Raw genomic sequence first — 72,089 nt, forward strand, 5'->3', positions numbered from 1 at the left:
GGACACCGTGAGATGTCCCAGAGTGAGGCTTACGACATGAGTCGGTGATGAACGAAATGCACTCTCTGACATTTCAGATGAGGCTTCAGGAGTATTTACTGGCACCCAGAACAAGTCTCTGTCCCTCCCACAAGCCAGTGGCTAGAGCTCTCATCTGGAGCACAGAGGACCGTGACAGAAGCCACACACCTGGTAAATAATCAAGGATTTATACAAATTAAAAACACTCCTAAATAAAAGAAGATAACTGTCCCAATGTCAATGCCCTGAGAAATGGGGCATTTGCTGACGATGCGAGAGACCAGCAGAGCAAGTTTTCCAATTCTGTGCCGTTTCTCCTGCCGTTGCGGACCACACTTACCACTGCGTTGTCTTAAATACTCGATCCTGCTTGCAAAGAATGGTTTTGCAAAGAAAAGCCCCACTTCCCCAGCGTCCCTACTATAAGGAGAGATTCGGAGCTGTCCCTAATCCCTTCCCCTCCTTCCCAAATGAGGTGTTGCAGAAGACCTCGACTACCCTTCCCGCTTCTCCCAGGAAAAACCCAAAGAGCTGATGTGCTGATCTCGTCCCGCTGCCTTTCCACTCGCTGGCAGAACGTCACTGCAGAAGTGGGGAGAGCAGGGATGTGCTCTGTGCAGCACGCTGCACTGCCCAGCAGTCCATCAGAGAGCAGGTTTCTTCCCGAGTGAAATCCAGATAAACTTGCGTGTTTCAAGAAAAAGAAAAAAAACCCACCCACAACCAAAAAACTTACACCATGGCAGACACATCATGTCCTCCGTTCCACGTATGCCAGTCTCTCAGCAGCACTTTTATTAAATAATCGTATCAAAACAGTAAAAAGGGTTATACCTGAATTATTTCTTGTCCACTATGTATTTAGAGGGTAGTGTTTTCACTTAAACAAATGTTTAACGGTCTTTTATAGGCATTTAAAAGGTACATCACAAGCCTTCCGAAAGCACGACTATCTCTTTCACCTTCTGTCCAGTGTGTGGAAGGTACAGTTAAGAGAAAATACTGCCAGATGTCTGCAGAAGCGATCTGCTGTAACGGAGAAGTTTACGCAGGTACGACAGCCCGGCTGCTTTGGATAGTCCAGTAAGATAAAGCTTTCAAAAGAAAAATAATCTTCTGTCATGAGGTATTTTAACCCCCGAGTGGAAAAGCTGAAGATAGCAGTAGGATAAAACTCCTGACAGAAGAAACTACAAAAGCTTCAGGGTTTCTCTGGAAAATAGAAAGGGAGTAGTTTAGAAACACAGTAGGTAAAATAAAAGGTTTTGTACTCCAACTGAGAGTGTATTTCTTAAACACTTGCTAATTTTGCCTTCCTCCTGATTTCAAAAACAGCCATTCTGCAGAAGGGATAAAACCTGTAGCGCATCTATTTCATTTGAGCCCATTAGAGCTTATTAATCTTCCCCTGTGAATGACCTTCCGTACACCACCACAAGGCTGACCGACAGAAGATCCACAGCAATGAGGTGCTATAAATGAACTAATCAGGCAAACAGAATAGAACTTTGATTTCTAAATAAATGGAAACTCTGATAGCAAAAGAAGTCACTTCCAACTTTATTGGTGGGGAAAAAAATTAATTCTGGTTCCATGAGGTTTTCTGCCTTTTCTGTTTTTGCTTGATTTTGATATTCCTCATGATACCCGATTCCTGCTTCCTACAGATCAGCAGTAACAACTAGTATTTCAGCAACGTGCCCTGTGTCTATATGGCCACAAATGTGGCCATAAAGCTCTCTCTCTAGTAGCCTGAAGGACCAAGGCTTAAAAACCATGAGCCTACTTGTTGTGTAACAAGCACAGGATTAATATTTATGTACAGAACCTGAACAAAATCCACTTTCCGCATTTGGCAAGACTTAAAACACCATTTGCCAAGAGGGGCATCTAGATGATTTGTTTCTGGAGAACACAAGCTATATATAGGTAATAATTCATAAACCTTACGGTTTCAGAAATAATATGTCACAGCTCCGATCCTTCAAGCACTTATTATTAAAGCTACTCAGATACATAAGTGTTTATTGACTTCGTGTGTTGACACGTGAACTGACATGAACTTAAACATAGCTTTTAAACACCCAGTCCCTTTCTGCACTGCATACGGTTTCCTGAGCAGCAGAGGAGGAGAAGGGAATAGATTTAGACAAGATTAGAGCAGCTACTTGCAAATGTATGCGCAGAAAACTTATTTTAATTCTGATACAGATTTGGAAAGCTTAGTGGCACCATTTACGTACCGCGGTCAGCAAACAGATACAATAGCTGGCACCCATCACCCACGCCAGAGCACTATAGAGACGGGCGGTGCTAAGGAAGGGAAAGCAACTGTTTCTCCCTTCAGCTAGCAGAAGGTAGAAGAATATTTCATATATCATATACCTCTGGGAAACACACGGCACGTGAAGAAGCCCTGAAAAAAGACCATACTCAGAACATGCTAGAAGTCTCCAAAATATCCTCTTCCTTAGCGAGCGTGGCACTTTGTAACTCTGGCTTTGTTTTCTTCATCCAACATAACGTGCCCACAGTGATGTCCACGCTGGGACACATCTGGTTCTCCTTTAGTGCTGATAGGGAAGCGCAAGAAACTGTGGGAAGAAACAAAGTTTGGATTGTCTCATGGAGTAAAAATATATACCGCATATTTCAATAGAATTATGACATTTCATCTTCAAATGCTGTATTATAAATTATTTCTTCGACTAATACAAAAATGAATTATCCCACCTCTAGGCTCAGACAGCAGTCTTCTCCAATTGCTGGTATCAAACATGCACCAATAATGCAAATCCCTCCATCCCACCTCAACTCCGGCCAGGCCTTCCCGCTTACGGATAAAAGTTTCCCTTCTCCTCAGTGAAGATGAAATCTCTCTCTCAAGCAACCAGAGCCTTCCCAAGATCTCCCTTTCTGGCTTTTCTTTAAAGCGCTGCCACAGGAGAAGGATTAGGTACCAATTAGGTACCAGTTATTAACCCGTTCCCAACCCACGTGGAAGTTTGCACATTTCATAATGTCTGTCCTTTTTCTCTAAAAATGAGAAGTTCCACAATAGAAAGAACCACTAAGTATGAATCTGTAAAATCCCCTTTGCGAGTAGAGCTACCAGTCCTTCTAAACAGGGACTGGGGAAAATGAGGAAAGAAATAAAATAAAACTCCCTTTCAGGATGAAAAGCCACTAAGATCTGGAAAAAGCCACTAAGATCTGGAAAAAGCCACTAAGATCTGGAAAAAGCCACTAAGATCTGGATCTAGTAACTGGCTCTGTCAAGATGGAAGAATCAAACTTCATGTAATTAATTACAGGGAAGGATTCCCTGTCTCTTACTTTATTGGTTTAGACGATATGAAAAACGAAACACTAGTCATGCCCCGGGAAAGTCGTGAGCTTGCACAGCTCCACCCCGCTTTCTTGACAGAGAAGGGACAAAGGGGAAACCATCTTAAAACCAAACCCTCTTCTACGTCTGAAGACACTCTCGTTAGCTACCAGACCCATACATCTCTACAGACGTTTTTTGTTCCCCCCTAAAACAAACAGCTAGGTGTCTTCCACTTGCTAGCCCCCCTTTCTGTACCTGAAAAGGTCTCATAGGCTGTGGGGGGCCTTGTGCTCGGCAATGAAGGGATCCGATTCCTTTATCAAATGTCAAAGTTTCCTTTTATTTCCATCTCACAAACACACGTACAACAGCACAAGTGCCTTACCAAAACCCTTCTTCTATCCTTTTTAAAAGGCAGCAGGTTATTTCCTTCTAGTGTTATTTGGATGACAGGGAAGGAGAGAGACAGGGGACTACCTCCAAACATTATCTCAGACGCCATTAAATCAGGCACTTGAAATTTTACTGAAAAAAACAATTCAAGCTCAAACTGAAATTATGACATATTCAAAGCGAACACAGTACTCACAGAACCTACACAGCAGAAAAGAAAAAGTCTATCTTCCACTGCAAGAGCCAGCAAAATTACAAGCTGCTTAGCCAACGATCAGCTCCCATACTAAACTGCTTACGCGAGGGCTTGCGAGTCGGAGGCCTTAAGCAGCCAGAAGCCAGCCGCCTTTGATCGCTGGGTGCTCCGGGAGCCCCCGCGCACACCCACCCGTTCTGCAAGCACAGGGGATGACACGGAGGCTTTTCACTCCTGCAGGCGAAGCACCCAGCAGCCCATGGCAGTCAGGGCCTTGAGCTGTGACCCGTCTGAAGCAGCGCCCGAGGGCTGCAGGCCCCCGTGTCTCACCGCCGCGTTATTCAGTTTGCAAAGCTGTGAGCGGACTAGAGCTACAGACGGACAGACGGACGCTCGACTGTTACGCTGCATATGACACCGTGTTATTAATAATATCGGAACACGAGCGCCAGGCCTGTCCTTCTGCCTCCCTGCGCAGTGATCTCCAGCGGTCGAAGAGCCGAGCTGGAGCACCGGGGAGCAGGGCTGGCACCGGGGCAGCAGCAGCCGCGCAGCCGGGAAGGGCCCGGGCCCGGGGGCAGCGCACGGCTCGGGGGAGGCCGGGGCGCCGGAGCGGGAGCGGGCTCCGGAGCAGGGGACGGGGCAGGCGGGAGGGCCTCTGCCAGGCGCCCGGCAGCGCCACCGCCACGGGCCCAGGCGACGACGCCGTCCTCAGGGAAGGCCCCCTCCGCCGCGGGCACCGGCCCCGGCCGCCCCCGCCCGCCGGGGCTCGCCCCCGCTCCGCCCGGCCCCGTCCCGTCCCGTCCCGTCCCGCCGGGCGCCTGGGCCCGCCCGGGGCGGGGTCCGCAGCTCCCTCCCCGCCCCGCGCCGCTTTACGACAGCCGGTAGCGGCTTTGCGGCCGGGCCGGGTGCCGTACGGCGAGCCGGGGCCCTCCGCCAGCTCGGCCCGGCGGTCGCCAGGGCGCGGGGCCGGGGCCGGGGCCGGGCGGCCATGGTGAGTGCGGGCGGGCGGCGGCCGCAGGAGCCGGGGGGCGCTTGTGCCTGGGCCGGCGGCTCCCAGCCCTCCCCGGGCCGGGGCGCGGCTCGTCCTTGGCGCGGCCCGGCCGGGGCGCCGAGGGGCGGGGGCGGGCGCTGCCCCGCACAGGCCGCGGCGGGGCCCTGGCTCCTGCCTCGGCCCCGCCGCCTGCGGGTGAGAGCGGGGCCCCGGGCGGCCGGCGCCGCGGGCCGGGCTTCCCCCGCCGCCCGCAGCGGGGGGCTGCCGCCGCTCGGCCCCGCCCGGGCCGGGCCCCGCGGGCGCTGGGGCGGCGCGGCCCGGATCGCTCGCACCGTACACGGGCGCCTTTCCCCCGGCCCCTGCGCCGGCCCGGCCCGCCGCTGAGGTTGCCGCTGGGCTTTTTTTTCTTCGCCTTTGGTAAACAGCTGTTTGTACGTCTTCCCTGTGCAGGCCAGCACGATGGTGGCGGTGGGGCTGACCATAGCGGCAGCGGGATTTGCAGGTTCGTGGATGGGGGGAGGACACTTGCGGCCTGTTTCAGTGCTGCTCAATTTCAAGGGGGTTTAATAGCCGATACAGGACACGCTTCTGGGAGAGCCTGTATTGAGAAACGTGGCTGTAATTAAACACGAAATCAAAGTCCTTAACTTTTTTGTGCCCCCAAAAAGTTTGTTCCACTTTCTAATCCACAAGTGACTGCTTGCACTGAATTGCTAAATCTTCATGAAACTTTATACTTAGCCTTGTTCAACGCTGATTTCTTTAAGGCCGCTATGCGCTAAAAGCTATGAAGCAAATGGAGCCCCAAGTAAAACAAGCACTTCAGAATCTACCAAAACCTGTAAGTTTTTGCTTTATCAGTAGCATCTTCTTATTTAAAAGTTTACTTGGTGAAACAACTACAGACTATTGGCTCTGTATAGCATTGCTGTATTGTCTTCTAATACTAAGCATAATTTTGTCAGTAATAACAGAATTAACCCCAGTGATTCTGGTGGTGGTTGACTAGCAGAGAACTTGTTTTGGCACGCTTAAGTACTCATGTAAATAACGATACGCTACTTCAACTGCATTCCTTATTGCAAGCACAAAAGGAGCTTTGCAGTATTCTTACAGACTGAAAGCTCCGCAGCTACTAAAGCAATAGTGAGCTGTTTTAACTGATAAAGTTAAACTTAAAAATTAGTGGTTTTTTAACACGTTTTCTCTTTCAGGCCTTCAGTGGTTATTACAGAGGTGGATTTGAACCCAAAATGACTAAACGAGAAGCAGCCTTAATACTAGGAGTGAGGTAAAAGGAAATTTATTGGACATGAAAGGTAAAACGGAGGCTACGGTGTTACCTAGTTGCTGGCCTGGGTTGAAAAGGACACAGTTCTCAGTGCTAGAGACTGTCCTATGCCCAGCTTCCCCTGGGAATGTCACTGCCATGTCAGGGAGCGTGAAGCAGCCCTCCAGGATTTTCTGTACTTGTTTGGGACTCTCTGCTGCTGCATGTTAGCTTGCTTAAAGCTAACTCTAGCTGGACTTCCCTACATCTGCAAATCCCTGGGACATTCAAAAGCCACGTACAGGGCCAGGGAAATGCACCGTTTTCAACAGCTTTGGGGTTTACTCGGTGCGGGGAACACAGCTGCGCTGCTTGCTTGTGGTTCCTTCGCTGCTGGTGAATGTCAGGTAGACGCAGCGTGAAGGTGCTGCAAACCCAGTTCTTGCACGTGGACTAAATTCTTCACTTATTCTAGATTATCTGAGATAAATGGTAACTGTCCCTGCCAAAACCTACAGAGACTTAAGACACAAATGTATCTAATCAGATACGGAATAGGAACCAGTCCTGTTTGAAGGCAGCTTCCAACTGTGAAGTTCGCATGCAAACAGTTTGTTGGTTGGTTGTTTTTTTAAATCAATCAAGAGCAACTTTCTTTTATTTTTCTGCCTCCAGCCTTTAGGAAGTTGTCCCAATAAAAATGTTACAACATAGTTATATTTGTTTTCAACCATGTGCATGTCCCCCACCATATTAGAGTGCCATAGCCTGTCTTCTTCAGCATAGTGTCTTTTGGAAAACCTTAGGAACCCTCTCCAGGACGTACACGCTACACGTCAGTAACAGGAAAAGAAAAACATACGTGTAAGCCAGAGAGTTTATGGATAAGACAGAGCGCTTGCTTGCTCTAAGACATCTTTTAAAGATCTGGGGGACTTTGTGAGGCTCCCTTACGTCAGTTTTTCTCTCTCTTTTAAAGCCCTACAGCCAACAGAAGTAAAATTCGAGAAGCCCATAGACGGATCATGCTTCTGAATCATCCAGATAAAGGTTAAGTAAATTAAGTCACACTGACTAATTAATACATGTTTCTAACACAGATTAATAGAAGTGCGTAGGGGAGAAGTGACTGACGTACGACTACCTCAGCTACTGAAAAACAAGCAGAAAACGCCGAGTGAAAACAAATTTTAGGGTGCCTTAATCCTTATGGTTTTGGAGCATATTTTTGCGTGTGAATGCTCTAAAGCAAGCGGGCGGGTTCAGCAGGTCAGCGTGTTACTTGCTGTGTCTTCTGCCCATATGATTTGTTAAAGTGAGACTTAAAATCACCGTCATTCGAGACGAAAGACCAGGGTCTGTTGGTGCGCGCTGCGTACCGTGTGAGCTCGAGTTCATTTGAGTGCACGGGGAATTCACCGTGAATGGCAGGTATTGAGCCTTCTGCTTCTGTTGGAGACGCTGAACTGCGCGGTGTTTCTGTCTGTGGTGCGCGGAAGGCTCTAGTTGTGCTTAAGGCTCATAACGCGAGGTGCATTAGGGTTCTAATGCATTAGGGTTCTAATCTAACCTGTTCTAAATACTGTTTACTTCGGTGAGTTGGAATCAGGTGTTAGTGCTTGGCGTTTAACTTCTTAATCCTCACTTAAAAGGTAAAATGGCTTCCTGTAAAGTGACTGTTGAACTTCATTACTTTACTTTTATGCACCAAAATCCAAAATAATCCTTGGGATACGCCTTTTGTAGATAATATCTAGCAGAAGTTAACGTCAGAATTAACCTTATTGAATACATGCAGAACCCGAGAGACTGCCAGGAGCATTTCACATGTTTTACATGACCTAAATAAATTAAGCTGCACGTAAATAGAGTGATTGTAGTGCTAGTAGATGGCATACACAGTACAGACCTTTGCACCTCACGGTCAGTTACAATTTCAGTGCATTTGCATTGTGGATTCTGTTTCCGTATCTTCGCAAGTCACTTGTATGTCATGTTTAAAAACTGCACTAGGCCGTTGGTACAGCAGCAGTTCATGTGCTGGGCTTGAACTGGGGGGAAGGTTTATCTTCGGACTTGTTAGCTTAACGCTTCTGTATTCACAACAAACTTTATGCTAAGTCATTAGTGACCGATTCATTTATGACTGATAAAACTGGAGAAACAAATGCCGCTCCAATAAACGAAAAGCAACCCCAGAGGAATGAGCTGTCTGCACATTTAGCCCCTGCAGTGACTGCATGCGTAAGCTTGAATGGCTTCAGTCATACTGCAGTTTGTTTGAGGGACTTCCAGACCATACCCGCACTTCTTTCCTGTGTACTGTGGCGTTATTAACAACACAGAAAGTTTTCATCTGACTTCTTTCATCTGACGTGACGCGAGGTTATTTTTCTTCTAGGTGGCTCTCCGTATGTAGCAGCCAAAATCAACGAAGCTAAAGATTTGCTGGAAGACCAAGCTAAAAAATGACTGAGAGAAAATCAGAGGGTTTGTCCATGCAAATGATTATTTTTGATAACTGGCTTAAGGGAAGTTCTAATGTCAGTCTTTGACCCAATATGAATGAAGCTGGAAATGCGAATCCAGGGAGGTCCCTCCCTCCCCACTCACTTCTTAGTCACTTTTTGGGAAAAACGTCTGGGGGGGCGAGGTTTGACCTTTTTTTCATAGCTGTTCTTTATAAAGCAGCAACATCTGCCACTCAAAAAATATTTTCAGTGTAAAAGAGTAATAACTGGGTTTGGCCAATGCATGCGACCAGATACAGGTAGACTTACGTGCTGCTACCTAATTTTTGTTAAACTAGCTATGTTTAAAGTTCATGCTGCTGCTCTTTCGTATGCCAAAGTTAGCATGATGGACTGGGTTGGGGAGGGTGTGGAAAAAATCGGGAGGATTTATTTGAGGGGAAGAATGGGGACAGATGTGTGGTTGTCTCTGAAGAAATAAAGTATAGGAAATAACGTACTCCGTTGTCCTTGCCTTGTGAAAAACAAGGTTGGCTGAGCTTCTTAAGTCTTACTGATGGGTCTGGAATGTCCCAGTATTTTTTAGTAACTTCCAGTTTTTAAGGGATTTTATAGCATTTAATAAATTTGCCATTTGTAATATAAGTACCGTAATTTTAGACATTATCTTACGCTACAAAGCTAGAATTCACGTAACGAGGTTTGCATTAATAGCAGTTAGGAAAGGGGAACTCTTTACGTGAGCCATTGAAGACACCTGAGCTGGAGCGGTCAGGCTGCCCGGGGCCCCACAGCAGATGTCTTTGTGAGTATCGGAGTTAGGGCCCGAGAGCTGTCTCGTGCTCCGAGGCTCGTGCCAGTCTCTCCGCAGCTACGGTAAAACCACACGTCACAGCACTCACCTGTTCATAAATACAACGGGTATCGGAGCTTTCATGCCTCCAGAACTAACCAGCCTCTACTTCAGAGCAGCGCGAGTCATCTTACGTCCTCTGCGTGAACGCTGGCTGCTACCTAGGTGCATTTCTGTAATGAGTTACAGGCCAGAACAACAGTTAAGGAAGAGAGGATCAAACCAGTAACAGGAGTATGAACTGGAACACGTTCAGAACCTATGCAGAGAGAGGGATAACTTTGCTTTACTGCAGATTTTAAAGTGGGGTGAAAAACCAGCTGCAACGCTGCCACGCAGCAGGTCCAGCGTACGTGTATTTCAAGCCATATGCAGAACGTTACTGTACTTGTTTTTCTCTGCCAAATAATACCCACTTTTTAAACATGCTTTTTTTTTTTCCCCTTTCCTGTTTTTTAAATGTTCTCCACTCTTGTGGCTGCCTTAGCAGCCGAGATGCTTGTGCACACTGCAGCTGTAACAACTTAACTGTTTGTTCTCCAGGAGGGAACACTGTCGATGAGTGTCAGCACTTAAGTCATAACTAAAAACTGCACATCGCCTTAAGTGAAAGGCATGCCCCAACCTAGCTGGTACAGCTCTTCTGCAGCTGTATCAGGTATAGCAGCTGGAGTCACAGGCGGTGCAGAATACTTGGGTTTGTCCTCACTCCCGAGGAAATCAGGTAAGGCAGAATTCTTTTCTTTCAAGTCGGCACAACTTCAGCATTACCCCTTCGCTCTGACTTCTCACATCATCTTCCTACCCGTGTTTTCCCACACCTGTGTTTTCTGCTTCCTTGCTCTGGCACCTGAAAAGATGGGTTAGTGTGTCATGCTTCCGTGTTCTCAATTAGAAACTACATCTGCATTAATTTCTATATATGTTAGTCAGGTGATTCTCCAAGAAGTCTGTTTTTTTAGACTTGTTAACTGATGTTTTACATCATCACCTTAAAGAAGATTAGCGTGTTAGAAGACTCTTGGAAAAGAGTTAAAGGTTCAAGCTGCCTTGCAAGTAAGTTTCAGTAGTTAGTGTTAACAGCTTGAAAACCTTGAAGTCAATAGTAATTTAAATTTCTGATAGAAACAGTCAACAGATGGAAGATCAAAGTTTATTTTTTTTTTTTTACTACCAGCATACAAAAAAAACATATTGCACATCAAACAACCAAAACAAAAATAAAAATACTCTACTAAGGACTAACATATGTAGTTTATACAGAATAAACTTTCTGGAAATTGATCTCTTCAGTAGTTCAGGTTATGTCTTAATGGACATGACTAATTCAGCTTAGTGTTAACTAAAGCTATGTTTGATTTTTAAATACTGTACAGTTTAATAAATAAACCAAACAAAGCCTCAATGTAGAACAGTCACTGCCAATGTCACCCAGTATCCCTGCAGATATGAGAATTTAACAAATGTATTCCAGTGGTCTGCAGATTTTTCCTCTACATACAGCATTTAAAAAACATGTATTAAAACAGACCAGTTTCCAGACTAAACTAATGGAGAAATTACATTTCAGTGCAAAATATTTTAGACTGCATTTCTTTCTAGTATTCCTCAGGTGAAGAAGTGGTTGCATATTATTAAAAATGTAACAAAAGCAGCTAATGCTTTCATAAAGAGTATTATGTTAGGGATCCCCCTCACATCTTTGCCATATTTTGAAAACAAAATAACATTTCCTATAGCCAGCAATTTTGTTTATTTAAATGTTACATATACTATCTCAAGGCACATCTGATGATATATTTATAACACAGTAGGTGTCAAAGTATGTTTAACATATGATTTCTTCAGGATCCCTCCCCTTTCTGTATTCCAAAATGGAGGAACTGAAAGTGCGGTGTCAAGACTGGCGATCCATATTCTATCTTTGGCAAGCTTATACAAGCACTATTTTAAATGTAATGTAGAAGAACTGTAAACTAGGAACTTCAGTTTATGAAACACCATTCAGCACTGCTTCTTCCTGATTATTTCCATCCTCTTGAACAGTGACTTTCTTTTCATCAGGACTGTGCTGTAGTTTGGAAGGCTCATCCCCAGAAGTTGTAGCAGGACCATTCACTGCCTTTTCGGAAGGGCTGTTTTCATCAATCGCATCTTTTGCCTTGCAAAAACAAAACCAGGATAATATTAAAAATCCGGTAAAAGCATACAGAGCGTAATCCAAACTTCTCTCTGGCTCACACAGCAGCTTTGCAATAGGAGAGGCCTCTTGGCTGGCTGTGCCAGTATCCTGTCACTTACAGCAGCCTATTACTTGCCTTGTCCTCGCTGGGGTACTTCTCTGTCAGGCGCTGCTGAGGAGATCGTGCCAAGGTAACCTTGGGACGGCACGCCCAGAATGTTTTACTTCACAATTTCAGTTTTTCTAAGCCAATGAAGAAGTTGACTGAAAAGCTGAGTTTTACACCCCTCTCAAAGTCTACAGTAAGATTAGATTTTGTCAGTCATACAGCAGTGGATCTTTCTTATTTTGCTAAACTCAGACCTAACTTGTAGCAATAAGTTCAATGTTATAAGTAAAGGACTTCTGCTTTATTCAGTTCTGAATATTCTTTTTTTAAGATACGTAATGCTACTCTGATCCTTTAAGGAGAACAGATCTCAAATCTACAATCTTTGTAAAATTAATTCTTCTAAAATAATTTCTTTGTACAAGTCACTAAACATGCTACCTAGTATCCTCTCTTTATGAAGAGTTTTAAGGATTAGTTCTCAAGGCTCATCCATGGATAATTTTCATGTTTTATTATGTAATGCTACATTAGAAAGTAATGTTTTGAAATGCATAAGGACTTAATTTGAACATTACACTTGGTCACTAAAGTCTGCAATGACAGTCTACGAGTCAATGCCAGTTCTGTTTACTCTGGGCCACTTTTCCTTTTAATAATTTGTTCTTGAACTCAAATGCATTTGTAGTCAAATAAGGGCGATCTAAATGAAGCATCCCTTTACTGTTTTGCTGCAAGGGAAGAGGAAAAAAACCACCCCATACATTAAAAAAAAAAAAAATCTTACCGTTTCTTTCTTGGTTTTTGCTAGTGTCTCCTTTGGAGGGTTTCTCTGTCTACTTTGAGATTCAGCTCGTGATATATAATCAGCTACTGTTACTGTTCAAGGAAAAAAATTACAAGTGATGCTCACATCAGAAGTCTAATTTAGCATTAAGCTTCATATGTCTTTTCTGTACAAGTTATGCTATAACTGGGAGACATCTTACAAAAGGCCTTCACACTTACAGGTATCAACTACATAGCAAGGATCAATTTGTTTGTGTTATATACAATTTTCACTAAAATTGGTGGTAATGTGATGATCTAAGGTGGAATCTTAACATTAAAATAGTAATTTTGGTCCAATTGTAAATTTTATTGGAAAATAAGGGCTTTCTCCACTGGGTTTGAAGAGACCAGACTGCAGGCTCTTTAAAGTACAGACTATGTCACTGGGGTTTTACTATCTTGAGTAGTGAAGAATTTCACACTAATGAAATGAAGTTACGTTAAAATATGAAAAGAATTGGGGGAGGTTCAGAGTACGGTTATCACTTACGATAAAGCAGCATTCAAATCTGTTACTTCATGAAGCAATTGGCAAGAGAGCTCACCCTCCTCCTGGTATTCAAAATGCAATCCACACAGTTAACTCTGGCGGGTGGGTGGGTGGATTAATTGTGGTGTGTGTACAGACACTTGAAGCGGCTCTGTTTGAGCGAGCCCGTGCTCAAAAGCAGGACAGCCATGTTTGCGCTACCACAGCTACACTTACTGGATGCCGGCCAGGGGTTTTCTGACCTCTTTTCTTCTTACCACCTCAGCACATGTTCTTGTAGCCTGGTTTTGTCTTATCCCGCCCTCTTGTAACCACACCAATCAAGAGGACTCAGTTCTATCTTTAGAATACATAGTACTACAAATTTAAATACGCACTGGTGTCTTTGATGAGCTAAAGCACATCAGGGTTGGCAAGCATATTCTACTGAACAGTACAGTCCATTATATTTAGTATATCATGCATTCAGGTGAACTATTTTTCTGGATTTAGGAATGATTGTGCATGAAACCTACATCAGAATAGGAAGCACAGCACATGAATTTTGGGTTACAGTAACTGGACTTCTTACAGCTGGGTCCTTGCACAACTGTCAAGACCAAGTGAGTTTCTGCACAAGGAGAATTATTTCTTTAAAATGAGGTTCCACACCCAGCTCCTCTAATGTGAAGATGAAGCATGTTTTATGCACACAGTGTAGGACACCAATTCTCAGTATTCACGTACGTAGTAGGAACCCAAACCATACAGCAACGTAGGTCAAATAATACAACTAAATGACTGAAGCACGTTGTTGGCATTTGGGGAGGGGAAGTTGTTCTGATTTCACTCACTGTACACTTAGTAAGTATTTATGGAGAGATTAAATTACTAGAGCATTTTTCACAAAGACAGTATAACTAACTACCAATGCTCTTACTGTTGTATTTAAAAGTATTTATTATGCAACTGAAAATAGTATCTTGAACAAAGACATCAACAGGAAAAGACTGAGAAATCGTGTTTGGGAAATTTTTTTTTTCTTCTTAGACTGCTTCAGATTTGAAAGAAAAATATCATGACTAACACCTCTCTATGTTGCTGGCTGAAATTAGTTTCTTAGAAGAACTAAAAGCTGAAATCCATTTTTACTTTTTCGGCCCCTTTATAAACACCACTTGCTGTTACAAAACTAGGATGTTGAAAAGTAATGGGTTACTTTGGGTTTGTTTTTTTGTGTTTTTGTTTTTTTTTTTTTTTTTTTACAGGGGGGAGGTGTTTGGTTTTTTCCCTTCCCCCACATTTCAGTGTAATGCAACAACTTTTTTCTTCTTAATCAAATGCTGTATGAGCACCACAGATATAAGGAAGACAAATATGGGTGAAATTTTGAACCTGTCAATCTAGAAGACCTTCTGTTACTACCTTATGCCATGTATGTACAAGCGCTTTCTAAGTAGGGCATTATCTAGAGAATTAGCTAGTTCACCTTTAACATTTCAAGTGTTAGTACACACAAAAGAAATGCAACAAGCCACAACAACAAAAAACTGGAAACATGCAATTTCATTTAAATTCCTCCTCCTTCCCACCCTCAATTTGCAGATGCCTTACAAATATTCACGAAAGCCGAGGACTGATAGCAGCGGTTTGAGAGAGGCAGGGGACTGGCAGAGCCCATGTGAGTTCCCCCCCAGCGCTCTGCCAGGGCGCCCGCATCCTGCCATCCCAACTCTTGGCTTCTCAGCCAGTGCTGAAAAGGTTGTGTCACATTCGGTGCAAGCGCACAGACGCAAGTGAGTGCAGGTCATGGACCTTCACGCTTGTCTTGATCCTGGACCACTGAAGTCAACGGCCGTTTGGCTATTGCCTTCAATGAGAACTGGATCAGAAGCGCAACTCGTATGTCCGAGCAGAAAGTTAGACATTATGAATTAGTTTCATTAGGCAGATTAAGAACTTATAAAAGTTCCTCTAGTAGAAGAAATGTCTTTCATCTTTATCTAGTAGTCTTATTAGTTATTGAGTAACCTTTTTATATTATGCAGCTATATGTAAAACAGCAGACACAACATTCTCTCATGCTTTTGACCTGAGATTACCCACAGCTCCACTCGAATTACCTGGCTGTCTATCTTCTGCCTGACCCCTGAAGCGACGCCTGCGGCTACGATTGCGTCGCTGGGGTTTTTTGTCACTATCATCTGCAATTGCAAAGTTTACCATGAACTATTTCTGATGATAAAATAAATAAATTCTTCAGCAGTTTCAGCATGGGGCATTTAAAATTGCTTCTGTTAAAGAGACAGGCTAAGTAAGACAGGCTGAAAGAAAAACATAATTTTATACTGAAAGCATACACAATAATGCAAAAGCTACATTTTACTTTTTTTTGCTCTTGGCTCATTAAAACATTCAGGCATGTGCTTAATGACCTCAGATTTCATTTATTAAATAAGTAACCATATGTCAAATTTTAGCCACATAACCCATGAAAGAAGAGGTTTTTTTCCTACGTTATTAAGCAACAGATTATATTCTTGTCCCAGTGGTTATCAAGAGAATTTACTGAGGGAAAAGTACTTAAGCAGAAGCCGAGTAGAGACAAATTAACAGCTACTTAAGTAGTTTCCCTACACTGAGACTGAGGTTACCAAGGAGAAAATAGAATGCTGATCCAGCAGCACTGTTTCTGTGAAAACAGCAGTACTAATGCGAAACAACAAGTTCGTCTTTGGTGTCTCCGTCAGACAGTTTTTACAAAAGAGGCATATGAAAATACTAGTGGAGCTCAGTAAACAGGAGATTTCATGGCAGAGCCATGGAGGAAGTCTTTCTTTAATCAGACAGCAACCTTTAACAGAACAACGATTCGTCACTAACAAAAATGAACAAGTGTTTCACTACACTTACATGGACAACACATTTTTTCTTAGCTTGTTCTGGGACTATCATCCCACTGTTTACATACCTAAACCATTCTCATTAACAGAAGCTGTATCAGACTCTGTCATTCCATCCATAAGAACGGCATCTTCGTCGGTCCTTCGCCGGCGTGACCGCCTACGACGGTTACTACTGTGGTGAGATTCACTAGCATCGGTATCCACAGTCTGGTCTGACTCTGTGTTATCCAGCAAGCTGTAGGGGTTGCTGTCCGGATCTTTAAGCACTAAACAAACAAAAAGTTTCCATCTAAGATACTGCGGTTACATATAATTTAATTTTCAGGCTGACTTACATCTGTGTTTGGAAGTTCCAAAATACAAAGCAACCTTACGAAAAGGCAGAATACACAGAACCGCAGTATTTCTGATTTCATACTGGTTCCCCTCTGACTCTCATCGAACAGTCAGTATTCTGAGGCACCACAACAGGCACCTGTATTATTGCATCACAACGATTTCCAAGGTGACATTTAAAGAACTTCTGCTCAAAACTGCTAAATGTGTAAAATATACCGTTCGCTTCATAGCAGCATGGTACTTTTGACACTATTGAAATGCTATGAATTAGCAGAGTCAAATTCTGATAAAACTTTAGGTAACTTCCGTTCTATGATCTCTTCTCTCATTCTGTATCTAAACACAAGCTTAACTCAGAAGGCAGTCATACGTGGCATGCCAAAGATTTATAAACTTGGATAATATCATTATTATGCGTGTGTGGTAGAGGAAGGAAATGAAGATCATCGTGAGAAGAAGATAAATGAATAAAAATCCAACAACATAGTGTATGACAAGAAACTATCACACAACTCTACTGAAATCCCAACGTATTAAGACGTAAACGTAAAAATGGAGTATTTTAAAATAGGAAGAGGTTATACAGGAAATTGCCAGGAACAAAAACTAATTCAAAATACATTTGAAACACAGTACCAGAGCTAATGGATGACTTGCCACCACGAGGTCCACCACGCCCACGACCTCCAGATACACTACGTCCTCGTCCTCCGGGACGTCGTCTATTGTCACGTTGATGTCTGCTTTCTCTGTCATCTTCTCCTGCCAAGGACCAGTCACTAAGTTCATCTTTTCTCTCAGATTCTGTTTCAGAGGGATTAGAGAGCTCAGAGTTTGTACCTTGTACAAGAAGGAAAAGAAAATTGGAAGTGAATATGAAATTTGGGATTATATTCTAGTTTCAGATTCTCACAGAAGTCTTCCAACCAGCATAGCTGGTTATATATGTATATATGTTATATATAAAAATGTATAAATATAGAAATTAAATTTATTAATAGACACTTATAAAAGTATAAAAATGTATATATAATTTTATATTATACATATACTCATATATAAAAATATATGCACGTATAAAATATAGACAGAGCATAAGTTACTTAGGCTTCTAAGATTCTCAACTCAGGTTCATTTCAAGTAACATGAGAAATAAGGGCTCAAAGATTACCAAAACCGTAATTTATGTACACGGATAAATCAAGGATTAAACAGCATTTCCTCTCTTTGTGTATCCACTGCAGGCATTTGGTGCAGTTTCTAGGCAACTTCTCGGAAATTCCCAAGGACAACTTTATAGCTGATGGCTGTTGCTAAGCAACCTCTTCTGGCTGTTGTAATGCTGCCTGAACCATTTAACTGTTTATTAAATAGCATCCAGAATATCCCACCCTCTCTGAGCTAACCAAACCCACACGGCTTTTTACTGCCTAAAAATTCAACACCTACTATTTATTTTAAACATCCAGGAACTCTCCCTACTAACCATTCTGGAAGAAAGAAATTTAGACCCATATGGTTCTAACATACAATTCGTGCCATTTTGGGGAGGGGGGAAGTTTTCCAAACAAAAGTCTGTGGGTATATAAACAAACGGAGCAACTTTCATTACCGTTTAGTCAAACAATTCATTGGGAAATAGTATAAAAGGAAGTTACAAACATTAGCATTAGCATCAGAATCAACCTGACCAACACGGCATGATCCTGGAAGCTACAGCCAGTGACAGGCTGTAAAATCCAAAAGCAGCTGATTTTGTAACAGAAGTGAGCTACGTGTAGATGATCAAGAATAATTTACTGTATTGAATAAATAGATTTCCCCCCCCCCCCTCCCCTGTTTACAGGAGCACCTATGTTTCTTTGTGAAATACATCTATATTCAAATGCAGACTGTCTCCATTTGGGGAGCTGCTGCTGAATGAAAAGGGGATGTGCACACCTCTAGGGAACGGAATAGCAGTTCCTTGTTAATTTAAAATACATCAGAGTATCTCACTACATCTTAAGCAAATGCAGTTAGTTCCTGACCAAATTAAAAAAGAAAAAAAAAAAAAACAAAACCAAAAACACCACCACACAACATTTTGTGCTGTCTCCATTTTAAATTATTTTGCTTTACTTTTCAAAAATGTTCATAAGATGGCCACGATCACAGACAAGCGTTTTTATTCCTCCTCAATCAAAACAGATAATGCTAATTCCAGATTTTTTTTTCCCTTGTGTCTCCTGAAGAGTATCTGAGCTCTTTCTCTTTCCCAGCTTTATACGATATAACTGCTACTGTTGAAGGACAAGATCTTACCAGAGTTCAGTTTGCTTATTTTTTCAATTTAAAACTTAACTTCAACAAGAAAGTAATTCAAATTAGGTGTTTTCAGCTATGTAAAAAAATAAAATGGCAATTCTTAATTTTCAACCCGACCTTCACTCAACTACGCTGAACACAAAGAAATCTAGAGACAGTTACGGATTCACCGAGGACTCGCTCAACAGATGCTCAAGAAAACTCACCGTAACCAGACGTGTAATTGGGGCCCCTGCGGCCTCTCCCTCTTCCGCTGTAGGATCTGGAACCTTGCACTGAGGAGAGGGTGCTCTCGTCAGTTGTGTAACCCTTTTCTTTTTCAGGAACTCTAGCAGAAGAAGGTCTGAAACCCATACCAATCTGACGCAATTGTTCATCAATCTGGAGCCTTTCCAGTCTTAGTTGTTCTACCTCCTACGTAAAAGGAAATAAAAAAATTGCTGATAAAGAAGTGTTCTTGCCCCTCACAAAATACCACTGTCCATCCAGTCATCTTCAAAGCTAGCATTCCTGGAGGAGAGTTAACACCACCTTGAAGGTGACTGCAAATACTGGAATTCAACTACGAGTTCTGCAATCTCTGAGTTTTGGAAGATATCTAAAAGCTTTCTCTTAAATCGCCCTGCTGAAAGACTATTTTTAAGACTATTGCTACCTTTCTTAACTACACTTCACCGCACATTTTCTAGTCAAATTTAAAAAAAGCATACTGACAAAGTAACATGATTCAAATTCATTCATTATTTCTGTTTAGTCAACACCACAACTCCATACAAAGCCAAGTGATCTAAATGAGTAATTGGTCTAATGCTGCATAGTATTAGTGTGTTACTGTTCAAAATTCCATCCTACCCCAACAGAACCTTAACCTCAGAACAACAGAACACTAACATAGACCAAAAAAATTGCATATTACTTCTCGAATGCCACTTAAAACAGTGTTCTTTACAGTCCAATCCTTTCAACACCAATACTACTAAGTAACCATGATAATGTATTTGAAGGCCTACATAATACCTATGGGCAAAGGGTGGGTTCAAGGCACCAAACCTTAAACCCCGAAATACAGAGGAACAGTTTATCAACTGCAAATCCCACTTGAAGTTGTTGCTCAAAAATTCTGTTACTTCAACTAAAGTTTCCTCCACAGATTCTTTCTTCTGAAATCCACTTACCTTTAGATATGCGATGTGGTATTCTAAAAGAACTTGGACATTTCCAATGCTTTCTTTAGTACCAACAAATACAAACGGTACCATTCCCTATAGAAACAAAATGTCCAATCTTATTTTCACGAAGAACATTATCATCAAAACAATGCTTTCTGTCTGAATTATTAAAAAAATATTTAAGTTACAAAAGTGAGCTAAACAAGCAAAGATAGTAACCGAATCTGGGGCTGCAAAGATGCCCTAGACAGAGCCCAGACCGGGGCTTACATGCTAAGGACTTGAGACTATCCAGCTTTCCCAACCACCCGTTCCGGCAGCTGAGGTAACTTGACATGTAGTGTTTATATTACACCCCACACAACAAAACTGCTGTGCGGGTTCATCACAGTCGGCGTGTAGAAGCATCCATAGTTCACCAAGAAGTGTCCAGTGGTTGATTAAACCAACTTTACAAGATGAAACACCTTTAGAAGATTTTCTTATGTTCTCATATATTTGAAATATGTAAACACTATTAACATAACTCAAGCCCAAATTAATTACGCAGCTAAAGTATATATAGGAAAAAGATTAAAAAAAAAAAAGGTCTTGCTTCACGAGCAAAAAACCTTTCTTGAATTGTTTCATATAAAATTTAGTGCAAGATGCAAGGCTGAAAAAAAACTTTAAAATTGCTCTTTCTATACCCACAGAAAAGTTATAAAACTGGCTTTGTTAAATACCCACAAGCACCTATCCTAGAAAACTACCCAAATCACAGACACCCTGTTTTTGTAACGTGGACATCACCACCACTGCAGGTTGGCCGCGGAAAAGGATGCAGAGGCCACACGGGCTGTATTTAGAGACTGCCTAACAATGCAGAGATCAAACAGTGATCCCATTCTGGTGCCACAGGGTAGCAGTTTAACTCATTTGAGTCATGCCTCAGAAATCCTCACTTTCTGCACGTATTCTTCTACACATCCTTTGTTAAAACATTCAGCATGACTGGTTTTGAAAATAAAAACGTAATCATAGGAAAAAAGAATCAAGTACTTACATCTTCACGGGGCAGTTTATTTTCATTATCTCCTTCAATTCTCACCCTGACGACTCCAGACTTGTCTACAATCTCCTGAATCACTTTTCCATTTTTTCCAATAACTTTTCCTTCAGAGGGCAAGAATGGTTAATTTTGCACCCGTGTGCAAAGTATTTTAATGGGTTTCTTCATATTTTAAGTTAGGTATACCATAATTATAACAACCACCTCACTCTCCTTTACCATTCACTTTGTTTCAAAGTTTTCTCTTACATCACACAGGTACAAAAAAACCCAAAGAGCCCACACTGTGCCAGAAGAAAGCGGTGAAAATTTCCAAAATTAGACTATATATATATATATATGCATAGAATGACAAGTATTGATGAAGATCACCACTACACACAAGTTTCAAATAGAACCAGACTAAGAGTAAAATTGCACAAAAGCTTTCCAAATGCCCATTTTAAATTTATTCAACCTCATTCAATCTTTCCTGACATTTTGACAGGCATATTCAATATACATTTGGTGGGAGCCTCTTAAAAAAAAGTAGTAAAAAACTACATAATTGTTTTCTGAAAATTAATTCTGCCTTTACAACAAACATGAATACTGCCCATACTTCCCATATCACCTTTAAAATATTTATTTTGAAATGATTTATGCAATCCGAACCAAAAGGTTCTTCATGTTTAAATCTCAAAAAAAAGTGACCTCTTTGCTCCCTGACTAAAAGATTTTAGCTCTTCTTTAAACTAAAGTTATGCAGAAACACTTCTTCATCCCAGCTACAGGTATCTGGCACTTAGAAACAGTTATGTTTAAATTATGAGTAAAGGAAGGTAGAACCTCTGAGAAAAGGGTGTAACAGCCAAAACTGTGTGACAGAATACTCCATAAAGAACATTCTTTACAGTAGGTATCAACATGATACAAAGTAAAGTGCAAAAAGCATTAAAAATTGTTTCCTTTCCTCAACAGTTCAAGTAGCGCAGCAGGTTATTCTTGTACCTTTTTGTTTTAAAAACCCCATGCTACAGCTAATCATTCTGTATGCCTACAATTTCATTTTGCACAGTGATCTTGTTACTACTGCTAGAATAAACCACACTCATAGGGTTAAACGTTTTTCTATGGATAATGGTTAGCCAGTGTTTGGGGAAAAGTCCTCAGTCCCAAGGAGCTTCAGTAGCTGAAATGGGCAATTCAGTAGATGGCACTCTTCTCTCTTGGTACAGAAAGAAATGCACTGGGCATAGCGCGGTATTTTCAATTTGAGTCATTAATGATCACTACACTTCTTTTAACTCGGGTGCCTTCATAAAGCGTAGCTAAATATGTGTCTGCTTATGTATACCACCAGAAGTGATTCGGGCGAGATGTCTGCCTTCGTCATAAACTGGTATTGTAGTTGTTTAAAAGTAGCATTTTAAGTTCAATGCATCACTATGACTAGTGCCATGATTCCTATATGGGTATATTCCCATTAGGCAGAATGCTGTCCAAAACCCCCAAACACCTCAATTTATACAACATTAGATTTAGCGAAGTTCCTTGGTTCAACTAGGTTTGCTGAATGAGATTACAGAAAAAAAAAATGTGTTTGTGTACAAACTAACAATTCATTTGCTGAATGTTAAAACAAGCTTTAAGATTTGGTAGATGAGAGAGTCATCAAGTTGCATCAGATATATCATTTGCAGAGGTTCTATTAAAAAAAAAAAAAAAAAGGGCAACAGTACACTGCACCTTAACTTGCTCAAGTTATAAAACCTTGGAAATCTAGTTTTTAGGAGTTTTCACATGAATTATTTAAATTATGTAGTCTACAATATGCAAGCTCTAAGCCCAGAACTATAGGAGGTTAAAGCCCAGCTTTTGAACTCTGCTTTGGATAATCCGAACCGCTGTGAATCAGGAACACCCCCTCCACGTCTGCACTGCCCGGGAGCTGGCGGTGCAGCGCAGGAGGCTGCCCGGCTGGGAGCACAAGCAGCAGGCCAAGAGGAGCACAACGAGGGAAACGGAGAAGTACCCTGCGAAGGTGGACCGGGGCACCAGAGATTAACCCACCTTTAGGCAGCTTATGAGACAGGAGCTACCATACTACGCGTTTACAAGTTTTGGGAAGCCACACCTTCATAAAACGGAAACATGGAGAAAGGCCCATTTCTCGACTGGGGACGAGACTGGCAAGCCCTGCTGATTTACACACCGGCTCGACCCACCCAACCACCACCTCTACCAAATCCAAACCCAGGAGGGAACAATAACAGGAGAATCGTCCTGCGTCATTCTTGCAACTCAACTCTAGTCCTTCCGTATTAAATTCTGGAATTTAGTTTCAGCGCTTCTAAGCAGTCAATTTAGCAAATCATTTTTTTACTAGAATCTGAACTTCAAATATTACCATTAGATTGTACAAGTCTGTAATCAAACCATTTTAAGTGTTAAAATCCCAACAAAGTATTATTCAACAATAATATATGTAATTTCTTAGTAATTCCCTGATGCATATAGTTTTAAAAGATTAATCACTTTCTATTTAAATGGAGAAATCAAATATTGTACTGGCATCTAAATCTTCTTTGCAGAGTCGTGCTGATTACGCTCCCTTTCCCCCAAGTTTTCAAGTTTTAGCAGTAGTACATACCAACAAGATTTCTGGGAACTTGAATAAAATCCTCCACAAATTCCAAGTAACTTCTAGCCTTTCTTACTGCATCAGCAGTCTGGAAATGAATTAAAAAAAAAAAAAAAAAAGAGTTTAATTGTGAATACAGTATGTTAAAAATAAAACCTTGTAGCAACAGCTGCAAGTCTTCCAAACATCAAACCCATTTTCCAAGAGAGGAATAGAGACAAGATTAATCTAGTTTTGAACTAAACGTTAAAGATATAATTGAGTAAAATGCCCAGAAACAAAATTCAGTAGCAAAGCAAGTATGAGTAATGAAATAAAATAGCATGGAAAAAGTTGTTTTAAGACACTTTAAAATATTATCTGCAACTTATCACGAGTAAACCCCAGACATAAAATATCTTACAGATATATCTTGAAGCAGTTTCTGGTAGACATTAATTGGGAAAAACAGCTAATTATATTCTTTTTCTCCAAAGATCAAGAAAATTTTCAAATCTAGAATCCATTTATAATAAAAAAAAAAATCAACATAATTATCACAAAGATTCTGCACTGAAAAGAAATACATTTGTAAAAGGTCTTACCAGCATTCACAGAAACTTCAGCTTACACGAATAGTATGCTAAAAGAAACTTTGGACCGTGTATCTCACTTCACCTGACTTTGCAGTGAATGAGTAGTTATATGGCTATGATTAGATGGGCAAACCATAAAACTATAGTTTAACCTCTGCATTTTCCTCTAAACTAAGCATCCAGTTTTTCTCCACAGAAACTGTGCTACCATCAATATTGTCAGCAATATAAATTTGATTTTGCAATTTTTAACGTCATTTTTAACATGTAATACATTATTACATTTCCCAGAGGGCCACACGTGGAAAAAATGGGGAACGAATGAGAAAATGAATTTGAGACTCATTTATCTCGTGACAGTATCTAAGGATTATGCCACCTGACAAAGGTCAGCATGCCCAGGGTTGAAGGGCAGCCCCTCCACAGAACTTCACAGGCGCACTGTAAGCAATGACTGGCTTTACCACCTTTTCCATAAGAAAGGTGTACCGATTTTCAGAACAGCCTAAATAACACAGCCATTAGCAGTTCTCTCCTCTATGAAGTTTCTGTTCTCCTGCTCAGTATTCAAGAGAACGGAGAGAAAGCAATAAAAGCAGTCACAGAACCTCTGTTGTAACGGATAGATCCATTTTGCACCCAAGTCTTAACACCAAGTACTGTTTGCAAATGCACGTTAAACCCTGGCGAATAAACGCTGCCGAAACGGCGAGCGCGGCTACCGGGGCTGCCCGCCACGCCACCCGCTGTGCCGTCAGGAAGGGGACCCGCCGGGAACGGCTGGGAGGCTGCGGTCGGAGCACAGAGCTCCGCAGGAGGACCGGGCAGCGGTCGGGCAAATCCTCAGTTCTCTGGTGATTCCCAAAGGAGCAACAGCACTGCGGGCAGGTACAGGAGCGTACGGACACAGCACACCAAGCCTGTTCGGAACTGGCTACAGGTAGGAAGTTTTCCGTTTTCTCCACAAAAATTCTTCTACTTCTGTCTCTCTCCTATCTTAAGCTTGACAGGGAACTAAGCCTGACTAATGAGCACCTTCAGACAAACTCCCTCCTGCAACTGCGGGCAAACTACACTAGCGCAACCTGACCTCTACAGCCATCGCTCCAGTGGTGCGCCGCACTAAGGGATCCGTCCTAATCCCATCACCTCTACGTTGTAAGTCATGTTACAGCCAAGGCACTCCCCTTCCACAATGCTGGTTTCTGGCCACAGCTCATCTACCGTGTTTTCCAGGAGAGGACAGTGTCATTGGTTAGCGGGAAGAACCCCTATAAATGCTCTCTTATAGCTTTATTATTAAATGACCAATTAATTGACAGTTAATTGAGGTTATGCAGATGCTGAAACAAGAAACAAAGCTTCATATTAGCAACAGCAAAGGTGCAGAATTAAGGAAAAAGTATCAGCATCTAGTCAGTAATGACGGCTTTTGAGTGCACTTTCCATTTTACACCAATGCCTCAGCCCTTTTGTCTGTCGTTTTTTAGGCAACACATGAAATAAGAGTACCACCAACTCCTGCGTCTTTCAATCAAATCAGGGAAGTCCTAGAAGGACAAAAAACTTATAAACCTCTACTGCTGGCAGAGGTCAAAATGATAGCAAGAGAAACAGGGGCGAATTGGATTTCAAGATAATGAAAGCAGCAATAAAGCATGGAAAACAGATGAACAGCAAGTCGGAGAGCAGAGGCAACGCTGCGTGCTCAAAGCAACTGCTAAAATGCTACAAACTTCAACACACATTGGCAATTTTTCACCTCCAATGAACTCTACAAATAGGACACAACTAGCTGAAGCGTCCACCACGTCCTGCCTCAGAGGTACATTTAGCAATTCCTCCCACATGAAGATGAAGGAGCAGTGAGCGCTTTCACGGAAGCGGAGTCAGGATGAGAGGAGCAGCTCCCGTAACTGGAGTTCCCCAGCGCACCCCTGCGCTTTGCCACAAGCGCTCAGGATTTCTGTGCAAGTGCAACCTGTACGACTCACTGCCACCCCAACGTGAGACAGCATATAAACCTGATTTGGGCCATGCAGTCTCACTTCCTCGCAGTCAATAATTCAGAAAAGAAAAATAATTTCTCTCTCTAAAAATCAGTGTGCACGCGGACTAAAGACATCAAACAATCCCAGTTACTAGTAACTACCTTTCTAACTTTGAATGACAGTCTACACATCCATTCATGCTTTGGTTACTCCACGTAGTAGCCCGTACAATCAAGACACGTCCAGGTCACCTGAAAAGTCTTTAACAGAAAGATCAAACGCAGGTTTTTTTTCTAAACTCAGCATTATACCTTTTGCAGCTTGATCATTCTAAATGAGTGCGTCAAACAAGGACCGTATGGCTGCAGATTTTAGGGAAAACGTTTCGTAACACAGTCACTACCGTAGCTCTAGTGGCCACGTGCGGGTGGAGCGCGCTCCTGTTACAAATGGTGGATCTGTCTCAGGACTCTCACACCAGTTTCTGAGACAAGGTTTTGAAAGTCCCTCCAAAGCACCGGTAGCTCTTTTAGACCTTCCCTAATGGAAAAAAAAAAACAACAAAGCTACCTCTGGGAATCATTTGAAAAGCCTTATCTCAGGCAGATAAAGACAAAGCCCTCCTAAGTCATGGCAGGGAATAATGCTTTTTCCATTGTGATACAAGCCTTTTTTCAAGAAATGAAATAAAAGGCATATTAGTCTCCTAGTTTAAATGGAACTGAGCTCATGAAAGCTCCAAAGGGAAAATGGGTTTTCTGGTTTTCTCCAAAGGAAAAACAAGAAGTAACAGTCTACTGAAAAAGCTGGGACAGATAGGATCTTGCTATCCTTCTATCCAAAGGAACAGTTATCATACAGTTAAGTACCTTTAAAAAATGGTATAATAGGGAAGAACCTCAAGTGTTAAGAATTGCACAAAAACTGAATGCAATTCAATTTTGCCAGTAATGAAGGTTTAAGAGAAGATTTTCTGTTTCTGATAAGGCTCTCCCTCCTGGGGAAGCACAAGATTTCAAAAGTAGGGTTAGCCACTCACTGTCCAAGCTCTGAACTTCACCGTACTGTGGTCTCCGTAACAGGTATCACAAGCAGCAGCTCAGGCAGAAGGGAAAGGGCCTTGGAATCAAAGTGGTCTTAACCAGACAAGGAAAAAGCATGAACAGCATCCCATACAGTTTAGCTTCCTTCTAATCATATAGCTTTCCAATAATCTTTGAAATTTATCTCCTTGTTCCTCAAAGGTTCTGGCCCTGAACAACACTGAACTTATTTGTATGCAAAACGTTACCTATGGGAGACCCTCAGACCCTGACTACAATGTCAAGGACGCTGGATCACTCCTCCCACACATCTCATAGCCTAAAGTTGTCTGCCCATGCATCAGCCATTAGGGCCTGCCTGCTTGCCAACTTCAGCTGAAAAAAGGCAAAAAGCAGACAAGTATACCTAGATGCCGAAACCCTCGTCACGTGGAATATTGAGGTTGCCCGGCTTTTTTAGAAGCAGCTATCACTTCTAGGAAGGACGTGGCTGGATGTGTCCGAAGGCATTTTTATTTAGGGGGCATCTGGTATCCATAATCATTGCTGTGCACTACTATAAGAGGCTGGTGACAGTCATAACCTTTCCACAAGTTTCAGCATCCCATCATTCACATTGAACAAATCAAAACTGGAACACACTAGACATTCTACTGCATTTAAACTTGTCCGATTCTTCTTCACGAACTGTGAGACGTGATTTACTGGTAATACTAGGTCAAAGAAGGATCTGTTGCCACCCTGATACCCTGGAAGTGTTTTAAGGTTTCTAAAACAAGGACACAGAACTTCAGAGATGCTGAAGACTACAGAAGTTTCTCCTCTCCTCAGCAACATCAACTTCATCTGACCCTTGGATGACAACCAGGTTCTACTCCCGACATGCATGGAACATAATTCACAACCACAGACTCCTGAAACAGTAGATAACCGAGGACTTCTGAAAGTGTTAACACCAAAAACTCAGGTGTTAGTGGTACCTGTAGAGTTGGCAACATGGGATAAAAACCCTCAAGAAATGTTCTGACAGAGCCCTGGTGACAGTGGCATGTTTGTCACTACGCTTCTGCCTCCTGAATGGATCAGTTTTGGTCCAAAGACCAGCTACATTTCAAGGCACTTGTGAGATTTAAAGCACATCAGTGAAAGAGCCACACAAATGGAATTAACTTGGAGCAAACCAGCATTATGTTGCCAAAGCCAGCATTAAATTGCCAAAATAGAAGGGTTAGAAGCAGCAGATATATGCTTTAACACATTTGGCTAGGTCAGAGGAGCAGACACCACACAGCAAAACACATGTGAACTAGAAACGGGGGAAAGGGAGAACCAACAAGAACAGCATATACAGTCTGATGGGAAAAAAAAAAAATAAAAAAATCTGTGATCAAGTAAAATACCAGCAAATGATACTTCTCTCAGGTTGACAGAGATGTACAGTGCAGTTACAGAATCTGTGCATCAGCACATGGAACGACTAGGACAGAACACATCTTATGGAGGTCACCACTGCAATGAAGGCTTGTATTTCGAATGCATGTCGGCCAAGCCGCCACGGTGTGAGCACGCATACAGACACCCGGAGGACTACTCAGCTACTTCCAGTTCTTAGTTCTGGGTACAGCTCTCGCCACTCTAAAATACATCTAAAAGCAGGTATCAAGCAAAATGCTCATCAGATTCATACAAAGTTTCCCCCTTACCTCTCCATAGATTCTGAAAGTACCAGTATCCTCCTCAAGTTCAATGGCAGTAACTCCTGGAACCTTTCTGGCTTGTTGTATGTTACTCCCATGCGTTCCTATAGCAAGTCCCATTAAATCCTCTCTGACTACAAATTCCTCATGAAATGCTGCAGCAAGCTGCTTCGTGCACTGAAGGGAAAACAAAATAAGACTCATCCACATGCACTCAATGTACCGTTATGTGCTCAGTTTCAAGCAACAAGAATTACAAGCTATGGCTTACTTCTAAGTGTTTTGTAGCTTCTTCATTTCTTGACATAAGCATAAGTTTGGTACGAATGCTGCGCAAATGCATGTCACTCAGTATATTCACTCTCTTCACTGTTGCTTCACTGGCAGACTATAGAAGAGAAAGAACATGAAGTTTCATTTTGTAAGCAAATCCACATTTAAAGGATAAAACAGGAACCTATTTAAACTAAATCATAAACACGATCTAAATTTCCAGCGCCCTACACGGACATTATTCCTCCTCAAAACAAAGCATGAGAAATTCAGCACCACCTCTGCAAACCAACAATTTTCTGTTCTCACTCACAGCATATTTTGCACTGAAGATTTTGCTGCTGGATATACACAGTAACTCTTTCCCCTTGATGTTCCCCAGACAAACAAATTAAATATCACTCTACCATATACACACTTGTCACTCACCGTCTGAATGGCAGAGCTAAGGAAGGAAGCAAGGAAAACAGAATTCTGGAGAGTGAGGTTTCAAGTGGATAATATTAAGTAAACAGAACTGTGAAGAGAAACTAATGCTGGGAACAGTCTATGTCATAAAACTGTCACAGAAAACTAAGAGAACAATTCCTTAATGGCTACGCTGAACTGGTGCAGTTCTTCATGTGGAAACCCAGCTGTAAGTCAAACTGCAGAGTGTCATACAGTATGGGGGAAATCTCCCGCTCCAGAGCAGAGTAAGCTAGAGCCAGCTTTGAGCCATCTGCACGTATCAGTGAGATGGCACTCCGTTGTGCATCACAAAAATCATAAAAACAATGAGACTGAAAGCTGCTCCTAAATTTAGGCTGTATGCAGTGCGGTACTTGTAGCCCCTCCAAAAGGCCTACCCCCAAAGATTAAATTTAAGAACATCTATTTACATGGAATCTCTCACAATTTACATAGCTTGACAAATTAAAACAGTCTTCCATACAAATGTACAGTGGCTATATATATGGCTACACACTTTCCATAAATAACATACTGAAAATTCATGCAACATTTACACAGAAATAATTACTTACCAGTATTATTAGTTGAGCAGTTTCAGCATGATAAAAAATTCGACATGCTCCCACAGCTTTCTTGAAATCTTTATGTGCATTTTCATTAGCACACCTAAGGAGACAAAATGGTTGCTTTTTGAACATGCTGCATCAAAACAGAACTTGTAATATCATGATCAGAACCAAGAACGTTTCAGAGTAGTTTACGGCAAAGACTGCTCAGGAACTGGAAAATTCCCGTTCCCCTTAATACGGTTCCAGAGCTTATTTCGCTGTGGACTGCATGCCATCATGGTTACTTGGCAAGTCTCAGTACCAGAGGCCCACTGTGAGTGCATCCCCTGTACAAGCCTAAAGCAAGACCTGAAGCCCCCATCTCAGAACTTGTTTTTTGTCCCCACCCCAAAAGCTCAGCAGGGATCCCCATCAGTAGTTTCTTAACCAGCTACTGCAGCCATACCCACCCTTAAGGTTCTTCACGGACCTGTAAAATGGCCTCTAAGATACAAGCCAAGGGTTTTTTCCCCCCCTCAAATACAGTAAATGCCTTATTAAAGTACACAGAGCTACTCACGCATCTCTCAGATCTTCAGGAACATCCACTGTGCACTTGAAGAAGGTGTTCTTTTTGACAGTTTTGTTTTGATTCACAGGTCGGAGTCGTTCATAAGTGACAATTTCATTGTAAGTGGCATCACAAGCAGCATATTCAATGACATAAAACTATGGAAGAATTTTTTTTTTTTAAATGGTAACTTCAGTAAGGAACAACAAATACATAGTAACATTCCAGCATCACCAAGTAAGTACGAAATATGAACACATAGACCAAAACATAAACCTGAGTTGTTATAATGCTACACAAACGAGCCTGGACATATTTGAGTACCCATCTGATACCTCGGTGAAGTCAGGGCACCATATCAGCATAATTTCAGTCCCCCACAAAAGCATCTTTGGCTGATTTTTCTCATGCCCATCCCTCTTCAAATACCTACTTTAGTCCAGTTCAAGTTCCAAAATTCAAAATGTTTACTGGAGTTCTAATTCTAAAAAATACCTAATAGAGAAGCAAGCCTAATTCATTCTTCACAGAAATATCTGCTCTGCAATAGTTAAAAAAAAAAAAAGGCAAGTCCACTGATTCAATGGGCAAACTACCTCTGAATCATGCAAGATCAAAAGGAAAATAAAAATGCAATCTTTTTGATACACACTACCTCAAACTTAGGAAGGCAAGAGAACTAAGAAGATTTAACAGCTACCAATAATCTACTCCTACACTTCCAGCCAACACATGCAAGTATCAAGAAGCTTGTGTGCACAGCACCCCCCAAGCCTGGCTCTGCGTGAGGGATGCAGCCTGCTCCTATCCTCCCTTCCACCTGCATGCAATTTAGGAATGCAGCAGTACTTTCTCCTCTTCCTCCCTCAAGACTGGTATCTGTTTTTGCCAACACACAAAATTTACACAACTATCAGGAGAAAGCAAATCACTAAGGTCATGACATACTTTTCCACATGCTATTTTCCAATTTCAAGTTTTAAGTTTAGCTCAGGTATCATCCTAATCATATAAAGCTGCTTTGAAACATATCACAAAACAAGTTAAAGTAATAATAATGAAAAATAAACAGACAACTAAATTTAAGAGAACTACCACTATATGCTTCAAAAAAAATTAACTCCTTGCTAAAGACAAATCTGATTATCAAGACAATCACAAAGCTAGCTGTCATTAGATACATGGATTGTTGCGAATTTCACGCTTTGAGGAAAAGTTCTCAATATAGAACCATGTTAAAGACTGTACAAAGAAGCCAAAATTGAATTGTGAGGGTTTTTGGGGGGGACAATTCCATAAAATAACTAATTTGACAATGCTGTATAAAGACACCAGCCACCCGAGGATGAAAATTTTTTTTTTTTCCCCATCAAAAATACTAGAAAATTAAGAACTGGATAAAACTGAAATTAAATTCAGAATGAGAAATTTTTCTTTTACGACTTTTTTTTTTTTTTAAATAAGCAGCATAGCAAGGTAATGGAGAGTAAAATTCCAAATTTCTGTGACATATAAGAGAAGCAGATCAGCCCCAAATGTCAAACTATCATTTAGATCAGCTTGTCTCCTTTTCGCTCATTTTCTTAACAAGCTGTTCATCCCCAAGGACGAAGACACAGAATCTTCCTTTGATAACTGCTTACCACCACCTTGCCCTTACAGAGCTCAACAGCAGTTACTACGTGTTGACAGTTTTTAAACAACAAACAAAAAATTGGACATTTTTTTTTCTCAACCCTGTTTCCTTTGGTTTTAGGAATCTAACACAGTAGAAGCATCAAAACACAGGACCCTTCCTATTACGGAGTTAAATTCTCTTGCTGTCATCTCACAAAATAAAGCTTTAATGACACTATATCTGACACTGCCACAGCTCTATACACTTAAGTGTCTGAATCTGCAAGTTACTTGGCAGCTGCAACTCTAACGGTCAACGGTAAAATACAAACTTGACATACGTAAAAGCAAACCAACCAGTGTCTTTCCACTGCACCCACAGCACCACACATCGATAGCTACAGCATGCTTCATCTATGGAGCTTAAACAGACTTTAACCCCAGGTGAAGCGTACTGCTTTACTTCATTTTTAGCACCAAGTTTGATTCACAAAGTAGGTTTGTTAGAAGTCCTGTTCTTATGCATGCACACAGTCCTCCAAGCATTAAACTACTACTAATGGAAGTGACTTGCTCAGCTATACAAACGCAACCCTCAGCTGTGCAATGCAGCGTGGGTCATTCCAAAGTGATCTCAATTTATAATCTGTTTTGTCATGTTTTGTATTTGTAGTACTTTATTCATAGCCTTTCCATCACAAAGACCTTTCATATTTACTGTATTTAACATAATAGCATGAAATCAGTAGGTTTTAAAACAATTTACCTCTCCTTTCATCATTCGAACTTTTGCCAGCCACCAGCCACAAGGTTCTTGGTCATTTGCTCGAGAATAAACCTGAAAATGAAATTAGCAAGAAATATTGAAAGCACATACAGACCTAATTCACTTGCCTACATGTATAATGAAGAAAGAATATCCCAACTTTTCTAATTTTCATTAAAATGGAACAGTATTCTACACAAAAGTAGTTTTTGTATAAATTATCCAGGCACGTGCTTCTTGCACAAGTTTTCATTATTTTGCACTACAAGGATTGTGAACAGATTTCCTTTGCGTACGTTACTGACAATTCAACAGAAATTTCTAAAGGAAGATAAAACCTTGGCTCAACGCTTATTCAGGGGCAATTCCTCACTAAATTCAAACACTGTCTTCACACTGGAAGCTCACACATAGAAGTAACTCCACAATTAAGATTTTTGTTTTGTCCTTGGCTTACTTGATACACCTAAGACTACTGAAATGAACCAAGTCATCGCAGGACTACATATTCCATATTTAACAAAAGCTACCTAGTTAATGCAGGATCAGATACAGAACAGATGACTTCTGAAACTTTCATTTTCATCATCTTCTGTTAGTTTCATTTACTCCTTCTACACTTCTGACAGGCTGACGTCATTTGCATGCAGACTAAGCAAGAAATTTTGCAATAGCAAGGAGGTAGAAAATAATCCTTTACATTTAACTTCTAACAAAGCCAACAAATAGCATGCATTTCAAATAAAATAACAAAATCCAAGCACCTATACTACATTGTTTCTTAGATTACTAGCCCAAAACTATAAAGGTATCCCCAAGAAACTCATTACTTTGATTTTAAGGACAAGTAAAGTAAAAACCAGAAGTTAAACTAATTACTGAATTACTAAAGATACTACAATGAGCTGGGAACAGAACATGTACCTTTTAATTTCCCGGTTTAATTCAGCATTTCTAATTAACACTGTTTCTCTGTAAAACAGTGTAATTCACACAATTTCCCACCAGATTGTACCAGATATTTCATCTGGGTTAAAACTCCTGTTATTGGAAAAGCTTTATTAAATCTTCACATCAAAACATTTCCAACAGTTCCATTCCAGATCAAAAATGAAAATTACCTAGTTTCGTTTTTAATTCTGAAACATTCTCAGCTATTTTAAGTTTTAGACTTTGAGAAAGTTCCACTGGTAGTTCTGTGAAAAAACTGCAACGTCACTTTCAGTTTCAGCCCAATAAGTCCACTCCTGGAGACAAGCTCCATTTTAAATCTTCACTTTGGTAATGTACTTACAATCATCATCACCGCCTCGAACAGACAATCAGTTACATATCAGGACAGTTCATTAGGATAAACTTACCTCCACTTCATCTCCTTCACCAATTTCTTTCTTGATATCAGGGGGTGGTGGTAACCTGACTTCATTAAAGGGTACCTGGCGCTCCGGCTGCCAACTGAAAGTTGAAGAGACATTACACATTATTTCCAGAATTTTCCTGTGGTTTTCTTAATTTTATTTTTAGAACTCTGAGTTTAGTTAAAACTCACTCTTTCCCTATAATCAACCCTGTTTCTTCCTTGCTAGAAAGCAAACCTCATAAGCAAAGGAACAAAATAATCCTGTCAAGACAAAAACAATATCTGGAAAGATATTAATGACGAAACAACTTTTAAATTAACCGAAAAATTTAACTTGACTGGGTTCACTACATGGCATCCATAAAACCCCAGTGAAAAGATTAGTAGATGAGGTACTTACATTTCTACTGTTCAGGTCATAAAGCCTTTATACAGCTGTAAGCTTATCCTTGCAGTCCAACATGGGGTTCATTCATTTCTTCACCTCATACTTAACATTTCAACTGCTTACCATCCATGTTTTAAGTATTCCAGGAAAATTTGACTCTGATCATTAACAAAACTTTACATTTCTACCTACAAACTTACTAACACTTCCCAGCAAGTGTCTGGCAAACAGATCCAGTTCATAACGTACCTTTCTATCTGCTTATCAATACCAATTATTCCTAAGGCTATTTATTTTACCGCAGCTGGCTCTACATAGCATTTTACTTGTAGAAGTGTATATTTTAGGTGCATTTAACAAAGACTACTAGAGCAATTCACATCCTCTGTATTCTGAAATTCCTTTTCCTTCTGCTCTGTGAATGTCACAGAATACCATCGGCTGTTCCTCACTCTTTTAGTCAGAAACCCAACTGAAGACTCTGCATAGGTCGAAATAAAATCAGGGGGAAAAACACCCCGAAAAACCCTTATTAACTTAGAATATCCGAGGGACTTTGGAATGCTTTGACAGATATTGTCAAAGTCCATCATTTATGCCCATCTTAATCCAAGTTCACACAGGATCCAGAACCACCTTGTAACGGTAAGGATTACTGCAAGCAGTTTGTTTTGCTTACTTCTAACACGTGCAGACAGAGCAGCCTAAGCCAGTGGAACAAGTCTCAGCGTTAAGAGCAAACTTTCTGCAGGATGGATACATTTAGATGCTTTCTCTGTAAAGACAGCTTACGCTCAAGTACCTCCCATAACAAAGATGCAAGGTATCCCCATAGTTTTGCTCTAGCCATTATTATACACTTCATTTTTCTTTTAACTATAGTGGAACTTTGAAAAATAAGAAAAACCCATGAAGATTATGGATAGCTTTTGTTGAAGTTGGAAGGTATTTTTGCCATAAAATGTTATTTAAATCTCATTCTATTTCTGAGAAACGGTGAAGGGGGCTGGCAAAAGTCACTTGCAATTCAGTTGCCCTTGTTGCAACTATAATGGTCACTGAACTCAGGGTTGGGTTTTTCCTTCCCCTCCCCGCCTTTGTGAAGTTATTACTCTCACAGATGCCAAGGCAAATAGTAAGGCTTGAGGACAAAATGCATTCCCTCAATTACAGGGTATATAAAACTTCAGTTCAGAAACAGCATCAGCATAATAATCGTAACTGAACAACAGGATCAGAAATACTGCAAACTCAAATGAGCTGCTTAAAGTTCTCTTGAGAATTTCAACTGTGCCTTGTAGTTAAAGAATCTAGCAAGGGGGAGCTTACTGAAAGTTATAAACTGCCCGGAACGAGATGCTATGATTGAAAAGACCTTGTACCTTCAATAAAATCCCCTTGAAGTTGCAGTAGGCTAATTTTGGTTCCATCCCTAATCATCTAAAGGAACTAGAAGCAGATGGGCCAATGATGACTTACCCCTATCAGCTGCAAGATGTTTTGGTATTTTTAAATAAAACAGAGGAAAAGTGCACAGAAGGCTCAGTTCTCAGAATATGAGGAGTCAAAGTTTTGATGGCAAAAAGTCCAAAACTGGAGCATCTCACTGGTGAAATGCAAAACAAGATGTTTTAAGAAATTATTTGTAACTGGCTACAAATGATCTACTAAGAGGATCTGACAGAACTGACACCTAATAGTCAGAAGGATTATCCCAAATATGAGACACAAATTACAAAAAAATGGAGATGCTTACTTCTTACAACGCAGAAGTCTTTCTTTCAATACGACTGCTTCAAACTCTAACGGGCCTATATGAAATTGCACCTCAAGATGCAATTTTCTGTCTTATACAGTAATAAAAGTTTCTAGTTCTTGAAGCTTTGTGTTCATTCTCTACCTCCTTACCTCCAAAAAGTGTCTCTTAAAAGAATCAAGGATACGTGCCCAGAGATTAATTATCACTATGGCCACAAAACAACCATTAGCAGCCTGCGCTAGTACACCAACTTTGGGAACCTTACAACAGCTGTAGATAAAGACTGGTTAACAATAGCAGAAAATGCAAACTGACAATTTAGACTGCCTTTAGCAGAGATGTGTTTACTTCGTTAGTGCTAATCACTATCACAACAGAATGATGCATTCAGGACACGACACTTGCCAACTTTGGTTCTACTAAAGCCCTCATGAATTTAACTCAGTAAAAAGGGTAATAATTTATCAGATTTACATCACAGGATAATTTGACTAGAACTGTATACACACTTCCTGCTCAGACCTATTTTTGGTCAACAAAACACTCGACATATGTTGTAGCCCATCCTTTTTGGAACATGGCTGCTGCCAGACGTTCTGTAAAGGACGTGGATGACACGGATACTAAACACTAGAAATGTGTTTGCCAACAATTAGACCCCTGCTGTGAACCACAGCACTTCCTTGAGCTTACTTGGTTTCTGATGTGAAAGTATATGCTTTGAAGGCAAAGAGCCTCCTACCTTAAAGAAAAGTAATATGGATGTTGAATATGAAACCTGAAGATCTGTCACATCTCCTCAGACCATGGACAGGATGAAGGACTCAATTTGTTTTTTCTGTTTGTTGGGTTTTGGGGTGGGGGTATGAAAACCCAGGAGACAGCAACAACTTCCATAACCACTGCAGTTAAGTGTTAATATAAATTAGGGTTGCCACCTCATCTTCTAACTAATTTTCATAAAAGAAGGGCTAGAAAACACAGTTTAGAAAGAAACAAAGACTGGACTTTGCAGGGTAAACCCTAGGATTACTTCTTCCCCCGCCTCCCCCAAGGGTTTATTTTTATACATGTGCATATGTGTACAGACACATACACACACGTATGTATACACATACGAACCCTAGGATTCAGGATAACAAAATACTGTTTATAAACACACACTTCCACACTCCCTAGTATTACCTCTATTACCCAGCAATCTTTCTTGGAGAAAGGCTCAAAGACTAATCTACAGGTTGGTGCTGGCAGTTTATTAACAATTTCCACATCAAAAGCTGACACGTTTTAGGATCTCCACCTAGCAACTGGAAGGGAAACAGCAAAGAGGATGTAGCTCCCAGAATATCTTAAATTAGCCCTGGCATCTCCCCGGTAACCCAGCGTTATCAGTCTGAGCACTGAACAACAGGTATTCATCTGTAGTCTACCGTCCCATGGATTATCTTCAACTTGCCACTATAAGTCCCTAGTAGCACTGCTGTGTTTATATACGAAATGAAGAGGGCCTCATGGATAGTTCTTTCTCCAGATTTGCTTACAGATTTGCACTCTTTTCTGCTAAAAAAAAAAAATTGGGTCTTCAGACTGGATATGTATGTATATTTGTTTTCTTAATAGTTAAAAAGAAAAATCAATCACCGTCAGGATATTTCTACTACCTATTTCCCTCTGGTTGAGAGGACTGATCAGCATTCCTCAGACTAGACATACAGAGAATTGTTTATTTAATAGAAGTATTGTAGTATTTTCCATCTTTTTTATGCTTTACTATAAGAGTATCAGGCCTCTGCCACTGGTGATTATTTTAATTAAATTCGTCCATCACATCTATGGGCATCACTAAAGATACCAAGAAAAAAAGGACTGTCTAACTGATGAGCTGAATTCTGACACAGCAATTCAAGAAAGTAATTCATGGAGACTATGAACAGAATAGGGAGCCTGTACTTCTAGAACTATACCATTCTGATGAAATCTACTTCCTCTTAATGCCAAAATAACCAAACAAAACCCACCAAAACCAAAATAACAACATAATACTCAAATGATTTTTTTTTTTAATAAAATACTTACTTGTTTTCAAATACAACTGTGAGTGAGTCCTCATGAACATCTTTGATAAATCCCTGAAACAAAAACATTTTCATTGTAAGAATGCATATGAAATCAAAACAAGGCAGCAATTTCAACGCAGCCTGAAACTACGCCAAACAGCAGACCACGGCTAATACTGCGGTCCCAATTTAGGGAAGTCCCACAACATGATCCCACTGTTAGCATGAGGTTGCCGATATTCTTAGTTGGCTATTCTAAGAAATACGTTGCACGTGGACTGTTTCAAATGACTGCTCAAACCAGACCAGCACATTTACAACTGAAAACTCACTATCGGAGCTGATTATTTTACCTACAGGTGTGCACGACCGTTTTACAGGAACAAAATGAGACAGATCCAGGCCCAGGGCAATTGGTACAACTCACACTACAGTGTCAAACAGCCGTGCATAACACTGTTTGCTTTACAGGTGTTCTTCTCAACACAAAACTGAACCCCAAACAACTGTCCTTCAGAACCGTACGACAGCGAGTTTGGCTAAAACTTGGCAACACGGGCTGCCATACAGCTAGTTATGGTGGCATCTTTCAAGTAGCAAATCGAGGACTGTATGAGGCCAAATACTTGTAGGACCTCACAGGAAAACAAAGAAAGAATACGATATTTCACAGGTTTTTTGTGTCACATTATGATGACCTCAGGAACAACTGAGGGGAAATCCCACTTCTCTTTCTTTTGAAAAACAAATGGCTTCTTTAGGGGGCACTGATTATGTCAAAACCCTAAAGACAAAGAACAACCTGACAGATACAGTTGTACTCAAGCATCCATGCAGAAATTAAGTTCCTACATCTCTTGGCCAAGAAAGGCAGGCATGTCACAAAAAAAAAAAAAATCAGATAAAGGGACAAGAAAGCTCTTTCAAACTATTCCTACTTTTGCTATAGCCTGGTATTTGCCCAAGCACAGGACGTCAAGGAGGAACCTGCATTTTTAATGGAGGAAGAGAGTTGCATAGCTATGTTAAGAGGAGTTCCAGGAAATCTGCTGAATGGATTATATCCACTTAAGAAACTGCCAGCTGAGGAGGATGAAGAACGTATCAACTGTGCAAGGAGCAACTAGCCCACAGAGGTATTATGTGTCAGCTCAGGCAAAGAGAAATGTTGACACAGGAGATCCCTCAATGTAGCGACAGACAGTACAGGAGCCCGTACCGACAGCTGGTTGCAAAGGCCCTATATAAACAAATCTCCTTTTAACCTGAACTCGTACTTGGGCAATGAAGACATTTGCTCAAAACCTGCTTTCCTGCTCCCTGAGCTTCACTCAAAACCATCCGCCAGCAACGCAGAAGACTGGTTCTAGCAGAAAGCACACTGGTAATCCTGCGCGAAGCAGGTCACCAGAGACCACCTCGCTGAACCACCTAGCGTGTTCCTAAGGAAATAAACCCTGTCAAAGGCTGTCCTGCCGCTGCCAGGGAAGGCAGGCAAATCTCTCTTTGAAAGGTAAGCCACTGAATCAGCTGGCAATAAAATGCACGTGTCATCAGGGACCTTCAGTTTCAAGGAAGTTTCTGGACTGGAAAACCGGACAGGAATACTGAAGTTATGACTGTTTAAAGACGCAAAGAGCATACAAAATTTTACTGCCCGAAGTACGTGTTAGTTAACAACAGAGGTAAAGCAGAACTTGCACTAAATTTACGCTACCAATGTCCCCTTTAAACATGCCCCAATATGGGCATGAATTAACGTGGCATAAAGTGCAGAAAATAAGAGTTGTTCTACTACAATTCCTTCAAACTCTACCCAGGGACAAAACGCCCAGGTCACAGCACTGCGCACCGAGTTCACGCGGTCCAACATTCTGCTGAATGACGACTTATCAACAGAAAGCCGTATCCCTATTATGGACAGCCGTTTAGCGGCATTCCAAGAGCCTGGGGTTCAGTATTAGTCTTTGCCTCATTATGCTGCTTTATTTCGTAGCTGCACCTTACCTCTTATTTATGTTATTACATGTTCTCACAGTGCTCAACATGGGGGGGAGAATATACATTTCATTTCTAAGGTCTGCCTATAGTAGCTAAAAATTTATTCTGCAGATCTGAATTCAGTTATCTTTCCTTTGCTGAAAAACAGAACTTTAGAATCAAGAGAGATTCAAAATCAGGTACCACAAAACACCTGAAAAACATTCAAAACATAATGCTCTGTAGAGTTTAGAAAATCCTGAATCCACTGACTAGCTGCAGGTTTCATTAATAAGACAGAAGAAGTGGAAGAAAGGAATGCCAACCGCATTGAATTTCCAGGATTTCAGACAATTAGTCCACTACTAGGTAAAGTCTGGCTTTCCATGTAATGGTACAAACCAGTTTAATATTCACAACTGATTTTCAAGCAAACGTCCTGCTGAAGAATGGGAAAGCTGAAGTGGAACAATAACGCAGAGATATGACTAGCAGCAGACTAACAGCTGACACCGCACAGACGCCAGCTGCATAAACAGAAACATTGAACACTTTAATAAAATCAAAAGTACAAATTCCGACAAAGAGTGTGTACGTTTTACACCACCCCGTGGGTTCCAGGAACTCCTTCGCACAAGGAAGTCTTTCAGTTCAAAGCGTGCAGGCTGCTCTTCCCATACGAGAATATATTGCGGACCCACGGCTGGCAGACATGTCTGCAGTAACTTGCTTGAAATTATCTGAACAGCATTTTCAGTTGGCCTTCTCAAACTCTTTCACTCCACAGTATTTACAGATGAGAAACACTCAGTATCAAATAAAACATTTATCAGGTATGCACTTCAGCTCACAAACGGACATATGTAAAGCATTAAATAGTTACATGATTATTTAATTATATTGCTGTGAGGCCTGGAAAAAGCCTGATCAGAGTCTAATTGCACAAACACAAGACGAATAGTGAAGGAGTAATATAAAAGTCAAAAATACCAAGTATAATTCTTCCCACTACTATCAATTTCTCTACGGCTGTGGGGAAGAAATCACATTTACAGGAACTGAAGCACAGCAGTCTATGAGGGATCATAGATTGTACGATTCATTGGTAATACAACTAGAAATAATCAGAATTCAATGTAGGTTTTAAATACAGTTTTATAAAAAATTATTCCAGTATTGCCAAGAAACAAGTATCATCAAAACATCTGTTGAAAGTAAAAATTCCTGCATACTACCTTCCTACCTACAACCCTGACCTGTACTGTAAGCATTATCAGCTGTCACTTACAACTCCAAGATAAGAACAGAGATTGCATGCATATCAGGATGAGATTTAGTGTAATTTTTAAAGAGGCATTCCAAGAGCCTAGAGATTTTTCTTTTTTTAAATAAAAAAAGGTTTCAGGAAAAACCTGTGACATTAAGATATTTTGCAATACAAAGCAGATTTTTTTTGCATTAAGAATTATATTAACTCCTATAAATTCACAAGGATTTCTTCAGAAAGGGCGTGATGAACATAAAACAGAAAATATCCTGGTTTTCAACTAGGAATTTTGAAGGAGTTCTTTATCAGTGAGCTAACCTATTTAAATAGATTTGTACTCTAAGCTTGCACTAGTCATGTCTGATACTGTACCAAAAACATTTCCTACTAAATTAAGCAATGATGCATCATTTTAACTTTTGCTCAAATGCACAAGGTATTCCATGACTGAAATGTATTTTAGCAGTGTTGGCCAAGACAGAATATGTCAAGCTTGGATATTGGCATTATCTAGGTTCCTTACAGATCATTCCATGTATCCTCATCCCAAAGAGAGGGGACGAGGCAGAGCTAACAAGAGACCACCACACACATCATCAATAAACATACTGGCATCAAACACACATAGTGATGAATTGTCTTATCAGCAAGTAAGCTTACACACAACATTTGTGTGTTTTACACCACATACAAAACCGTGGAGGGCAGGAAAGGAAGAAAAACTGGTGTGACTTCATCTTGCCAGACCTCTGATTTGGACGGCCCAGATATCAGCGTCAGTCACTCGGGTCACGCTGTGAGCTGGGTCTCTGGAAGTCCATGTATGCCCTGCTTGCTGCAGCCCAGCTCCCGCGGCAGGCAGGAGACCGTACTGTACTACAGGCTATTAATGTCTGCTGGCTCCCCAGGCACTTTGGTACAGACCTGTCTCTGCCACTCACTTGGCAGGAGCCAGGCTCCCAACACCAGCACCTGCAAAACGAGGGGTAGTATCGCTAGGACTCTTGCCGCCGCTTGGGATCAGAGGCCCAGCAAATCTAACACGGGGCCGCACCGTGTCAAGTACGATCTACAGGACAGAAAACTACGAACGGATCATTTGCTGCCAAAACTGCTACAGTTGAGACTTCTTCCTCTCATTACACACACACACTCACTCTTTCCCTTTCACCTGGGTTTTGCTCACGGATTTAGGATTAGGATCTGCTGATAACATAAACGGATCAAGACTTACTGAAGTGCCCTTACAGTGAACTGTATGCCTCTGTATATATACACACACACTTCTTTTTTTTAAATCCAGTTCCAGGCAAAGTCACAAAATCTGTATAACAGGCAGATGCAATCCAAGTTCCCTCTTCATCCTGCTTGCTTAAGTTTATCTGACCCCCACGTAGGGTAGTCCAATCTAAAAATGAGGTCCTGTTAGTTTAGCTGTAAACATTCTTTCCAGGCATAGCCTCTGTGTTGGCTTTGGAGTCACACATACCTGCCCACTAAAAACTATACTGAGATCACCTTACCCACTGCTGAGCAAGCTTCAAACAGTAAACGCTTCGGCATCTGGTACCATGGACTCTTTCTGAATCAGTGACATAAAGGTCAGGAAGCCTCTATCCAATTACCAATCCTTTCACTCCTTTCAGAAGCAAGAACCGTTAGTATTTTTAACTAACAATCATACACAACTGTTTCACGTAATAAATACATGAAATAATAATTACCAAGGGATGTATCCCATGCTGACCCCCACTGCAGGGGAGGGGAGCAGAAATCAAAGCAAACATAGGAAACTTGTAAATAATCAAATCACTGGACAAAAAAGACTGAACTTCATGAAGTATTATTTCCATCAGAAGGGATTAGCTGCACCTGCTTATACAAGGAACTGATAAAAGAAAGTAGAACGAGCTTGCCACAAAACACAAACATTACAAGCTGGCATCAGGTAAGAAAAAGATCCTGAACTATTAAATCAATTCGAGCAACCACGGTTTAACCTATGACATTACTGCCGATTTCCACTCTCAATCATAATTATCATATGTAAATTCAAGGGCCCTTATGACAGTTGTGCAAGAACTTCAGCACTGAATCCCCTGGTTTAGGCTCATTCATGACAGACTCGCGTGACTTATACTGCTTTCTTCATACGCTTGTTCCCAAAGGGCAAAACTTCTGAAAGACACCCTCCGCTGATTAGGTACATCAGCCATCGATAATCGCTGCCCGTGGCATCTCCCTTTTATCAGCCTACAGGGGTCAAGCAGACGGCTCATCAACAGCAATAATGACTAGATACTTCTTGTACCAGTCTACACAGCTTCCAAGGGATCAGCGACAACTTTAAAATGTCTGAAATTTCCCACCCATTAGGGCTAGGTATATTAAATAAATGCTGACCATTGTAAGACAGTTGAGCTATGTAAAGAAAAAAAAAGCCATTCCAGTTACCGTGTTTCCTGCCCTAGTAGTTGGGTACAAACAGCTGTGTAAGGTAGGCTCTTAATGACAGTTTCCTGTTTTAATAACCATCAAGCTAAAAACCATTCAGAAGAACCCACAGAGCTGTTTTCAAAGCCACTAATTAAAAACTGTAAGAAAAATTAAAAAGCCATTATATTTTTTTATTGGTGCATGAACTTTTTCTCACACAGAGCCGCTCATCATGCTTTGACACCATACATGTGGAGAAACGCTGTGTACTTCTCTTTCATCATTTTTTCCCTTCGTAGTATTTTGGCTCATCTCTGCCTTGAGGCCTATGCCAATTCCTGCTACCAGCGCTTCGGTCAGTCCCGTTGCCAGAACAACTGCACCTCTTGAAAGAGGAACACACCAAGAAGGAAGCACTTTAGAACGTGCTAATTGAAGGCTGAGTTTCATTCTAATTCACATTTTTATCTATTTCATGCCCTTGCATAATCTAAACAGCTACTACTCTAGAACAGAAAGAGCGCGAGAGCACGCAACACACCAGGGTCCGTTTCTCAGCACACGTACGTCCCTGCAGCGAAGAACGCAATGGATCTTCCAGAGTTATTCACGTGCTGCTGAAGGATTCAGGTAGAGGAAGTTATCTGGTGTTCAATTTACCTCTCGTTTTATTGTCAGGCCCAATCTATTTCACGTAAGCTGACATACGAACTCACAAGTAAGGTGCAGAGCCAGGACTCTAGTTTGCATACGAGCGAGCATACGCAGGCTGAGGGAGACACTGGATAAAACAGAAGCTTTTGTCTTGCTCTTGCCAAGTGCTGCCCAGACACCTTTCACAACCGGCAGGACCGGAGGCAACGGGCACAAACCGAAACACAGGAGTTTCTGTACTAACATCAGGAAACAATTTTTTTTTTTTTTCCTCCTTTTTGTGAGGGTGACTGAGCACAGGGACAGGTTGCCCAAGGAGGTTGTGGAGTCTCCATCCTCAGAGGTAGTCAAAAGCCACCGGGCAGGGTCCTGGGCAACTGGCTCTAGGTGGCCCTGCCTGAGCAGGGGTGTGGACCAGATGACCTTCCACAGTCTCTGCCAGCCTCAGCCATCTGTGATTCTGTGAATTACTTAACGATCTTAATGCCACAGAGAATCATCATCCTGAAAACACTGCAGTCAGGCCAAGAGGTGTGGGAGTATTCAACGTTCATTCTCTCCAGCCCACTTGGAGCCCAAAGAAATCCAGATATTTTTGGCCATTTCACATAAAAAAAGAGAAGTCTGCTCTAATGTCCCAAAGATAAAAACTAACCCACGATGTAGCACTCACCTAGAAAGCATCGACTGTTCTGCTCTCAGGAAGTCCTCACCACACCTCTAACATATGCAAACTCTTAACTAGTAGGGTTCATCAACCCTGCCCATGCTCCTCCCTGTTCCGTAACACAAACCTCATCTTTTTTCAGAAGAGCACGACCACTTTGAGCCCCATCAGTGCCATCTGTTTTCTAAAGACAACCGGTGCTCAATATTGTGATAGATGCAAAGTCTCATGAGCTGCAAGGAGTGGCTAAACATTGGCTCTGCTGTATGCTGGTTGAGAACCTGGGATAAAATACAAAATAAATGCTGTCCTGTTCTCCAGATTACATTACTTATTTAAAGCAAAAGGAAAAAAAAAGCATACATTAGCTTGGAGATTTATAAATAAAAGGTTAAATTTAGAGCATAGTATTTTCTGTACAGGACAGACCATAAGTTATCTTGGGGTGTCTACCATAACCACCGTTATTGTCCATTGATTTATGCATCATGAAAAACATTTTGACTTTTCATGTATTTTAATAAAGAACATAATTTTCCTTACTAATTTATAGCAACCATAGTGTATACATATAAATACACATATGAAGAATTCCCTGTTAGAATTGAATTTTACTAAAATGAAGAACAGTTATTAGAGAAACAAAAGAGGCTATAAAGAATATTATTTACCATGGTCATATCTCTAATAACTACTGAAAAGCCCGCTATAATGCTCCAACAGATTTAATCACTACATTTGTTCTACTACATCTAAGTTGCAGATCATATTAACAACTCATTAAAAAAAATCCTGTCGTGTAACTGTTGACATAATTATTTTGCTTTCTATCTCTGTTGGCATAGCAGGATCCTACTCATCTCATTTACCAGGAGGTGTGCTCTGGTAACGAATCTGAATTCAGACTGTTCTGAGGGCAAACCTCAAATTTCACCCCATCTTACAAATTCTGCTTTTCTCTTCAGAAAAATTTTTGCCACCTCCTATACAGTGACGTGGGGCTTAGACAAGATGAGCCCATTCTCATTATCTTACAAACGCTATTATCAATGCAATCAGTGTCCAAAATAAGATACTTGCTAAATGAGACTGACACACCTCCCTCCTTTGCTTCAGAAACTTTAAAGCTACCAGTGGTGTTACTGAGCTCCAAAACGCACGCATAACCTCCGCCTACCTCAACAGTAAGACTCACAAAATGGAGTCACTGACACACACATTTCACTGCATCTAGCTCACAAGAATAACCTTCTGAAATCGTGTTTCAGTTGGCTTTATTCGGTTCTGTTTTTCTGGGAGGCTCTGTGGCTTCTTCCCCCCCTCCACATTAACAGTGGATTAGTCTGAGCTGGGGCTTTGGTCGCTATGGGTCCCATCACTCTAACCTGACTTCATCCACCATGAAGATGCCATCACTGGACTCAATCCCCATTTCATTGGTCTGAAAGCCATTAACGCCATTTTTAAGTAAAACAACTGCTTTTGTTAGGCACTGTTCACAGGGCTAAAACACACGATGGTGCTAATCCAAGCCTGACAATTCTCACTGACTTAGGAGGAGACGTCATTGTTGCAGATTTTAAATCAGGCTTATTGTAATAAATTCTCTGTACACAGATCCCTTTAGTCCAAGAATTCAGTGCACCTCCTAATACTCCCTTAGTCTCACATTCCTCTTAAGCAGAAGAAACAACTAATCCATGGTTTGTAAGTTTGTCCAAGATCACAAGGTAGAAAATGGAAAGATAAGAAGAGCACCTCCAAATTCTGGGCTTTCTAATGGGCAGGGGAAAAGGAAAACAAACAAATAAAAAATCAATTCTATTTAGGAGTATCCTGTTCTAAATGCAAACGATTCTGATGTGGGTTTCTATGTGGCACTTCAAGTCCAACTAAAATGTATCTTTACAGAATTTATTATCTACTGATTCTGGTAAAAATTTAAGAGGGTTACCTAGTAAGGGCATATAGTTTACCCCATTACATTCTTTCATCATAAGAGTATCTCCTATTTGTCTCTTTTAATAGACAGCCAGTTGAAAAGACTAACTCCCGAAGTCAGCTGGTTACAATCCTTTAACGCCAACTGCCTTTACATACTGTACCATTACCACATGACTCCCAAGCCAAATCCACAGCTGCACACAGGAAATTCGGGGGGGGTGGGGTGGGGAGGACACCCCCACCCCGCCGCGTAACACCGCCATGCAATACCGCACCGTGGATGCGGTTAGGCACAATAGCTGAAGAGAGTCCTGAGATTAAACACTCCCAGAACATAGCTACGCTGCGTGCTCGCAACACGGGCTGGGATCGGCCCTCCTGGAAAGGAAGACAGAAGGCTCTTGCCATAAAAAGAGCTGGGATTCTTAAACATCTGAAGCCAGGCTTAGGGGAAAATGACTGACGGGCAACAGCTGAGAGTATTCTGCATTGATCCTGCAACATCCTGACATTCCCGGGAGGGTGATGGTGAAGGAAGCTTTCTGGTGACATAAATAAACTCGAAATCTTTAAAGAATTATTTAAAATATTTTAAAATCATTATTTCCGGCTCGGCTCACCCCATCCCACCCAAAGCCCCTACTTCTTCCGAAAATACCCCGCCCGCCCGCCCGCCCTTTCCAAAACGAAGCCCAAGCAACCCCCCGCGCTGCGCATCCGCCCCCCCGGCCCCGCCGGCGCTCTCCCTGCCCGGCACACCGGCCTCCCCCGACAGCGGCCCTGGCCCGCCCGCCCGGCGCCGCCCCCCGGGCCCCCGCCGCCCCGCTCCGGCCCCGCCGCCCCCGGCCCCCCCTTCCCCCGCCGCCGCCGCCCCCTCCGCGCCCCGACACCGTCCCCCGCGCCCTCCCCCCTCCGCCGCCGCCCGCCGCGGGGGCTCCCCCCGGGCCCGCCGGCGCCCAGCCGCCTCCCCGCGGCCGCCCCAGCCGCCGGGCGGCCGCCCCCGCCCCGCCGCGGCGGCACCTTGTAGAAGGCCCCGTTGGAGCCGCGCACTTCCACCGTCAGCTCCTCCATGTTGAGCGCGCGGAGGACGCCGGGACGTGCTTCTAGAAACTGTCACCGCGGGGGGGAGCGCTGGCGGGATGCCCCGCCCCTCCTCCCCCCGCGGCGCGCGGCGGGCCTGCCCACGCCGCGGGCGGGGGGGGGGGGGGCCACCGCCGGCGGGGCGGGGCGTTCCCTGCGGGAAGGGCGGCCGGACGCCGCCTGCGCCCCCCCCCCGCCGCTCGCGGGAGTGGGAGCGGCCGGGGGAGGGGGCCCTTCCCGCCGCGGGGCGCAGGGGGCCGCGGGCCTGGGCCCGGCCCGGCGGGAGCGGCCGCCCGGGGCGGCGGCGGCGGCGGCCAGCGCTGCAGGGAAAATGGGGTGGTTTGCTCGGTTTGTTTAAATGAGCAACGATTCAAAAGGCCGGGCCTTAGGGGACACCTTCCGCTCCCGGGCCTGGCTCGCCGCCCCGGCCAGCCAAGATGGTGCCCGCCCCCCGGCGCGCAGCCCGCCCCCCCGGCCGCTGCCTTTGTCCCCCGCGGCGCCCCGCTCCGCTCCGGCCCGGCCCCGGGCGGGGAGCACCCCCGCCTGCCGCGCTCGGTCCCGCACCGGGCGGCGCGGCCGCTGCAGGCCGTGCCTGCCCTTCCTCCCTGTGCTGCTGCGGAGAAACGACACGTAAAATGCCTGTGCTGTCCGTGGCCCTCGCAACGCAACCGGACCCGAGCTGTGCTGTGAGCTCAGGGCTCGCATAAGCTTAGTCATGCAGAGCTTGATGCAGGGCCTGTATCTTTGCCAAACGCATATATTTTTTGCAATAGCTTTAAATATCAATACCAGTACTTTCAAACGTCCTTTCTGCTGATCTTCCCTGTTCGATGTCAGCCCCAAATGAACAGAGGTACCTGATGGTCTTTTACCCATCAAATGTTTCTGTTTTTAGTTTCTCCACATTGACCTCCCACTGTTTTTGCCAGTTTTAACCATGCCTGTCGGAGGGGCGAGGATTTCAGATAATACAGGCCTAGAAGGTCTGAGGAAGCTGGCCGCTGGATAAGGAGCCTCGCATGTGCCGCGACCGGCGGAAAGCTGCGGGTTCAACGCCATCGGCCTAGCTTGTGCGCTGCCGGCCGAGCCCCGCGCGTGCCAGGTGGTCAGCGGGCTACTCCGACCATTTGTACTCTGTGCCTGTGGTGGCCAGTGCGTAATCTGAGGGTACGGGGATGGGCCGGGAGGGTTCTGTCGGGGAAGAGCTGGAGATCATAGGCAGAGCCACAGTTACAGGCTCCGTGGACAGTAGAGCCTTGAGTCACTGTGGTAAAGCACGGAGGGAGATGAGACACAAATTAGTTGGAAAAAAACCCCAATAGGCTCTGCTCGTTCCAGAGGACACCATGTTTTTTCCACTCAATAACTCTTATCTTTGTTTGGCTATGAGGTGGTGTTCAGAAAAAAAGCAATTATGTGATCTACTCTTTTCCCATGCTGTGTGCATGAATATTCTCATTCTTGCATAATACTTATTCCACAGGAATGTTGGAGGGTACCTTTTATCATAAATATTGTTTTAATCTTCAGAAATGACCCACAATTTATTCTCTCGATGGTGCCTAGGCCACGCATAGGTAAGAGAGCCCTTCATGCAAAGTGGTAGGTGCCGCCTTTCCTATTGGCAGAGGGCACTCGGGATTTCCAGGACAAAGTATGAAACCTGACCATACGAAGCAAACAGTTGTGCTACAAAAAGTCTATGCCAAAAATTTTCATCGCCCCAAGACTGAATAGCCTGAGGTTCATTTATTCAGCTTCCAAGACACGGACTCTCAATGTCAACTGCTAAAAGAAGGTCTTTGGTTTTTTTTTAAAAAAAAAGGCAAACCCAACCTACGCATGAGCTGCTGTCCTCAGGAGTAAAAACAGGACACAGATAAAAAAAAAAATACTTCAGAATTGCGTGAGGTGCCTGGGTGTCCACATTTGCAAAATGGGGGACAGTTCTGGCCAATAATGATAACGAGAACTGGCTTGAGCCAATGCAATCTGCATCTGCGTTTCCCTGATAAAATTTGTTTTTCTGGAAGTGTGCACGATGGTAGTTAAAGTGACGGGGTTGTTTACAGATTAATACTGAGGCAGATGGCTATACCTAGGTGAAAATGGGGGTACAAGAGGGTTATTATTAGGTTGTGGGCCGTAGTTTGCAGTACATCAGCCAGACTGGCGAGGATGAATCTGTTCTAAATTCAGTTTTCACTTAATGTAAATTAGAAGTAACTACTAAATTAAATTACTTTAAGTATTTGCTAAAATAAGAACAGGGAGGATCTTTTCTCTACTCAGCTTCGGGAACTCAAGAGTCTTCCTCTGATACTAGCTACTTAGAACGTTTTGCACAAGACTACGTAAAGTGATTATTTTTTAGTTTTCATTTTGCAACACCCACAGTGAAACTGCCACCTACATTTCATAGAGCAGTTCTGGTCAGGGAGATGCTGTGAGTAAGTCTCGTTGAGCCACTCTCTGTCCTCTGTTGAAACTGTTCGGCAGCGCAGGAAGGAGAGCAAGCTTCATCATGCCGAAAGGACAGTAAGGAAGAAATAGCAGGATTCTGTATCCTTGGGGCCCTGGGTGGGAAAGAGCAGAAAGAGGGTTTGCTTATTTAAGCGGGCAAAATAACGGGCAAAGGATTAAACACTGAAGGATTAGGATTGTTGTCTTCCAGTAAATCAAGGCACACAGAGGGGATAACGATCGATGAGACTAAGGCTATAAAAGACAGAAAACAAGACTAGCAAAAAGACTCCCAAATAGGTATAGGCTGGCCACTAATAAATTTAGTCTGGAAATTAGGGTTTAAAATGGGAGGTTGAGGAAGCTTCTGGAACAAAATGCCTTTCAAAATGAAATAATGGAAGTTAATAAGGCCTGCCTACTTTTAGGATGGAAAAAGCATTTATGATGGTGATATGTCATGAGCAATATAAACCATATTTGCAAGATAGGAGACTTTGAAAGTATTGATTCCAACAAATAAACAACCACCCCCTACCCCCATCCTTCCAAATGCCGTTGTCTAAAATTTGGGAAGTAGGTGGACAAACTGGAGAGGGTTCAAGGAAATGCCACAAAAACAAGGATTGAAAATGTAATTCTCAGTGAAACAGTATGGTAGCAGAGTTCTAATATTTTGAAATAACGATTTTTGGCCACAATCTGCAAGTACCCAGGGTAGGAGAAAAAATTATAAAAGCCTCGTTAGATTCCTGTCACTAACAATTTTAAAATCAAGATTGGATATGCTCTGGTTCGTACAAAAATGAATTCATGGCAATCTTATCATCTGTGTACCTGAAGGTCAGAATGGAATTGTCATTCTGCGACCTTCTGACATCAGACTCTGTTAAATGTTCATCTTACCCAAAAGCAGACAAATTTCAGCCATTGTCAGGGACTTGGGCAAGAGTGAGACAACTGTGAAATCAACAACGTCACTCCTCAGAATAGTGATCTTTTTAACTAAGATTATATTTAGTTATGAAAAGATGCACAAATTGATAGCCCTCTTAAACTACTAGTAGGCTGAAAACTATATTTTTGAAAAATTTTCGTAGTTTTAACTGATCAGTTACTTCTGTGCCAATTAACTTTAGTATCTTTGCTGATACCAAAACAAAGGGTATTGCTGTGTTTTACTGAACATATTCCCTTCCTTCAGGAAAATAAAACCCCAGAAGCATACCTTCTTAGCACATTTTGTAAAAAATAATTAGGCAAAACCCAAGGTCAACTAAATTCAGGCTTGCGCCTTTACTTAAAAATGCAGAGTGTAATAACTGGGCCTTCCATTCCATTCAGTGAAGGGAAATGCTGACACTTAGCAACTTGTGCCATAAAAAAAAAAAAAAAAAAGATAAAATATTAATCTAGCTTTGCCTTTAAGTGGGTAAAAACCTCTTTGGTTCAGTTGCTCATTCTGAAATTTTGGCAGAAGGCTGATAGCTACGAGAGACGTCCATCCAGAGACTTCCAGCCTTAGCAGAAGCTTAGGCAACTGGCAGCACTTAGCCGCTCTGGAAATTGCTGTGCATCCCTAGTCCTCAGTGGAGACAAGCAACACAGATTTTTGAAGATCATGTTGGCCCCATGTCTTACCAAGTGACAAAACTACATCACAACTCAGAGAAGTTCTTTTGAAAAATGACATGCTTCCAAGTGGGGGGGCTTTACTCACTCACGTGTATGTTTTCTTTATTCCACATATTGTACTTGAGTAGCAGAAAGAAGTTTGCGAGACATGTAAAATCAGCTCCGATAGACTTGTGCAAGCAGGGGGGATCGAATATTCTCTGGCCCGAAACTGGTGTTAAGGTCTCGATACAGGTCGCCCTGCTGGGCTGCCACCGTATAAAGGGCCAGGGGTTTGTTGTAAAAGTGGAAAGAAAACTCCTAAAGAAAATCTTGTGTTTTGTTTTATTTTTTCCTTCACTGTGATTTTTGCACTATTTGAATATTGAGCTGAAGAAGAATCGCTACCGATTTTCAGCAGCCTTTTACAAATGCATTCCTGACCTTTACAAATGAATGAATATTTGTCTGGAGGTTAGCTGAACTGAGCGTGCCATACCCAGATACATCTGCAAGTACTGTAAGCAGACACCGCTTCTGAAAATAGGATCCACAAAAGGTGTTGCTAAGTGAGCGTATGTAAAAACATTTTTGTGCAATGCGGTTTAAAACCCTCTGTCTGGTATGGAAATCAGAGAAAGAAGAAATCCTAAGTGTTCCTATAATTGCAAATAAACATCCATAGTTATTTACACCTATCTTGAAAGGGAAAAATCTTGAGCTAGGTGTTTTTGTGTGTATTACAGCTGATAGCACTCACTTTTATCTGTCTTTGTCTCGACACAATGAACTTAAAGGGTTTCACAGTTATAGGGTTAACCCGCCCTATGTTTAGTAGGATAAAAACTGTTAATAATCCACAGAATGCAGTAGGTGTTTACTATTCTATTCTACTTCCTGCAGTCTAAAAAAGAAAAAGTCACTGAGCTAATTACATTATATAAGGAAGACCTCAGGAACCAATATTAAAAGAAAATTGGTTTTTACTACAGTCTGTATTTATGCTGAAGTAATGATGAGTAATATGGTTCAGGTTTCATTTGTTCAAGGTCCGCAAGATAAGGTGCATGCTCAGCAAAAGAAAAATATACATCCAGGCAACAGACGACTACGTGAAAGTAATTTCACACTGACTGACAACATATGAAGCTTGTTTTTTCACACTGGATGAACTTTTGGCTTACTGTTGCTTGGCTGGGCTTCCTATTTTTGTCAGTAGCAGCACAGGAAAGTAAGCAAAATAAGACTAAAAGTTTGATGTCATTCTAAAAGCACAGAGAAGCACTAGGCAATGCCTGCTGTTAAGTGCAATGTTAATTCTGGCACAATGCAAAGAAACTGCAAAATCACTTCACTGAAATTTTAATGAACTTAAATGAGAACACTGCTGATGAATGGACTTTATGCAATGGTCTGAGCTCATCCATTCGCAGTACAACTTCTCACGGGGTTGGCTTGGTTTGGTAGTCTTCATTATCACTTTACATCTGCCTCTTTTGAATGCTCGTGTGGACGCAGCTGATCAAAAATAACCTGGCTTGTGCTTGACTTTGTTCCAAGCCAGAACGTGAAACGCACTGAGCACCCGAGAGGGACCTCTGTGGTAGCGCGGAGTCATGGTGTGGAAAGGCCTGTCACAGTATTAGCTGTAGCCATCCAAGCCTAGAAGTTCTGTCTCCAGGTGTTAAGAGTTACATCCTTCCTATCACTGTTCTTACCCATGCAAACCGAAATGAATAATTTCTGTCTGCTGAACACTTTCAATGGAAACCAGGAAAGGACGGTATTATTTTTTCTCTGTTGCTGATCCAGCTTTGGTCCTTGTTGGATCCTCAGACAAGTCTAGACTACCTTTGTTTTGACTTGACACCTGGGGCCAACTTTCAGCGTCAGTGTCGTGTAGAGAGGTATCTGCATTTCTAGTGTTGGACTGGACCAGAGCAGGGTTTCAGGTAATGGAGATTTATGTGATATGAATTACTAGCCACTTCTTGCAAACATCAAAACGTGCATGTTGAATCCCTGGTTCGGAATATTAGTATTTAATTTCTTCAAGTCAGGGCCTACTCTAAAAAAAAGGCAATGAAGTCCTGAGCAAGATTTGCAAGAGACGGTGGACAGTGGGCATGTTGCTCTCATAAACACGTGATCTGAGGTACAGGAATTTAGTGCCACAGGACATCAAAACCCAAAACAGTAGCACTTAACCAAAGGTGCATCTGGAGTAGCAGAGGGATGTGCGTCAATCCAAATGAAGAAATGCAGCATGGAAGAGCGAGGAGGAAACTCACAGGAAGAAGTTAGCAATGCATCTGTGTGAAACTGTAAGCAAACGAACCGAAAAGCTTATTTCTGCTCCCACAGGATTACCTGATGTAATCTAAAGCACAAAGTAGTCCATTTCAAGAAGAGATTGGTTGTCAGCTCAAGGTACTCTGCTCTCAAGGGTTCCAAAAGCAGCTTTCTGTCTTGCTATGCTTTACTTTTTGAAGGCCCCAATACAGCAAAGTACTTAGGTAGGTACTTTATTTAGTATCTGAAAGGAAGGGATATAAGAATGACTTCAAATAGTTGGCTTAATCTGTGCTCTTCCAGAAAAGAAAAAGAGGTGAGAAGAAAGTTTTATGTTAATTTCTTGGCAGAACAATACTGTAAAACATTCTGCATATAGGTATTTTCAGATTCCTCTGCAAATTCCCACCTGTAGAACAACAGATACATTATATATATACACAAATACATATATATATATTTGTTGTATGTATTGTTATTTTACATATATGTGTGTATATATATAAACAGCAGATAAATACTGAGTCTCAGTGCCTTAGGAGCAAAGACAAGCATTTCACAGGCGAAGTACTAAGAATGTTGATGTGTCCATGTCAGGATCTCAACATCAATTGTTCTCCCAAAATGGATTGCATTCAACTCCCTCAAAAAATCAGGGGAACCTTTTCTATTACTTTAGTCAAAGGCACAGACTTTAAGAACTTAACTACTAATACTCAGAATAAGGGACTAAACATGCACATTTTGACGTTTGCAAGACCTCGCTAGTAATTGATACCACATAAATATACACTATCTGAAACCCTGCTCTACTGTTAGATACAATGAGGCAGTATGGTACAGCTGGTTTTTCAGTGAAATGAGTTATCGAGAAGTTAAAATATGTTTTCTGTGGCTTTTGTGACGGCTCTCTTAACTGAGATGACCTTCCTCTGGTACATGTGTTCCAGTTGTATCACAAATGCCATTGAGGAGGGTGGGATAAAATCTGGACTCTTGCCTTTTCCTTTTTTCCATCTTTCTAAAAATACCGTTCCATTAATAGCATAGTGTTTTCCCATACTGCCTATCTGTTGAGATGAAAAAGGGAGCTCAGGAAGCTACTTTGGTGATGAAGTAGACAGTTCTGATAAATACAACAAAACTGACCATCCTTTTGATCTAATCAATAACACTACTGCACGACTGCTCAGGACGTCACGTCTTTGGCATACTTCCTTTTCTTCAGTTGCTGGATACCACGGTACCAAATGCTCTAGGCTGCCTGGCGTATTAGACACTGCCGTTCCTGATTTCACCAGTGATTTGTCACCACAGGACTCGTCATCTGAGCCCTAAAACCAGGGTGCTTTAACCTGCTCTTCCCACGACTGTACCTGCCCCCTTGTTCTGGCCTGTCTCGGTGGAGTCACACCTCCGGCCCCGGGCTCTTCCTGCTGGGCTGAACTGGTGCCTCAGAGAGGAGCTCCTCTGCCCCACGCTTAAAATGCTGCTTTAGACCGTGGGGAAGAAGGGGTGATTGTCAGAAACCAAATACATTAAAGAGCCATCAAGAGGAGGGGCTGAGGAGGACTAATGCAAACAGATGAAATATGCAAGAAAAGAAATAGGAGCAAGGAGGAGACAAATGATAAAAAGAGAGAAGTCAAGAACGGCAAGAAAAGAACAGCAGAAGAAAGAGAGGTTCAAGCATCAGAGAGAGAAAGGTTCAAAATTTAGGCTTTGATGAAGAAAGAAAGGTTTGATGAATGAAGAAGATGAGGTAAGAGAGGAGGATAGATAAAATGGGTGATAAATGAGGAAAGGCAAGAGAGAAAGAACAGTCCTAGGGAAAATACATGATTGTCACCTCTGACATTCACATGCTTTTTCTGACAAAAAAAAGGGAAGAAGAGATGGTAGAAGACGTCACCAAGGTAAACCCACGAGACTAATTCGTATCTAACATAACGTTTACTGGTACTTGGGAAACCCAAGTTCAAATCTGTTTCTTGCCCCCTTGGAGCAGGAATTTGATTGCCGTTCGCTTACTGCCTGCGCTGGGCGCGCACGCCTGTACCACGCCGTCAGTGTTGCATCCCGGCAAGATACTGGACGAAGCTCTGAACGACGCAGTGTTTGCCTGGGAAGCAGCACAGCCGCGTAACGTAGCGTTGCACCCAAGGTAAGGTACCCTGCCTTTCCGTGGGGTACATCGCCTCGGTGGAACGTCAGACAAGCAGGGGCAAAGTGTTTCCAGTGCCCAGGGCAGCTCGGTCTGACGTCCGCATACGCTAGCACATGGTGGAGCATAGAGGTAATGCCAGCTTTTTCTGTTGAAGCTGTTTCACTTCCCAGAAATACTTTAGGGCTCACAGGTACAGAGCGTGTGAGAACGACAGTTTAGATTTTGAGCCAGTGAATCCTTGCATACCGATAACAATCACAAATACAAGGGCTTCTTCTGTATAAAACAAAAGTATGCTTATCCAAATCAGTTTGCAGGACTGGAAACTGAAAAAATTCACAAGTTCCACCTTATGGAACCATTTTGAACAACTTCTAATTCACATGACAGATGTTTTAGGAATTGAACGTTTTCCTCATTAAATGACATTTTATTTTGAATTAAAATAAAGCGTGTTTTCTAGATGCATGACAATAAAGCCTGACGCCTTAGCTACCCATACTTGTTCCTCTGAGAAAATAAAGTCTCAAATACCCTAAATTCCACACTCTGGAGCAATTTAGGTCTCCTTAGAGATCACAGTTTGAACTACAAATGCAATAAGGGCTGCATCCTGCTGTAACTGAAATCCTTCCTCAGTCTACTTCTGCTTTTCAATCTCTCTAATTTTTCATTAGATCAAGAGTCACACATTTTTGTTGGCAGTAAAGCAATTCCAATTTGAACTGCCTTCTGTCTTCAATAGGAATTTTCCCAAAGTACAGAAATAAAAATGTAAAACTTTGCTGTGTTTCATTACTTTCATTCTTTTGAACATTGCTTCTCTGAAAGCTCTGTGTGAAATTATTAGAAGACAGGTTTTGAAATGCTTGTGAAAGTAGATGCATATATGGGACTCAAAGGGCCTTATTTAAAAAAGAAATTTGCCAGTTACCCAGCTCTCTGGTTGGTTATGCCCATTCAAGGATACAGAATCCATCATTCGTATGATTATTTTTACATCTGAACTTTTTTTTATACTAGATAGACTTGAAACTTTCAGGGTCATTTGCCCAGCATGTAGTTGAATGTCCTGTGCTATAGATTCCAATTAGCAAGACCATGTTCAATGGTCCTACACCACCAATGCTGTCTAACTGCTTTCCACTTGGCTTTATATGTTTCTTCTTTGTTGCAGCTGCAACCAGGTCTATCTGCCCTTTGATAGAAAAATTTCAATTACCCCAGGGAGAAGCTTTTAGCTTTATTAAGCATTGAAGTCTACACATTTGTTCTTCTGTTGAAGAGCAGTTCAAAAGGAGAGTTTCTGAGGAAGTAATCTGATAAATTAGGATAAATCTTGTGGACTTTCACTGCTAATGTTTTTCCTGTAACCTGAGCCTAAGAATCTGCCAACTCAATGCGCGGTTAAGCATTTCTTTAACACTTTTAGCCCCTGACAGATGTTTCTTATACTTTACAAGTAAATGGCTCTTCAGTGTTTTTTGAGACTGCTGTGCTCTCAGCATAAAATTGCTGTCACAGAAGGCTGGATAGCTGTGCTCTAGCCTTGATAGATAGTGACAGAAAACTGTTCCCATCTGGTAGCTTTGTATTGGTCTCCGAGTAAACTAATGGTTTCCTTTCTCGGATGATGGGTGTCAACCCATCACCTCCTTGTTGCCAAGAGTAACCTTAGTTAGCTAAGAAGCAGCAAGGACTGCGCACAGCAGATCTCTGACCTGCCCTCCCTCTGTTGTGACTGGCCTCTTAGGGCAGCGGGGTGGCCAAGTGACGTGGAAGGAGGCCAGCAATAACGCTGCTGTAAGTCGCATCTCTTTGTAGGTTAAAAAAAGGAGCTTCTTTTCCTAATGCTGTCAATCTTGTATTTTACTTCGTTGGTGGGTTCATTTACGCAAGTAAATAAGGCTGTCATTTATGCTTCTTAATGTGTGAAAATTCCACAAAAGTTTCACGTCAGTGGTTTGAAATCAAATCTTTCATTATTGTCTCTATCTTGCAAATTAATTTATTACTGTATTTGAAGTCCTAAATGCTTCTTGAGAGCGCTGAACATACAGTCTAACAAGCTACCCATAAAGAGCAAACATGAGTTACACATTTAAAGACGATAATCTTCCAGTTGTGTGGAAATCCTGCCACTCTTGCTTTTCTGTTTAAGCTCCATATAATAAAGCATTCTTTCTGTTTTCAGAAAAGTTTTGGTTCTTCCTCGCTCATCCCTGTTCTGTGTGACAGAGGAAAATGGCACATTAAATTCAGTCTGTGAAAAGGGTACGGAACTAAATGAACTTAATACCACCGAATGAGAAGAACACTGGAGTTCTTGGATGGAATATATTTTTCTAGGAATCCTCAATAAATAGTGAGGAGGAAACAAATAACCGTGGATAGAGCCGCCCAAGTCCTCAATCCCACCTAAGTCTGAAGCTATGGCATGCCTTCCCTCAGCACTAGTAAGTAACAGCCACTATCAGTTTCCAACACAGGTAGTAGAATTTACATAAGCAAATCTCATCTGGCTAAATACTGCCCTATAAATATACATATTATAATCTGTTACTAACACACAAGATTATCTTGTCATAATACATCAAAATATTACAACCAGGGATTTTGAACGACTTATCGCTGTTCATTCCTGTGCATCCATCATAAGGCCAATATGCCACCTACATCTCTCTTACAAGACACGTACGTCCTCTACTGTCCCTCTGGACAGAGGCAGTTCACTTTTTCCTCAGCAACTCAACTAACAGCAAATACTCCCACTAAAGCCAAAACAAAATTGAAAAAAAAAAAAAAAAATCCCCAAACTGTTTGCTCTCTCTTAGCAAAACACTATTTCATGGTGCAATAAAAATATTAAGACAGAGGAAAAATAATTAAGATTACAGAAATTAATTCTATATCAAAGTCCGCAGAAGGACTCCTGTTGACATCAAAGCTTTGGCTTGCCTTTCATAATGAGATTACACACCATACTTGACTTTCTATGTATTCTTCTCTGCGGAGTAGATGTATTACCACTGTCAATAATTCTGCACAAAATTCAGTCAGTTTAAAAGCAAAGGCTATGGTTTTTGCACCACTGGCTTTGGAAAACCTGCAACCCAAGACCTGACACCATAACCCTGGCGCTGAAACTGTAGTTAGAGCTTGTGTTTCCAGTGTTTCATCAAAATACATAATATTTTAGGCTTTCATGTCCAGTCAGTCAAGACCTCTGCCTTCCGAATTTCAACTTATATCATCTATCCGGCTTCATTCAATGCATTTGTACACACATAATTACACAAAACTCAGTAAACAATTCTGTTAACGGGACAAAAAAGTAGAAAAATTGCTGTCTCTCTCTCACCTGCTTGGGTCTGGAAAAATTAGCTGGAGTCAAACGCAGTCACAAGGCAGTAGATAGGACTGAAGATAAAGAAAGGGTTAACTTGTTTATGAAAAAAAGTCTCTCTGCCTATCCCCTTATCAGAATAGAAATAGTATCATAAAACAAATAGCAGGTCTTACTTTGCTACTCTCCATTTTCGGAACAGTTTGGCAATACAGTCTGGTGACATTTTGACACGTAACCTTTTAAGAGAAGACTTGGTAAGCTGTGAGGGAGCATTGGGCTCAGGTGCCAAGTCCCTGTTCCAAAGTTCAAGGTATGTGTTGCTGAATCAGTCGTTGCTAATACTGATGTTTACAGCATTAAGAGAGAGAAAGTACTGGAGGAAAGTCTTGCAGGTGCCAGACAGAGAGACGTCTATATTAAGACTTACGCTGAATTGTTAATTTTTATCAGCAAAACCAAACTAAGAATCTGCGTGCTCAGCTGAGAACGTTACTGGTGCAGCTTGTTCGTGCCTCAAAGATAACAGTTGCTGTCAGTATGAAATGCTGAGATTTTTTTCTCCTAGTTTTGAGCTCTTCAGTTCAAAACATACTGCTCAAACTTGGTTACTAAACAAGCAATGCAATTTTTGATGTTTACATCAGTGTAAGATCTACTGAATTTTCTGGGATTTGGAGTGACTCATTGCTGTCTGTGTACATTGAGGGGAGAGTGTTTTTTTTTTAAAGAATTTAAAATCCACTAAGCGGAAACCAGAATGTTCATTAATGCTGAACCCAAGCCGTGAAGCTCAGCAGAACGTGGGCTGAAGAAGATCATCATCTCAGTCAGGGTACATCTGACCCATAGATGGAGAAGGCCAACTTCATTCTTAATATGTGCAAGCACTACAGTCCGTTGTGGTTAGCAGGCAGCTCTTGTGCTGGAATCGGCCCAGAAGGTATTTCCATCCTAGCTCCAGCCTTTCCTCTTCCCTGCCCAGACCTTTTGCCTTCTTCTTCCTCCTCTCTTCTGCAGCAGCCTTCTACAGATACAGAAAATGAGGTCTAGTAGCAGGGACTTCCACGGGAAATGAAAGCTGAGCGATTGGTGAAGAGAAGAGTATCGCTGCTGGCACAGCAGAGGCGATGGTAAACTGTAGAGGAGATGAGCGAGGTGCTGCTGTCTGTGCCAGTGTGTAGAGGTTGAAGCCTGCTTGGGCCGGTTAGAGAGGGCAGGGGAGCTGCTGGCTGATGGGGCAGGGAAGGTGGCTTTGCTGCATGAAAGAGGATGACAGAGGGCTGTCAGGCCCTGGCCCAGGCTGCCCGGGGCAGGGGCTGAGTCCCCATCCCTGGGGGGATTTAAAAGACGGGGAGACGTGGTGCTGAGGGACATGGTTTAGTGGTGGCCTTGGCGGTGCCGGGTTAACGGTTGGGCTCGATGATCTTAAAGGGCTTTTCCAACCTAAGCAATTCCTGATTCTACGATTCTATGACAGCTGCTTGTTGGGAGCGGGGACACAGACTGCAGCTGTGGACGGGAGGAGGGGGTACAGGTTACAGGGCTTTGTAAAGCAGAGATCCAACTCACAGCTACCGAGGCTGCACATCTCTGCTTTGCATTATCACACAACAGCAAAAACAGGTGAAGGAGACGTCAAATGAGCAGAACGGCTCTATCAGAAACTTTATGCTGATCAATACAACAGATTATTTGTTTCAGCACAGTGCTCTCACCCAAATGGTACCTTCTCTTCCTGATACAATGATTTATAATTTTATTTGAGTAACTTTGATTTCATGGACCTCTAATGAAAGTCATAATCATCTATACCAGGGAACAGTTAGATTACCTGCATGAAAGTCCTCCCCACTCCATAACCTTCACGTGCTATTAAGCAAACATCTCTTTATTAATCAACTATTAGTTGGAGGATTTCCCTGCTCTTGGGGATATTTCCAAGGCACTAACATTAGAGAATATCCACCAGGGGCAGATCGAGGTGCTGGTGAATCACTTTCTTCAGGATTTATGATTACACAGTGTGAGACTGTGAATGGGGGTGCCTGTGTGTTAGAAATCACAGGAATGATCTACAAAGCATAAGAAAAAAAAAATTAAAAAGTGCCAGAGAACACTTCAAAGAAGCCAGGTTCTGCCGCAAGGATTCTGTGACAATCTCAGCCAGTGCTTTTCAGCATCTTCAGTCATTGTCTCATTTCAGTAAATTAAGACACCTCTATGCCAGATCATTACAGTAGTTCACAAAGCAAGGAGCGATTTCTGTCTCTCTGGCTAACGATGGTACCTCAGAGGCTGAGAGGACCACTTCAATGAAGTGGCATTGTATCGGTGAGACAGGCAGTCATCATGCACATGCAGAAAATGTTTGCATCTTCATGCATTTTTTCCTCTCCAAAAAACCCCATACATTCTATAGCCTTCCTCAATCATTCCTCTTCCTGCATTACTCCACAATATTCTTTCTAGAAAGTGTCTTCAGTCCTTTCTCCATACAACTAAGCAGTAGGTCAGACAGTAGGTAAGTCTATTATAGTCTCAGGCACAGGAACTCCCCTCTAAAGAAATATTCAGTCATTGCAATAAAGAGGAAATAAACAAAACGATGAACCTGCTGATTAGCCTTTAGCAGTATATAGTTGCTATTCGGCTGACAACTTAAACGGCAGGCAGAAAATAACACTACTACTATTACTATATATATTAATACTACTATGGAGAAGGCGGCAGCAGTCCTTGCCCTCATCCCATCACCAACATTAGCTGGCACCAGCTAATGGGATCTCTACTATCAAGAGTTGTCCAAACCTTAAAAGAATCTATTCAAAGCAGAGAAGGAACAGAGAGATGTTACCCAGGTGAAGGATACAACGCCCTTACTTTCACTGTGCTTTTTCATCCCACCGGTAAAGCAGCTTTGTCTGTGAATCTGGCTACAGCATGGAGGGAGTAAAAGAGAGAATGCGCACATACACATCTTGCAAAATTAATGCCACGGTGTTAAGTTCAATAGGAATCTCATTTTAACAGGAAAAAATACTATTTCCATGGAATCACTGTCTCCCTGGAACAACCCCCCCAGCAGGTGCTTGAACCCACAGGACAAGTGGCTAAGCTATGTCTAATGCTCAGAAAACTCTGATCTCATACACAGCACTGGCTTGCAACCATGAAGTTACAGAGGACCGCCAAAGACAAAGCTCGTAGAGTGCTTCACCGTCCAAGTGGCACCTGGTATTCACCAGGAAACAGAAACCTCAGCACATCTAATTGCAGAGCTTCCGAGCAGCCCGTGCGGCGCAGTGCGCGGGCTTCCCTCTGGGTGGTGAAGAAGGGCTGTAGTGAGCAGCACAGTACCAGCACCACCGCTGGGTTCCGATTACTTCCCCTCTTCTTCCAAGAGACTGTCAGAACAGAGAACAGAAGAGCTGCAGGATTTTTGCAATCATCTTCAATATTTGCTCTTTCCTGTATCAACTTTAATCCTTGCTTTTCCTTGGTAGAGGGACATCCAAAATATTTTTAATTTAATTTTAGGAGTTGAAAATGCAGCTAGGCCAGTTCATTATAAGCAACTGTAGTTTATCTGGGAAAAGTGCCAGAGAACTCTATAATAGTTTTATGTAGTCTAAAACAGTAGTTGGATAAGTGTACTTTTGAGAAAAGGAAGGTATGAGCCACCATAGAGGGACTGAAATGAAAGGAGGCCTTCATATCTTTGTCAGAAAGTTTTTTCAGGTGCTAAAGAGGTTTTTTTTTCATTTCCCTATCAAAATATTAACCACTTCTGAGTTACAGATTCAGCAGATGAAATTGTTTAGGGTATATAATCAAAGAGCTCATAATGAATTATTTAGAGTTTACAGTCAGTCTGTGGAATTGATGATCTGATTTAATTAATTTCTTGATTTAATTCCAATCCGATATATCAACAGTTAACAAACATCTATTTATATAACCAAATACATCCATTAGTATTCACTTAGTAAGTGAACTGCCTTAACTTTCACTTTAGCTTAATACTGGTGATATCGGCTCAATTTTAGTTTCCTATTTTATTTTTTTTATTCTCTGGAGAGATTTAATAATTCTTAAAACAAAATAATAATTTAATTAAAAATCTATTTTTTTTTCAACAAGCAGCACAGGCCAAGAACCTTTCCACATTGAGTGAATATTAAGTGGTCAAGGAAAAAGCTGATGGGACCCAATCAGTGTCTGGGTCTCTCACATAGTCCTACTCATAGATCACACTAACAGATCCCAGTCAGTCATCTCTCTCAGCATACAGATTTGTACCTTTGAACAAGGCACACTCCCAAAATACATCAAAGGAGTCACCTCCATCGTGTGACCCTAGCATCGCACTGGGCAATAATCTGTGTCTGACAAAACATGCTCCTAACACGATCCAAAGTGGACCAGGCGAAAAAACCGGACCACCCTTCTTCGCGCTCAAGAAGCCTCCGAGACTGAGGATAACACATCAGCCAGCTGGAGAAAGGGAGTGCCCCATTTTCCTTAAGTCCATCCTCTATGTCAGCAGTAAACTCAATTCTTTTTTCTCCCCATACTGAAGAGAATGTCTTCATACACTGGATTTCCCTTAATACTCCGTGTTTACACTTGGCGATGCGTTACACTGCCTTGCACGCAGCCTCTGGTGGATACTTGCTCCTTTGGCCATAACAGCAGTAAAATTACACAGGGTAGACACCCGCGACGATCTGAACAATAAACTTGCTATACTTAAGTAATTCTCTGTAGAATTTTATGTAACCTCACCCAGCAGGTAATAATTTGAATACGAAGGTATTCCTGGACTGCTTGAGCTTTTCATCCAGTTGGGACCTTGTCTCCATCAGGAGAGGAAAAAGCCGGGGAGCAAGGGAGGTTATGTGGTTCCACCTCCCGTCCCTCCTACTTCTACCTCCAGATCAGCCTTCTGCCGAGCTGGCACCTATGATGCTTGCTATTCAAGCAATACTCAAAATGGGTTTTACCAAAACTTTGTATAATCTAAAGCAAATGCCTTCTTTTCACCTCCAAGTCCTTTGACCAGACTTACGCATACGAGGTCCTTCCAAACTGATATATACAAAAACGTATCATTTAAAGACTGAATACATGATATGGTTACTGTTACTGCCTTCTCTTGCAAAAGCTGTAACTCTCCTAGCACACAAAAGCAAGATCCATGACAGGTATGTACCGGCACAGATTTCTAAGGATCAATATACGACACCCAGCTGGAGAGGAGCTGTCATTTACATTTTCTGCACATCAGTTCTCCATTAATAAAACCCAGAATGTCCTGAGGCTGGTCAAATGTAGCCTTACTTCAGCAGTGATTTACCTCTAATTATACATGATATTTAACAATCATTGTTAGGTTTTTCTCTTCTTTTGTGGTGGGAAAGCGCCTAAAGGAAACTGCATTTCGACCTCTCCAACTTTAACCTCCAAAAACTTGAAGGTGCTGCATATTTGGACACAGCATGAATACAATGAACCTTATTTTCCTGTATTTTGTGATGCTGCTGCCATCTAGAGTATAAAAGTAATATTGTGACAAGAAACACCATCAGCAGTATTTAATTAATGGATTTTGTATTAACAGTGAGCAAGTATAATCATAATCACGCATTTTTCTCTGTTTTGTTCCACTGCTGCCACCTAGAGTTATAAAACAAGTACCTGATTTTTCTAACGATAGCTATTTAATTAGTGGCTATTTATATTCGTGGGTGATAGCTTACTTTTCCACAATTTTCTCATTGATTTGGCTTGTTTCTTTGTCCTGAATGTCAGTATTACCCAAGTATTGCATCTAGTGTCCTCTTTTAAACAAATTAACAAAGTGGTTAAGCCAAATAATTAATCTATTGTGATTTTCGGTTTTTAAAGGTAATTGTTAAATAAGATTACATATAGAGAAAATAGCTGAGGTCAAACTGACATTTTTTCCCTGGTTGCAGGACATCAGTCATCATAAAAATTAGACTTAATATTCATATGAGACCCTCTAATGAGAATTAATAGGGGAAAAAATAGGTTGCCATTGTCATTAACAACGACAGACAGCTGCTGTTACTCCTGTAAAAAAACCCCAAGATTTTATAGAACCTTTTTTTTGTGTGTCACAGAAAGCAACACACATGCCTTGGGGACTGTAAAACAATCAATAAAAGAAAATAATGAATAATAGGTTACCAAATCTGCAGTCACTAGTGCATGTGACCTCCTTGTATATTTGAAGGTTCAAAAGAAGCCTCCTTTGATGCCTAGTAGGTAACTACAGAAATTCCTGGAAGAAATCCTAGGCATTCTTGTTCTTTTAGCCTATTTAATTTTTAGACAGCTTTGGATGACTGCACTGGAGGTAACAGCAACCCTCCAAGATCAAACATCCACCAACTCTTTACCTGGATTGTTCCTTCCTCTTTGCTGATGTAATCACTTTCATTATCCCTCTTCAGGTGGCCTCGACAGCTTACTTTGTTGGGAATCCTTCGCTTGTCATGTCTAGTGGAAACAGTAGCACTTTCTATATCTTTGTTTGACAGCTCTATTACAGTGCCTCAAAACTCAGGAATTTAATACATAGGCCTCCTCAATATCTCTAATGGCAAATTTCATGAAAAAAACCCCTTTCCTTGGACTTTGATCACAGAACTTTCTCTAGCTGGCTGTTCTTGGTTCCTAGTTCCTCTAGCTGTGCCCCTTGCCTTCTTTCACCTACCTATGAAGTAAAGCCGATGTCCTGGTTTTGTCTTTTCAAACTATCTTTATGAAAACTAGTCACAGCTCTTGTCACAATGGCTTCACCTTAATAGCAACATGAAAGTCGCACATGCTTCTGTATATCCTCCAAATAGCTCACCCCAGGAAAGCTGCTGCAGATAACACAGGTAGCCAAATGAAGCAAGGTTTTATTCTCAGGTTGGTGTCGTTTGTCTTTTTGGTTGTAACATGGAAACTTTTGAATAATACATCCAATCAGTTCCACAGTTTCTCAAAGAATGTCCTAGGCATAAATGTGTAGGTATTTACAGATTTAAGCAGAGGCAAATGAGAAAGAAAGCTAAACAGGGAATATACGAAGCTCAGATATAGAGCTGGCAGAACCAGAACCTTCAATATGATCTGTAATTGTCTACAGATCAAAGCTGTTAACAGCATGCAGTATAACAACAAAACATCTCATCTCTGCTTCTCTTCTCACTGTAGGAATACGAGAATTAATAATGGTGTGAAAGATAGGCCTGGAGGAAAGGGCCACAAGAGTCCGATACGTATAAAGGCTGAAGAGCGAACGGCAAGGGGATGGAAAGAGCCCCTGCGAGGCTGGAAGGAAGGACCCGCACCTGGGGGCGTCCGGGCGCTGGGGGGCACCCACAGTGCCGACGGAGCGATGGAGTGGGGCGCCTCCGGGCGTTCCTGGGAATTTCACAGGGCGGGGAAGTGGTGGATGGGACCTTGGCAAGCTAGAGAGACAAATATAAAAATTGCTTAGCGCAAAGGAAGGCCTAAAAAGCAGTTTCCTGAAGTATTCATCACCCTGAATAGTGATTACTGTATGCGATTACATATAAGAAATAATCCCATGCAAGCTTAGAAATAGCCTTTGTGTTAAAGGTATAACAAAAGCATTGGCAATAGGCTGTTGTTATCTCCTAACCTCAGCTATATCTGAATAACGATAAAAAAAAAAAAAGATGTGTAAACTACATAATCTCTACTTCCAGTAGCTATTATAGCCTCTCGCTCATACTGTCTATACCCTCATAGACCATCCTGGGTTTTGTTGAAGGAGCTTTGATTCTTCCTGTAAAATTGACCCAGGGGTGAATGATAATACATGACTTTTATGAGAACGGACTATCTGTTATCTTCCTGGGTTAGCAACCACTGTCTGAAATTTATCTTTTTTTTTCAGTTTGAAATAGGGGTCATTTGTTACCATGTTTCTTTTGGTCTGCGGTGACAATCATTTTGGGACCTCTTGTTTTTGTTCGGTGTTGGCAATATTTTTCTTTTCCTTTGGCCTCTAAGTCTCAGATCTAGTAAGTGATACTCTCAGTTTAAGAAAAAGGTATTATGTTGTTGATTCTTTGTTTTTTAAAAAATCAATTTGTTTGGTATTTATGCCAATTTTTCTTCTAGTACTTGTGACCATAAAAGCCAGGGTGTATTATACTTCCACTGTTATAACACAGAATAACAAAAATGAGGCCGTTGTAAACCATTATCTATGAACTTGCATGGAATCCCATCTTGGCCAAATTACGATAAGCCTTTGTTACTCAGCATATTCTGTTATAACTCCATATTTAAAATGAGAATCGATCAGAAGATTGCACCACTGGGTGATCGTCTAGCAGAAAGGTTCATCCCGTATAAGCTCTTTGAGGCGTTTTTGTGCTTTGCTAGACTGAAAAAATAATCAATAATCTGTTTCTGTAGCTTCCATAAGGTTTTGCCCTGTGCCAGTCCTCCCTGTAGCATCCCAGCCACACTGCGCTCGAGGTTCTACAACTTCTGTGTAGTTAGTATAGTTAATCCTTTTCTGACACCTAGTCCCTGTTACACGTAGTGCAGTCTGTCTCTGAAAGTATGGGACTAATTAGTTTTACTTCAGATAAGCAGCCCAGAGTTAATTACTTATTCTTCTTCTAGAACCCTAAAGATTCAAGTCATGGCATTTTGGTGGCTTTTAATTGCTGGGCTGGGTTAAGGCTAAAGAGAAAATTTGGAAAGAGGTATCTACTAAGAACGGACATAACACTTCTGAACCTCCTTTACTAAGTTGGTTCTACTCAAACTAATGGCTTTATTTTTTTATTAAAATAACAATACTTCTGCATTTCAAAATGCAGTCATGGTATCTGCAACGATCTTTGGATCCTCAGCTTGTTTTTTCAACAGTGAGCTTATTATTACTTAATAGATGTCTGAATTTATTCAGTCAGTAACTATTATTTTAACCACTTAGCTTTCTTTTGGTGTTAACAGTTCACCAGAATGGAATTTATATCAATGTGTTACCTTTTGCTAAAAGCCCACAAAGAACTTAACGAAGTGCTTAAGAGATTTAAGAAAAGCATTTGAATCCTGATCAGCGGACAAGGCCTACCCAATACACACAGCTGATAGTTTGATTCTGCAGCCTGCTCTTCAATCCAAATTCACATGGGATCCTGCTGCATTGTTTCAAGAGCTATTTTCATCTCCCTGTAATGTGATTCAAAACGGTTCAGACAGAAGAGTTCCCATTCTGTTTACATTATTAAGCAAGCATAGTTTTTGCTTTTGACAGTAAGTGGTCAGGTTTATAATGCCTCTAGTCATTATCTGTCACTGAATACCAATATTTGCTTTGAAATTTACATCCAGGAACTGATCATCAAAATCCTGCTTTGAAAATGTATTCGGAGCCTCAGAGAGAACTGCTCCCACGTGATCACAGCTTTGTGCTCCAGCTGTTTGTTCATATATGTGTGTTTGCTCTTATACCGTAACGATTTTTCCGGAGTGGTGCATGTTTGCATTATATAAGCAAGTCATATGAAGCGCAGAAAGGTAGTACAATTTCTTAGACCAAATGCTACAAATGGGAAAAAGACAAGCTTTTCAGGGCATATCCCTGTCTTTGGGTTTGAAATAGACACAGCAAAATTTAAGCTGAGGTTTAATAGAGTTATGCCAGCTTAGCTAGACACACTATTGCATCCCTGTTCATGGAGCAGTTTTGAAATATTTCACACTTGTCCTACATTTATGAAAACCAATTTGTCCTTCTTTTTAACCTTTTGCTAACTCTGTTACCTGTAGTTGCGCCAAGGTATATATTTCTAATGAATGCAGTTCAAGACTGTAACTGTTTGCTAACACTATCATGTGGAAAGAAGACTTTTTCAGCAGCTCTCAAAATATTCAGTCAATTTACTGCAATAATTGCTTTGGCCTCCTTATTCTTTCTACCATAAACATTTGGTCTGATCAACCTCACATCACACAGATTCATTAGCTAGGCCTGAACTGTAATGATCAATGATCTTATCCAACAGTTTCTTGTAAAGAAAAAGTATTTTTGCCAAGTAATGTTGTTGATCAAAGGAGTCTTGAAATACAGTCCCTTTAAAAACCACCATACGGCAAATAAAAAATGTTCCAACTCCCATCTCTGGGATTACTTCAGTCCTTCCTCCCATGACTGATTGTTGAAAAAGACATCGCTGGCTGCAGCGGGTTGGAATGTAACCACTGAACCAAAGAATCACAGTCATCCGTCCTTTCTCTGGCTCCCTAAATGCCTACACTGCAACAGCCTCCAGAGAAGGAACCAGCCCGTGTGCTCCACCGGTCTTACCTGTGAGGCAGCATCATGCAGAGCTGACCTTCAGGCAGAACTGTAGGCATCTGGAGGACTTTAAAGCCTGTACAGCTACGGGGTCTGTAATGTATCTGTAATCTAACATCTCCAACATTAGACAGCAACGAGATGGAGCATCTGAGGAGATCCGAGGAAATTTTGGTAATTAAGTCCCACTTTAAAAACAAAGCCCTCTGTAGATCTAATTCTACAATAAATAGATTATAAATTCCACCTAAGAGTTTTCATCAAAGTAACTGGTCACAGCTTGTCCCCCAGATTTTATCAGAATTGCATATCTTTGCTTCTTACTGTTGGGGTCGTCTCACAGACAAGACCAAAGTTTAACAGCAGGCAGTATGGGGCGGGGGGGTTCAGTATCCACATTACCTTCAAATAAACTGCCGGTCTCCAAGAGAAGGCCTTTCCTGGTTTACTGCAGGATTCAAAACTTTGGATTTTGAACTAAATGTCTCAATTTTACTATACAGGGTCTTAGTGTGTGTCTCCGTTTGTCCACTTTATTAGTGGCTATTCTGTGAACTCCGTCTATGGTTACCTACAGCTGTGGGGGACTGGACTCAGTAAACTAGGGGCCACCCTCCAATTCTATGTTCCAGCTATCTTGAGGTTTAAAAAAGAAGTAAAAAAAAAATTTAGGGTCAAAAAAGCCCAGAGTTCCAGTAGTTTATCAAAATTATTTCAAAGGCAGGACTATAAGGCTTGCAGAATTTAGTTTTGTCTCTCCAGCAAAAAATAATCAGTCAACTCCACCTCCAGGCAAAGGTAAACTCTTTAATTTAAACACCAGTCCAGTCTAAAACATTAGGTGCAGGACTATCATCATGTTGGTCTCCCTAAATGGTTCTGCCAAGATGAAAACAGAATTTTGTACAACACTGCCAGCAAGTCCATAATTTACCCCCATATTTCAGAACTGAACTACGGAGACCACGAAATGCATATATTTATCAAATAGCATCAATGCTAATTTTTATGGGTTGGCAACTGCATTACTTCTAAAGCAGGCCACGAACAGAAGCATACTTTTCCAAGCAGTGCTATGTATTCCAGGTATAGCCAGGAATTCAAAATAACAGTCTGGAAAGCCAACTGGCATCTAAAAAACAATGACTGGTAGATGTAGTACAATCCTCAGATTTCTTCCTCTATTAAATTAAATAAAGA

At 41.7% G+C, this 72,089-nt stretch overlaps 2 protein-coding genes across 6 annotated transcripts; one reads left to right on the plus strand and one right to left on the minus strand.

The window, feature by feature from the left end:
* The first annotated feature begins 4,827 nt into the window (after positions 1-4,827).
* Positions 4,828-10,517, plus strand: DNAJC19 (DnaJ heat shock protein family (Hsp40) member C19). The gene is made up of 6 exons (XM_082320052.1): positions 4,828-4,935; positions 5,386-5,437; positions 5,703-5,776; positions 6,150-6,226; positions 7,185-7,255; positions 8,607-10,517. The coding sequence occupies exons 1-6, from the start codon at positions 4,933-4,935 to the stop codon at positions 8,675-8,677; spliced, it is 348 nt and encodes a 115-aa protein (XP_082176178.1). The 5' UTR covers positions 4,828-4,932; the 3' UTR covers positions 8,678-10,517.
* A 928-nt stretch (positions 10,518-11,445) lies between these two features.
* Positions 11,446-48,710, minus strand: FXR1 (FMR1 autosomal homolog 1). 5 transcript variants are annotated; one of them, XM_082320048.1, is made up of 17 exons: positions 48,582-48,710; positions 38,633-38,685; positions 34,411-34,504; positions 33,050-33,121; positions 30,676-30,824; positions 30,120-30,213; positions 29,093-29,209; positions 28,828-28,998; positions 23,525-23,603; positions 20,887-20,996; positions 19,848-19,934; positions 18,879-19,086; positions 17,002-17,169; positions 16,092-16,292; positions 15,244-15,324; positions 12,608-12,699; positions 11,446-11,690 (listed from the first exon to the last, which is right to left on the minus strand). In XM_082320048.1, exons 1-17 carry the CDS (start codon positions 48,630-48,632, stop codon positions 11,520-11,522), a joined length of 1,998 nt encoding a protein of 665 aa, XP_082176174.1. In that variant the 5' UTR covers positions 48,633-48,710; the 3' UTR covers positions 11,446-11,519. The 5 variants fall into 5 exon arrangements, with proteins under 5 accessions (XP_082176174.1, XP_082176173.1, XP_082176175.1 ...); XM_082320047.1 differs by having other exon boundaries at positions 17,002-17,205; XM_082320049.1 differs by lacking the exon at positions 15,244-15,324 and having other exon boundaries at positions 17,002-17,205.
* Between the last annotated feature and the right edge of the window lie 23,379 nt (positions 48,711-72,089).

The sequence above is a fragment of the Platalea leucorodia genome (genome assembly GCF_965183815.1).
Source record: "Platalea leucorodia genome assembly, chromosome: 8".
Taxonomy (NCBI): domain Eukaryota; kingdom Metazoa; phylum Chordata; class Aves; order Pelecaniformes; family Threskiornithidae; genus Platalea; species Platalea leucorodia.

Coding starts and splice junctions, on each gene's coding strand:
- DNAJC19 (XM_082320052.1), top strand. Junction 5,438..5,702: donor AGCGGCAGCGGGATTTGCAG/GTTCGTGGATGG, acceptor GATTTCTTTAAG/GCCGCTATGCGCTAAAAGCT. Junction 7,256..8,606: donor TCTGAATCATCCAGATAAAG/GTTAAGTAAATT, acceptor TTTTTCTTCTAG/GTGGCTCTCCGTATGTAGCA.
- FXR1 (XM_082320047.1), bottom strand. CDS start 48,632: ATGGAGGAGCTGACGGTGGAAGTGCGCGGCTCCAACGGGGCCTTCTAC. Junction 30,214..30,675: donor CCTGAAGATCTGAGAGATGC/GTGAGTAGCTCT, acceptor TTGTCTCCTTAG/GTGTGCTAATGAAAATGCAC. Junction 23,604..28,827: donor CTTTCAGAATCTATGGAGAG/GTAAGGGGGAAA, acceptor ATTCATTTCCAG/ACTGCTGATGCAGTAAGAAA.